This window comes from Beta vulgaris, chromosome 5 (assembly GCF_026745355.1).
Source record: "Beta vulgaris subsp. vulgaris cultivar EL10 chromosome 5, EL10.2, whole genome shotgun sequence".
NCBI lineage: Eukaryota > Viridiplantae > Streptophyta > Magnoliopsida > Caryophyllales > Amaranthaceae > Beta > Beta vulgaris.
Window position 1 is genome coordinate 30,238,051 of NC_079206.1, and position 72,089 is coordinate 30,310,139.

At 35.4% G+C, this 72,089-nt stretch overlaps 3 protein-coding genes across 14 annotated transcripts; 2 read left to right on the forward strand and 1 right to left on the reverse strand.

Annotated features, from left to right (window-relative positions):
- Positions 1-1,941: 1,941 nt before the first annotated feature.
- LOC104908142 (peroxidase 44) lies at positions 1,942-5,538 on the reverse strand. Its single transcript, XM_010697227.4, is given in 3 exon segments — positions 1,942-2,239; positions 2,242-2,736; positions 5,149-5,538. Coding segments are annotated over 3 exon segments (966 nt in total). The 5' UTR covers positions 5,356-5,538; the 3' UTR covers positions 1,942-1,975.
- Positions 5,539-26,811: 21,273 nt separating this feature from the next.
- LOC104908141 (probable starch synthase 4, chloroplastic/amyloplastic) lies at positions 26,812-48,659 on the forward strand. Of its 12 annotated transcripts, none has more exons than XM_019252762.3 (19): positions 26,817-27,242; positions 28,939-28,972; positions 29,069-29,135; positions 29,245-29,373; positions 30,347-30,551; positions 34,721-34,855; positions 36,378-36,482; positions 36,688-36,786; positions 38,648-38,777; positions 40,813-40,863; positions 40,973-41,083; positions 45,239-45,348; positions 45,447-45,615; positions 46,023-46,109; positions 46,236-46,307; positions 47,721-47,834; positions 48,025-48,086; positions 48,191-48,232; positions 48,409-48,619. In XM_019252762.3, the coding sequence occupies exons 1-19, from the start codon at positions 27,148-27,150 to the stop codon at positions 48,440-48,442; spliced, it is 1,851 nt and encodes a 616-aa protein (XP_019108307.1). In that variant the 5' UTR covers positions 26,817-27,147; the 3' UTR covers positions 48,443-48,619. The 12 variants fall into 12 exon arrangements, 9 of the variants coding, with proteins under 9 accessions (XP_048500594.1, XP_019108307.1, XP_048500589.1 ...); XM_048644633.2 differs by having other exon boundaries at positions 26,823-27,242; positions 29,217-29,373; positions 48,191-48,284; positions 48,409-48,659; XM_010697222.4 differs by having other exon boundaries at positions 26,828-27,242; positions 48,191-48,284; positions 48,409-48,659.
- An 8,180-nt stretch (positions 48,660-56,839) lies between these two features.
- LOC104908140 (hypothetical protein) lies at positions 56,840-59,639 on the forward strand. The gene is made up of 5 exons (XM_010697221.4): positions 56,840-57,238; positions 57,323-57,411; positions 57,988-58,026; positions 58,154-59,204; positions 59,302-59,639. Exons 1-5 carry the CDS (start codon positions 57,143-57,145, stop codon positions 59,386-59,388), a joined length of 1,362 nt encoding a protein of 453 aa, XP_010695523.1. The 5' UTR covers positions 56,840-57,142; the 3' UTR covers positions 59,389-59,639.
- Positions 59,640-72,089: the final 12,450 nt, after the last annotated feature.

Below are 72,089 nucleotides of genomic sequence, written 5' to 3' on the forward strand. Positions count from 1 at the left end.
TCCATAATCGTGCTTGGCCAATAAAAGTGTTCGATCAAGATAGAAATAGTTTTATGAACACCAAACTGACTACCAATTTGGAAAGGCAATGTTTAATATAAAAAATTTTGCAAATACATTATCGTTGCCGGTTTTTGTCTCTATTGTAATTGTTTTTAGTGGTCGTAATAGTTCATATATGTAGTAGTGTATATGAAAGGTACTCTTGGCTCATTGACAACCAACACACCTAGACACCACTCCTTGAACCTCCATAATCATGGTTCGCCAATACAAGTGTTCACTTAAGATAGAAACAGTTAGTTCTATTGAAAAAGTGACTATCGCTTTGCAACGATCATGTTTGATAGAATTTTTTTTTCCAAATCATCATCTTCAGAACATTGTCGTTGAAAACCGATAGTCACTTTATCCAATACAATACAACAAAAAAACCTTCAGGAAAAGATTTTGGTGACCTTAAGAGTCCCTCGATAGGACATAGAGAGAGTATGATATTTGATTCATACTGGATAGCGAACTTGCAACCAAAAATTTTGCAAAAATGGATTTTGCTAAATAGCGTCCTATTATTTCCTACTAACGCCCTAAATACAGTTTTATTATATTGTATTTGTATACTTCAATTCCTTCTCTCTTCCTTGGTCCTTGTGTACAGATCTCGTGGTAACATTCAGTCTGTGTCTTCGACTCTTTGTACACCTCCAGCATCGACAATTGACAAATCCCCTTAACATCATGTTTCATATGTTGTGTGGGTGTCCAATCATCCCACCATTAAAGCAGTACTACAAGACCTCCGCTGCTGCCGCCAGCACCACCTGAAGAGGAGATTTCCATTTGCACCCTCCTTTTCTCTCTCCTGATTTCACCCTCCCCTCTCCTCAAATTCCTAAAAAAAAGAAGCGTCTACCATGGATGCCCAACCGCTGGCATAGGCGTCCATGATGGACGATCCACCACAGGAAGAGGCGCCTACTATGGACGCCTACACCGGTGGTGAGGCGTCCTTGGCAGGCGCTTTTGTATTTTTTTCTTTAAAAAACACCACAGGCGCCTAAAATGGAAGCCCCACCACTAGTGTAGGCGTCCATGGCAGGCGCTTCTTCCTGTGGTGGAGTGCCTGCCATGGACGCCTACGCCGATGGTGGGGCGTCCATGGCAGACGCCTCCCTATTTTTTTTTTTAAAAAAAAACACTATATGGGGCGAGAAGATGGTGGTACGGGTGGTGGTGGATGGTTAGGGTGATGATGGGGCGTGAAGGGGGGTGGTGATGGGGGTGCGAATATGGTGGTGATGGGAAGAAACAAATATTGTCAATGGTGGTGGTCACCATTATCGAAAGAATTATAAAACTCTTTGTGAATGGATCACTCGTTGTTATTATGAACCACTCATAATTACTCCGTTAAATTTTGATTTGTCAATATTTGTTTTCATGCTCATTTGTTTGATTCTCAAGGGGGGGAAATTTCTTGCGAGCATTATGGAAGATCGTGGTGTGGTGATGATGGAGGTGTGAAATGGTAGTGGTGTGGAAGAAGAAGGGAAAGGGGAAGTGAAGGGGGGAAGTGAAATAAAATGAAAAGTATAAAAATACATTATTGTATACATATTTAGAGCGTTAGTAGGAAATTATAAGGCGTTATTTAGCAAACCAGAATTTTTATGGTATCTCTTTCTGTCATTAGCATTACCAACCTTTAGTGTTACCCTGTCATTTTCCAAAATTTTAGCAAGCAAATTAAATGACTAAATTGCTAATATTAAATATAACATTTGCACACAAAAATCCCTCCAAAAGAACTATAACTATGTAGAAAGGATTCCGAATTCTCTCAAACAATGATATTCACGTCCTTTGACATGCTTCATACATAATGAATCAAGCCAAATTGATTTCTAAAGATGATGAAATTAAAAGATTTAAATGAATTAATTAAATGAAAAAATAAACCCTTTTATTCTATCCATTAATTAAAAGTCCTACAATTGTTCCTAATCTCCCCAGCACTTCCCTCAAGCACTTGAATATTTCCAAGCTTGACCATTGCCTTGGCAAATTTCTGTCCAAACAACGCATTATTAGATGCCAAACTTGAAACCAATCTGGAAGTTGTTTTGTCCAATGCAAGTTCTTAGTCAATTTGTAAAACACCCCTATTCTTCATAATTTGGTTATAATACTAACTATCAAGAACAAAAGACGTGTTCTGGTCTAGGAATGTAGTCGGATCCATATAATATTCGGGTTAGACCCGCACATACCCTTAAGGTTAGTTACTAATTCTTGGTCCATAGTAGAGTCTGGAACCCCGGTACCTTGAAAATTAGATAACCTGTCCTTAAAGAAACTACAATGTGATACGCCAAGCGTATGACCACCTAAGAGGACCACCATATCATTTATGGTCAAACCTCGAGCACTAAATGCTTGACGAGCCTCGGACACGGTGGATGCGGGACCAGGTAGGTTCACTTCACTTGCCGACGAAACGAGCCCATCATGTCGGCCAGTAAGAACGTTGTATTTTGGTCCCCCGGCTAGAGACACTGCGTCTCGCGTTGCGAGCGTTACGATGTCAGCGCATGAGACAGTTTGAGGACATGCAGCTTCTAGCATGGACTTGATTTGGTCTATTAGGCTGTATTCTCGAACAGTCAAATTTGGGCCTGCCGCTTTTTCGGCTTGGTTGTCATCGGTGGAGTCTATTAGTATAGATGCATCACAACCCTGTGGACCAAAATGTACATGTGAGTCATGTGTAGACTTGTAAGTAATACATTATTTGAACATTTTACATAACAAGTTATTGGGGATGTTTGGTAAAAAAGAGTTTCAGAGAGCGTTTTGGAATAAAAACTCTCAAAATGAAAATGCTACTAAATACTAATAGGAGCTTTTTCTTTAGACAATTAGGTAAAAATATATTCAATGATTTTTTTTTTCCTTTAATAATAATACCACACATGTGTTAAAATGTCTATAAATGTCAATTCACACAAACAAATAACAATAAATTTTTATCAATTAGTTAATTGTTACCAAACACACTTATAAAAAAAAAATTGTCAAATCAGCGGTCAAATCTGTTAAACAAAAAGATAAAACTCTAAACTCTAACTGCCAAACTCTAAACTATATTTGCCAAACAGGACCATTGTTTACTTTGTCCTATACTCGCCACATTCTGATTATCACTTATGAGTATACGATGAGAGTAGGAGTATTGTGTGGCTGTGGAATTATTTTCATGCATGGTTATTGAGATATACATTTATAGGGCGTCTATTAGAGCGTGTAAAGTGACCAACATTATTACAAGGCTCGGCCGGTCTTTTAGAGGGACCAAAAGGCTCAAATTATAGTCATATCATTCAAAACTAAACTTTTTTTCGACAATATTGATAATAATGCTTATTTTATGATATATATTAATCACATTTTAACAATTTATGCATGATAGTTTTATATATAGGACCCAACTTTATAATTAACATAGGGGCCCTAAAATTTTAATACGATAACTCTACTTAAGAAAAGGGTGTCCTAATATCCCGTTTAGTGCTTTTCAAAATAGTTACTCATTTTGTTTTTTGAAGTTCTAGTCAATTCCATTTTATAAATTTTCAATATAAGCCATTGCCCACTTATATCTTCAATCGTTTGTTATTATGCACCATGAAAATTTTATATCATGAAAATATAAATCAAATAAATCTAACAACAATATCACGTAAATATAGCCTATGCTTTATATAACAAATATAAAAAATTAAAAAGGTGGCCAGAATTTTATAAGTTCAATACTTAAAAAGTAAATAGCTAAAATCTAGAAAAAAAACAGAAACAGCATTATATGACCAATATGTATCACCTCTTTATTCACAACTGTCCCCTTTGTTCCAGATGAATTGCCAGAAAACATTTTAGCTTACCATATACTTCCTTTGAGATAAGATAAGAATAGATAACTTGAGATAAAGATAAATAAATTTAAATAAAAATAGATAAGTTTAGATAAGATAAGATAAGGTAACATATCATATAAATCGGATAACATATATATGAGCTAGGTAGTTAAATTATCGATTTTTTGTCCCAAACTATTTTTAACTTTCATGTTTTTGCGAGAAACTACCTTATAAAAGAATTGTTGTTCCAAATTATCTTACTTTTACCATTTTGTTGTTAACAGCTACCTTATGCCGGTTTCTGTGTGGACTTTTGTTTTTTCCGATTTTTTAATGTCGCGTTATATCACTTGACCTCTTCAACCCCTTTTTTTAATTTACCCTACCCTAATTTCCCCATTTTTTGGTGTGCACTCTCCACTCTCTCTCTCTTATCTATATGATACTTTATACTACCAATCCACCATTAAATTCCTCTTCTACTTAAACTACAATTGAAACAATTGCCCTCCTCAATTCCCACAAGGGTAATTTATTTTTCCCAAATTTTGAACTAAAAAAACAAAGGACAACGCCGGAAACCGGCATAAGATAGTTGTCAACAACAAAATTATAAAGTAAGATAATTTAGGACAACAATTTTTTTATAAGTTAGTTTCTTGTAAAAAACTTGAAAATTAAAAGTAGTTTGGAAAAAAAAAAACCTTAAATTAATCATGCAAAAAGTGTCAGATGTGAGCTTGCTAGGTAGTTATAATTATAACAAGTGATTTATAAGTTTTTTAACAAAAAGAATGTCATATCTTTAATTACTGAGGTGAGCTAGCATCACAACTACATGTAAATGGAGCTATTATTTAAATAATTAAGGGCTCGTTCGGTATCACTGTAGTTTTCTGTTTTTTGATTTTTTGATTTTCAAAGTCATATGATATGTGTTTTATAATGAATAAAACATTTGTCAAATTTATTGGGAACATGATAATTTTGAAAACTGACAACTAAAACGTGAAACCACTTTTCTGGTTTCCTGATTTTGGTTTTTAGTTTTCAACAAAAGAAAACGGAAAACAAAAAACGATAACGAACTAGACCTAAGAAAAAGGATTTGGTAATGCGGCTATTCCTATGTATTGAAAGTATCAAACTTGTGATAAGCTAGACTTCTAAAGAACTGAAATGAATAAAACATATACAACTATACACACATTACATATTAACATATACTTACTCTAACAAAACAATCATGGAAATGCATGCGTAGCAAGGCGGCTGTTACTGATTTATCTGCTGCAAACCGCTTCTGAACAGCTTGCTGAACAATTGATTCAGCTTCAGGACATGATCTTCTATAAAACCCGACCCGAAGTTTAGCCAATGTAGATGGTAGAGTGATCAAAGCCAAAACAAATAAGATGTTGAATTGAATGTACTTCATGATCTTCTGTGATTTAAAAGAGTGTACAATCTTGATGTGAAATTATATGTATGAAACAGCAACAGTACTCTGCTGAGAGAAAAATAGGACTACGACAGTGTACCTATATTTATAGCAGGAATCAACAGATAATATGGCCAGATCAAAATGGAAAAGTCAAATTTGGGTGCGCAAATGATAGGATGAAAACGTGGCTTTCGAGGCATTTTTAAGAAGCTTGTGAAAAATTTATCCTTTCTGCAAATCAATAAAACGCGTTGGTGAAGGAAACTTTAATATTTGCATATTTGCGGCGAGTGCATCAGGCTTATGGCCAAAACTACACATACGGACACTGTCATCTCTTCTTGAGGAGAAGGAAGGTGAAAACATTACATAATTTTAACGATCTCCATGTTATTTGTAAAACAACTAAACATTAGGCTCCCTTTGGTTAGGGTTAAAACATTTTTATTGTATATAAAAAACAATTTACAATAAAAAATTCAATTCCAAATTAGTTTTATGTTGTTTGATTGAATGTAAGAAAAATAATGAAACGAAAGAAAAATGAAAAGAATAGTAAAGAGGTAGTGGGAGGAGTCTATAAGAGGATAAGGAAAAAGAACTACAACAATTTTTCCTTCATTTTGAAGGGAAAATGTGATTTTTCATCATTAGGAGAGCAATTTTACTACTAACGAAAATAGTTTTACACTACTTTACAAACCAAACAATGTAAAATTAAAAATAGAGGAAAACAGTTTTCCAAGGAAATATTTTACGCCTTACAAAACAAAGTCGTAGTTGCAAATCTATTCCAAAAACAAATTGCCACTAGATCGGGCAACTTTGACGTGAACAAATTCAAAGCATATTTTCTGTTGCAACACGCCAGAAGAAACCAAATCATGTGGCCACGCTCCATCCTCCTTCCTCACTCTTCTCTCTAATTCTTCCGTCATCCTTCAAAATAAATATTTAATGGAGGTCCATTATTTTTCATTTTCTTTCTCCAACTATTCCAATTTTCTTCAATCTGATATTATTTTTTCTACATCTTCAATTGAATCTCAATTTCAACATAATCTTCAATCAAGCAATTTATCAATGGCATTTGATGATCTGTAGGTCTATTTTTCTCTCTTTTCTCTTCCCTCTAATGCATGCATATTCTTCGTACTTCGCAAGTTATATTTTCACAATATCCCCAATTTAAATTTTTCTCTCTCCTTCATATTCTTCTTCTTCTTATCTCTCTCTCCTATCTTCAACTTCTTCTTCTCCACAAATTTTCTACCTGTTAATTTCGTCGTTGATCCGCTTGGATCCTACATGAAAGACGTCATACTTGCTTATCTTCTTCCTAAACCTTAATTTGGAATTAGTGATGGGCATGACATGGACTCATCCATTTAATTGTCTTCTCCCCACATACAAGCGTTTTTCTTCTTTGCTCTTGTCGTTTCCCTTTTCTCTTCCTCTCTTGAGGGGATTGTCTGAATTGGTCATTGTATCCTACATTAGAACATCTCCACTCGAAAATCATTAGAAAATTAAAAATTAACTCAATAGTCAAAGTGACGATAATCATTTTATAGAAAAAACTATTGTAGGAATTATTTTTGAAAAGTAGGAATAACTCAACTAATTGGAAGAATCTATATGTCACTCCCTTCATTCCTTTTTTCTTTTTGCTAAGTAAGAGTAAGTATTGTATAGATCACCCAAACAATTTACAACCTATCAAGCTCAAAAGATCCAAAACAGTAACGATACAAATTTACAACCCAAAAAAAACTAGAACCACAGGAGTTAAGCTAAAGAGTAAAACCAATTTCTATCTAGCATTGAATTTTTTTAGGCATCACAGCAAGAATTTTGCCCTTAATCATATGCAGCAGTTTAGTAATGTTAGCAATGGTTGGAATCTTTTGATTCCAGAAACCGTTATTCCTAATATGCCAGATCAAACACAACAAAAATCCGTCTATTTAGCGTCTGACGTTAGCGTCCGTTAGACAAAAGCGGACGGTATAACACATACCGTCTGTCTTTTATGCAATGATAACTAGTGTCTGATTTAGTGTCCGTCTGCAAGCCAGACGTAATTTACCGTCCGCAAGCCAGGCGTAATTTACTGTCTGCCTTCAGACTTTAGCGTCCGCTAAACAGAAGCTAATTTTTTAGCGTCCGCCTGACGGACGCTAAGTTAGATAAGGCAGACGCTAATATCACGGATATAGCAATAAATTGCTCGACCCTTTCCAGAACATTTCGACGACCTCTCACCAAATCTCATCACTTACAACCCTAACCTTCCATTATCGCCGGCGAACCGCCTCCCTCCTTGTCGCCGAACTCGCGCGCCACTCCCGCTGGACTCGCGCCGCCTCTCAGACTGAGCATAGAGGTTCACTCGCGTCCCATTGTCGCCAATCTCATGCCACTGCGTTCCGGAGCATAGCCGTCGCCGCCGTTACTCTCTCTTCTACAACTGTTTAAGGTATGACTTTATACCTTAGTTTTGTTGATTTTTGGCTTGAATTCCTTGTTGTTAATTAGGGTTTTTGGTATTTTTGATGTATTGTTATTGTTCATAGTTGTTGTTGATAGTTGTTGTTGTGTGTGATGATTGTTGTTGTTGCTGCTTTCAATTGTATTGTTGTTGTTGTTAAGTGAATTTGTTGTTGTTGTTAAGTGAATTTGTTGTTGATAATTAAACATGTTAAGTGTTGTTGTTGTTGATAATTAAATATGTTAAGTGTTGTTGTTGTTGATAATTGAATATGTTAAATGTTGTTGATAAAAGAACATGTTTAGTATTGGTATTGTTCATCAACTTGTTTAATTTATTCATGATAATTAGTGAAGTGATGTTTTTAATGTTACATGTTTTAGACAAATTGAGTGATTAATTTATTACACGTAGAGAATTAAGTACAATTAATGGTCACATATCAAATTTATATTATCAAGGGCTTATTATTCTAGGTGCTTTGTAAAGATATGTATTTTTTAGTTGTATCGAATTGAGTTGATTCTTTAGTATAATAGATTTAGTGTATATTTAGTATATGTTCACTATATATTTGTGAATGTATTTAGTATATACTTATTGTGCTTTATTTATCATGTAGTGTTGTTAATCTTTTGGATTTGCTAGTAATTCTTAGGAAAATTTACCTGGAATAATCCCACTTTTGATCGATCTTCCAAAAATAATCTCACCTTTGGATTATTCTGAAATAATCCTACCTTTGCTTACTAAATTGAGTTTTTGGTCCCAAGAAAATAGTGACCGGTAACAACAGGTTACCAACCCCCTTTCCCTGTTGTCTCACCCCACCCCCACCCCCACCATCACCATCACCCCTAGCAGCCCCCACCCCAATTCCCTGTTGCCCCACACCCTCTCCTCCCCCCTCATAGCCCCCTCCCCCTCTCGCAATCCTTCTCCCCTGTCATAGTCCCCCCTCCTCTCCCCCTGTAGCAGGCCCCGCCCCTACCATTCGCACCATCTCACCACCATCATCTCACTATTCACACCACCATCTCCACCATTCGCACCACCTTGAAATCCACAAAGAGGAGAGAGACAGGAGAAAGAGAAAAGCGGCGACGGGGAGAAAGTGGGGGTGGGGATCTGGTGGTTGGGGCAGGGTCTAGGAGGGAAAACTTACCGGTTTGCCAAGTTGCAGGTTCTTGGGACCAAAAACTCAATTTAGTAAGCAAAGGTAAGATTATTCCATAATAATCCGAAGGTGAGATTATTTTTTGAAGATCGGCCAAAGGTGGGATTATTCCAGGCAAATTTTTCTAATTCTTAATATTCATGAATTGTCTAATATTTATCTACTACATTTAGTAAGTACTTCTATTAACAAGTAGTGAATATAGTGAATACTTCTAGTTGTGTGTAGATATTTTAGATTATGAAAAGGAAGGAACGTAGCTAGATGTATAACAGACTTGATGGGTGTTCCCTTAGAACTGAGTTTGTGAAAGGGGTTGATAAGTTCATTGAGTTTTGTTTACAACATCCACATTTAAATGACGATGACAAGATAAAACCGAATTACTTTGACTGGTTATGTCATGGTGAACGTGCTACGGGGTCCTCCTCATCTTCCGCTCAGTCAAATCCGTATATGGATATGGTTGTGGATGCTTTAGGGAATACTGAAGATCATGCCATGCTTGCCGGTTCAAACTCAATTGAAGAAGAACCGAATGGTGAAGCGAAGAAGTTTTTCGACCTTCTCAAGGCGGCCGAGAATCCCTTGTATGAAGGGAGCAAGATGTCCGTGCTGGAGATGGCTTCTAAAATTATAAGTTTAAAGTGTGAGTATAACCTACCACACAGGTGTGTTGATGGGTTTGCTAGTTTATTGAATGAGGCGATACCCCAGAACAACCACATGGGAAGAACTTTCAACGACACAAAGAAAGTTCTAAAGGGTTTGGAGCTTCCTCATGAGAGGATACATGCATGTCCTAGAGGTTGTATGCTGTTTTCGAAGGGCGATGCTCACTTAGATAAGTGTAGTGTATGCGGTAGTGATGGGTACAAGAAAACTTCTAAGGGCAAGCTTATTCCTGCAAAAGTGTTAATCTACTTTCCAATCACACTGAGGTTGCAGAGGTTGTTTGCAACTAAGAACATCTCTCAGGAAATGACATGGCACGCCGACAATCCTCGAGTGCAAGGTACCTTAGCACATCCAAGTGACAGTGAAGCATGGAAATGCTTTGATAGAACATTTCCCGACTTCGCCGCTGAGGCTCGAAATGTTAGACTCGGGCTGTGCACCGATGGATTTTCTCCATATGAAAAGTTCAGAGGGAAATATTCATGCTGGCTAGTTATCCTCACACCATACAATTTGCCTCCATCCATGTGCATGAAGAAACCATTCATGTTTCATTTTTTGCTCGTTTCGGGGCCTAAAAATCCTAAAGGAAACTTGGATGTGTTTATGCAACCTCTAGTTGAAGAGTTGAAGCAGTTGTGGCATATTGGGGCTATGACCTATGATGTTTCAAGGAAGCAAAATTTCAACCTTCGAGCAGCGCTGCTTTGGACAATTAGTGACTTTCCTGCGTATGGTATGTTTGTCCGGATGGTCTACTGCTGGAAAGAAGGCATGCCTTATTGCATGGATAAAAGAAGGCATTCTGGCTTGAACATGGGGGTAAAGTGATATGGTTCGATTGTCATCGACCATTTCTTCATTCTGAACACCCATTTCGAAGGAATAAGACTGTTTTTTGTAAGAATAAGGTTGAGAATGGCGTAGCTCCTCACATAATGTCTGGAGAGGAACTGTGGCAGTGCGTGAAGGACTTACCTAAAGCAACTGATGGTCCCGAGCGCGTGAACCGATTGAAGAAGGATAAAAAAGGTTGGTTGAAACAGAATATTTTGTGGGAGCTTCCATATTGGAAAGATTTGATTATCCGTCACAACTTAGATGTCATGCATGTTAGAGAATTTTTTCGACCAACTCATTAACACTGTGATGGATGTGAAGGGTCAAACTTCAGACACCCTTAGTGCAAGAAAGGATATGGCACGTGTTTGCAAACGCCGGGAACTGGAGCTTGTTGATGATGGTGTGGGGAATTCGGCCAAGCCTAAAGCACCTTACACACTCGACAAGGCTCAGAAAAAGGTATTTTGCGAGTGGGTACGTTAGTTGAAGTTTCCATATGGCTTTGCATCGAACTTGAGTAGATGTGTGGATCTCAGTTATAAATTGCAAGGATTGAAGAGACATGACTGTCATGTATTCATGGAGAAGCTGTTGCCGGTTGGTCTAAGAGAATTGCTTCCTTTGCATGTTTGGAAGGCGATAACCGAAATAAGCCAATTCTTTCGAGACTTGTGTGCGTCCACAATCAAAGTTAGTGAGATGAAGCGCTTAGAGAACAACGTCGCTGAGATCTTATGCAAGTTGGAAAAAATCTTTCCTCCATTTTTTAATTCAATGGAGCACTTGCCGGTTCACTTACCTTATGAAGCAAAAGTTGGTGGCCACGTCCAGTATAGGTGCATGTATCCTTTCGAAAGGTAACTGAATTTGTTTTAAGTGTCATACAGTACTGAATTCGTACATAAAGTCGTAATCCTCACCTTACTAACAGGTTTCTTAACCACTTAAAGCGTAAAGTGGGAAACAAAGCACGTGTTGAAGGTTCAATATGCAATGCCTACCTAACTGAGGAGATAGCGAACTTCTGCTCCAACTACTTTCAGCCCGGGGTTGACACAAAATCAAGGGACTTAGGAAGAAATGTTAATCCTGATGTCGCTAGCACACATGGTCTTGGTGTCCCCGAGTTGTTCAGGGAAGACTGCGGTCGACCGGGAACAGATGGTCGTTTGCGATGGTTGCAAGACAAGGAGTACGATCGAGCACATCTTTACGTACTTGCAAACAGTGGCATCTTAAGTGATTATGAAAGGTATTGAGTTACATTGTACTTGTCCTTTGCCTAACGTGTGTGATATTACTTACTCAAGGTGATTCGAGGATTATATTGTCAATTCAAGACCGAACATTGTAAGGATGATGTGTGGAGCAAATGCGAAGCCGAGTTCCCTAGTTGGTTCAAGACAAATGTGAGTTTCGTACATTATTTGTTATAACCATTGAGATACCTTCATGTACTAACTTAGTCCCTAAAATCAGGTCCTTCGTGCCATGACAAGTGACGATGTCACTCGAGCTCTTGCTATGGGTCCTTCCAGACAAGTGAGAACGTGGAATCAGTTCCTTGTGAATGGATATAACTTTCATACACACAGAATATGGCAAGAACAAGTCAACTATGAATTATGGTGTATGTGTACAAGCTGCTGATAGAGCTGATTACTTTGGCATTTTGGAGGAGGTTATCGAACTGGTGTACCATGGTAATTTGGCTGTTTATAAGACAATTTTGTTCAAGTGCAGTTGGATGGACTCGGACAAGGGTATGAACATTCATGAAAGTACAAACTTGTGGAAGTCAATCACACCAAGAAATACCCAAAATATGATCCGTTTGTGTGTCGTACCAAGTTAGCCAAGTATACTACGCGCCGTATCCCAGTCTTAGGAGGGATAAAGTGCAATGGTGGGCTGTGTTTAAAACGAAGGCAAGGTCCGAAGTTGATGCCCCGGTTGATTTGGATGTTCTCGATCTAGGAGGAAAGAACTGATAGCGCTGCAGTTCTTTGTGCTCCGAATGAGATACCAGATTATGATGCTGGTGACGACAACAATAATGATGAGATCATGGAATTTGAGGCGCCGAATGAATAAGGAGAACCAAGTGAATATGAAAGCAGCAACGAGATTGGTGATTTGACTGACGATGATGATGACGAGAATGATTTGTTTGATGACGTTTAGTGTGTTTTAATTTGTTACCTTATGTAGTTTGCTTTTGTTGTAAGACAATATGTTTGTCATTTTATCGCTTTGTCGTATCTATGTGTAAGACATATTATTTATTTCTATTATATGTGTTTTAGTCATCTAATCTTTGTTTAATTTGAAGCTTTTTCCAAATGATTAATTATATGATTTTCAATATTTTGTACTACGGTTTTATAATTTGTTTATGATTAATTTCATTGTTTATTGATTATAATATATGATTAATTTCAAACTTTGCCATGCTTCAATCTTTGTTGTGATTTATTTTGCAGATGTCATCAGTGCCGGATCTCGAGGTGGTCCTCTGATGGGGTAGTGGAGAGAGGGGCTGAGCCTCAGCCTGAGCGTGATGGCGAGTTGGAGAGGGACGAGGACAATCATGAGGTTGGGGTGTTGACAAGAAAAAGGAGTTGGACCCAATGGTTTGGTAAGTTATATTATGAGCGAATACTTTATTACTTTTAATAGATTTTATTGGTGTTGTTCACTTGGTTTAATTGCTTTTTATCAGGTTTGAAGACAATGGAGTCATTCGCGACATGATAAATGCTTCAAGCAACATTTCCATCATCCATGGAGGAACTGGTCGCAGGTTGATGACGACACAAAAACATTGGTTTTCTCTTTTCAAGGTGAAATCGTATTTGTTAAGTTTATAATATGTAATTTTGTGATTGGTTTTCTTATATATGTAAACTAATCCTTTATACTTAAGTTTATAATATGTAAACTAACCCTTTGTGATTGGTTTCTTATATGCATGTAAACCATATATAAATGGAGGGAGGTGCTTCAATCCCAAGTGAGGTCTACATTCGACAAAAAAATGGCCAAAAGGTTGAAAGATATTCACCACTTGATAGTAAAGAAGAAGGGTGGTGTATGTCCGAGTGGTTGTCTGTGAGATTCACGAGCAGATGATGAAGAATGCTCAAGACGAGGAGTTCAGAGCATGATCTCAGAAGGCCATCAAGAACCGGCGAGGAGGTGACTTGACCAGCAACGTAACTCCTTCTCATTGTCAGGGCTCCATTTCCTCAGCAGAGCGCGCCAAGAGATTCGTACGTATAACTTGTCTTGAATACATTTAATCCAGAAGCTTTATTTAATTAATGCGTTTGAACGTGTAGACCGCACAGCGTGGAGGGGTGCTACCTTCCGCTTTGGACTTGTTCATGGACACACACATGAGGGATGAGTCTGGAAAGAAGGTGTCGATCAATGACAAAGTCCAACAAATCAAGGTAATTGAAATAATATAGGATCATACATTTTCATTTGCTAAGTGTCTTAAACTTGTTGAGAATCATACAACCAAGTAATAGAAAGCTTAAATGAGTATTCTAGGACTTGCATGAGGCGTTAGAACTTGAAATAGGCATAGAGGTTGGATTATAGGAACACTAAACCCAACAAAGGGCTCGAAATGGCTTAGTTTCACTCATTTTCATTGGCTAAGTGTCTTAAACTTGCTTAGAATCATACAACCAAGTAAAAGAAAGCTTAAATGAGTATTCTAGGACTTGCATGAGGTATTAGAACTTGAAATAGGCATAGAGGTTGGATTATAGGAACAATAAACCCAACAAAGGGCTCGAAATGGCTTAATTTCACTCATTTTCATTGGCTAAGTGTCTTAAACTTGCTTAGAATCATACAACCAAGTAATAAAAAGCTTAAATGAGTATTATAGAACTTGCATGAGGTATTAGAACTTGAAATAGGCATAGAGGTTGGATTATAGGAACATTAAACCCAACAAAGGGCTCGAAATGGCTTAGTTTCACTCATTTTCATTGGCTAAGTGTCTTAAACTTGCTTAGAATCATACAACCAAGTAAAACAAAGCTTAAATGAGTATTGTAGGACTTGCATGAGGCATTACAACTTGAAATAGGCATAGAGGTTGGATTATAGGAACATTAAACCCAACAAAGGGCTCGAAATGACTTAGTTTCACTCATTTTCATTGGCTAAGTGTCTTAAACTTGTTTAGAATTATACAACCAAGTAATATTAAGCTTAAATGAGTATTGTATGACTTGCATAAGGCATTAGAACTTGAAATAGGCATAGAGGTTGGATTATAGGAACATTAAACCCAATAAAGGGCTCGAAATGGCTTAGTTATCTCATTTTCATTGGTCAAGTGTCTTAAACTTGCTTAGAATCATACAACCAAGTAATAGAAAGCTTAAATGAGTATTGTAGGACTTGCATGAGGCATTAGAACTTGAAATAGGCATAGAGGTTGGATTATAGGAACATTAAACCCAACAAAAGGCTCGAAATGGCTTAATTTCACTCATTTTCATTGGCTAAGTGTCTTAAACTTGCTTAGAATCATATAACCAAGTAATAGAAAGCCTAAATGAGTATTGTAGGACTTGCGTGAGGCATTAGAACTTGAAATAAGCGTAGAAGTTGGATTATAGGAACATTAAATCCAAAAAATGGCTCGAAATGGTTTACTTTCAATCATTTTCTATGACTTAGTGTCTTAAACTTGCTAAATCCATTCTTGCAGGAAAGTTATGACAAAAATCTTGCTCAATGTCAAGAAAGAGGGGAGACCAAGACCCCGAACCAGATTTTCTTTGAGACTGTTGGTGGCAGAAAGAAAGGGTGGGTTCATGGTTTGGGACGCGTGCAGACCTTTATTTTTGAGAGGTCTTCGAGGGGGGGAGGTAGTTCGTCCTCCAGTTGCACTCCTTCCATGTTTTCTCAGTTATTTGCGAGGTTCGAGGAAGAGAGAGTCGAGTTGCAAACAGAACGTGAGCGGATACAGAAGGAGAGAGAAAAGGAACGTCTCGCCAGGCAAATGGAGAAAGAGGAGGAGCGCAGAGTGCATGAGGAGTACCTGGCGCAGATGAGGGCGACTATGGAGACCTACAGCTAGATGATGAGCCAATGTGGTGGTTCCTTCCCCTTTACCGGGCCTCGAGACCCCCCCTACCGGCGGTGGTGATGCGTTTGCGACTTAGGCTCCTACGATTGCTTACAATATCTATCTTGTATATATTTCGGGACGTGAGAACATATAATTTAGTGAAGATCGTTAACTTATGTTTATGTATGTATGAATTTCTAATTAATGCAAACAGGTCATTAGTGCAGAATTCGGCGCATTAGCGGACGGCTTGAGTATATTTTCTTGGAAAATGAAACAGGTTAAAAACTATTCAGATACAATTAGCATTATTTTAAAAAAAAAAAACAATTAGCATCCGCCTTGTGAAATTAGCGCCCGCTCTATGTAAAGTGAATCTCACCAAAAGTTTAGCATCCGCTTTTTGCAACTTAGCGTCTTCCTTAACGGATGCTACTTAACGTCTGCTTAAGCTGCGGAGGCTAAGTAGCGTCCGGTTTATCGGACGCTAAATAGCGTCCGAAGCATTAGCAGACGCTATGTACTGTCCACTTCAGGTCGGACACTAATTTTCAGAATTCGGACGCTAAATCTTTAGCCCGCTAATCGGACGCTAATTGAAGTATTAGCGACCAGGGGTTTTGCATCAGACTTTTAGCGTCCGTTGACGGACACTAATTCATTTAGCGTCCGGTCGCGCGTTTTTAGCATCTGATTTTGGCGGACACTCAAGGCTGACATTCTTGTTGTGATATACACAACTGCAGCCACAACATCTTGGAAACATCTCTTCTAAACTTAGAAATGTTGCTGTTGTTAATCCATCTTATGATCCCCTCAATATTAGTAGCTTGAAACTGAACATGAAGCCACCTTTTGACCCATTGTAAACACTTGCTGCTATAATGACATTAAAAAAAATGTTTGTGACTTTCCACACTGCCAGCACAAATTTTACATGCTGTGTTATCAGTTGCTAGTCCTTTTTTGTGTGAGCTTTTCAGCTATCTGTAACTTATGTTGCACAGCTAACTAGTTGATTATTCTGTTTTTTGGAGTGCTTAATCTATTCCAGGCCAGCTTAGTCCAATGAACATGCTCTATAATACTCCGTATTTTGGGAGTTATTTCGTATTGATTAAGAAAATATAAAGAAGTTAATAAAAAGGTATTTTAGGTTATTTACAAAATAACAGGAATAAAATAATGATAATATGAGTTGGTTTAGTAAATTTTGGAGTTTTTAAAAGGTTAAACTGATTTTACTTGACCTAGGGTTCAAGGGGAGTATAAAAGGAAAAGGAGAAGGAAAAATCTGAAAACCCTAATTACCTCTCTCTCTCTCCCCAACCGTTTTCTTCTTCTCTCTCCTCTCCCTCTCCCTCTCCCTCAGGCGACTTTCAACTCCCTCTCTCTCTCAGATTTCTCTCTCTTCTCTCTCAATCTCTCGCTGCTCATCTCTCGGTTTTATCTCTCTCGTCGCCACCCCTGAGCCTTCACCTTTGACGGTTCAAGGCGGTGCGTGCGAAGTGTTTTTGTGCGTGAGTGTCGAGGGTTTTGGTGCGAGACAGTGCTGCGACGAGGGTCGCGTGTGCGAAGTCGAGGGAGTCGAGGAGGGTGCGAGCGCGGAGTTCGGGCGGTCCGACGAGATCGTCGAGTGTGCGAGCGCGGGGTCCGAGCGCTACGTCTGCTTGTGTTCGAGTACAGCGACGAGAGTCCGACGAGGGTCCGACGAGGGTGTGCGAAGCCTTGCGAGGCTGCTGTGCACATGTGGTGCGAAGTGGTGCGACGGTTTCGGTTTTGTGCGCGGAAGTGGTGCGCGTGTGTTGTGTGGTGTTTCGATTTCGTAGGTCGGTCGCCGGAGTTCTTTTGCCGGCGAGATTTAGCGCTATAACTTATGTACTTAACACTATATCAGTTTTATTAGTTTATTTTTATATTTACTGTTTTCGTTATTACGTAAGTTGTAATTAGTAATTAGTAATTAAAGTTGTTTAGTAATTTATTAGACTGTTTAATTAGTTAATTTATTATTCTGCTTTAAGTTAAGAATCTGGTTAAGGTTTGTAATGGAATAATATGGGACGTAGAAAAGTGTATTACTGTTTTGGTTAAAGTTACCATCTTATTATGCATGACCTGATTTGTGGGACATATAACTTTTGGACACAAGACCTAACTTTTGGACATAAGACCTAACTTTTGGACATGAGACCTAACTCTTGGACGTAAGACTGGACTTCTGGACTTAAGACGTGGTTGGACCTATGACTTAATTGGTTTGGTAAAATAATGGACTAATGACACTAACTAAGTTTAGTTGCTCACTAACTTTGACTCTTAAAAGATGCTAAATCCACTAAAATAGAAAAGTAACGAAAGTTCAGAATAAGGTATTAGCTATCGTTTAATTCGAATCATTAGATCGTATGGTCTTAGTACGTAGTAGTTGTTAGTGTTATCAAGGACGTAGCACTAAAGCTTTTATTAACGGTTTAGGTCCCAATTTCATAAGCGGCTCGTTCAATTAAGACAGCGAAAATTCTCCGCTACAAGGTATGTACGCTTACCAGTTTAATTCCAAGTTTTAGTATCATGATTAGGTTGCAATTCATTTTATTGGAACCTAGAAGCATGATAGGGAACATTTGATTGTGATTGTTTGGTTAGACGTTTGTAACGTGAAATCAATATGTTGCATTGAGATGCGAAGTTCTATCGTAGTGTAATATAAGCATTATTAATCTAATCCATAGTGTAACGAGAGTGTTACAAGAGATAAGATTTGAGCATTGTAATTAAGAGAGCATGTAAATGACTCTTTGAGGTTATGAAAAGAATAGACAGTAGTAAAAGTGAATTATGGCAATAACTTATAGCTGGACTCCCTACAAGTGATGAACAATGGGGGGAGTGTGGGACTTGTCCGACACTCCTACCCAGGCCTACTGTGACGACAATAGTGTCCTTATATTTTTGATAACTCAAGTAGGCGGAAGGTTCCGTTCGATCTTGGGGGTATGCATACTAAGGTGATGGGTGTGAGACGGAACAAAACCGTATTTGCATTTCATCTAATAGACCAAGTTGTCTATTAAGGATTCAGTAGCCTGTATGATTCTAGTAAGATGACGGTGCCCGTTCGATGCCAAATAAAGAAAGATTAAAGGATGTGACATAACGTAGTATAATATATCAGATTGTTCATGTGTGCATCATTTATGTTCATATATTTTCAATGGTTCATTACGTACTCAGCATAGCTGATTCTGTGTGTTATTATGTGTTTGTTGACCTGTGATGAACCATTGACGCTTCAAAGGGGAGCAGACTAGGTTTGCTGGTGCTGGTGCTGGTGCATGATATCAAGCATACGGGGGCTAGTCTTTAGTTTTGAAGTTAAGCATTTTGGATTAGTATTATTGGATTTTATAGAACGTTCTTAACTGGTTTGAGGTTAGATAAAAGGGGTCATCTATGATTCCTGAGTTGTATTTACATTTTTAATTCCGCTGCATTTTAGTTTGTGAGACAATGATTTGAGTTACCATTTTTCTATTTATGCCTTACGTTCCATCGCGGCGGTAACACTCCCAAAGTTGATGCGACGTAGTTGTAGGCGTGTATGGATTTTGGGGGTGTTACATGCTCCTGGTGCACCACCAATGTAGAGTAAATTTTCTTCACAAAGTAAATAGTCTTATTGCTCAATTCAGAGACAGAGAAGTGTTGTCACTACTACATGATTGACATTGACATTAGGTAACACTCAAAAAGTGTTACTTAAAGTGCTTACAATGTTATATTAGATAATAGGTAACACTTTTTTGGGTGTTACATCTACCCGTGTTACTTATCTTATTATGTAACACTTTTGAAAGCCTATAGTAACACTTAGAGAAATGTTACTATAAAGTTGCTTAAGTATCACCTTTAATACCTATTGTAACACTTTTAAAGTGATACCCGAAATTTGTTATATAACACTTTTCATATCATATGTAACATCTTATAATGTTACCATTAACCTATAGTAAAACTTTATTCATCAACATATGTATCACTTTTTACCATCTCATGTAGTATATAGTGACGTTATTAGGTGACCCTCTTTGTCATCTCTTATACCACCTTATGGGTAATTAAGTAACATTTTTCGTTATTATAGGCATGTGTGTGTGTGTGTGCATGTGTTGAAATTTAAATTACTAACCGGAGTGTACAAATTGAAATATGAATTGACCATTATATTATAATAATGATATGATTTTGTACACCTAATACTGTTATTTACATGAACAAACTAATGAAAAATAATATCATGTTCAATATGATAATCTAAAACTAGATCTAATAGACGTATATATCTTCTCTAATCCATCTTTAGTCCACCCGTCATATTCATATATTTTTCTAACGACCTCAATATCATGAGTGGATACTTCAATTCTTCATTTTTCTTATCTTGATCATATAATAAAAAATATTTAAGATGAAATTTTCAACAACAATATTATTCATTCATAAGCAAAGAAAGTAAATATATTAGGAATTCAAAATAATATCATGAAATATGAATATGGAGAAGTGGCTACATTTAAATGATAGTATGTTGCTTGAAATTCTTCTATGCCACATGAAAGCCAACCAGAAGAGCTAGTGAGTGAAGGAAAAAGAGAAGAAAAAAAACATGTAGATTCTCATTAATAATGAACTCATATACCACTTTTGACTAATGGAGCGCTAAATATAGATCCCATTTTTTCTGTTCACTGCCACACAAAACTCAAGAGCTAAATGGAGTTTAAGCTCTCTACTGCAGCAACAAGCTTGTTTACCTTGCTACTATTTCTCTTTTATTCTCTAAAATAGAAAAATAAAACTAATACTGGTAAAGCAAAAAAATTAGTGCATAAACACTATAAAAAGCATAAAAGATCATGTACTAGTTGCAAAAACCAAATAATAGCATATCCTTGAAATGTGAAGTTGGCATTGAGTCCAAAGCATTTTTATTTTCCTATCATCATCATTACCGTATGAACTTAAGTGTTCCTGTTTTATGGTGCAATTATGTCTATCCAAAACCTCCCAATCGATGCTAACACGGGCTCTTTACCTTCTTCAGATATCATATATTTTATCGATAATATTAATAAGATGAGACACATAGTTGGGTAAGGTTATTAAAGACAATAGAGAATCAAAAAAGTCATCTGAAGAGGCGCATATCTTAACTCCAAATATTTTCCTTGTATACCACATGATGCCAATTAAGCTTGCTCAATAGCGCTACATAAGAATTACGAACTAAAGTACACTAGGATCTCGATATTTTATCTCAAGTTTTCTTATCTTAACGATATTCACAGACCATAAGAGCTTGAAGTACATTTTCACTCAAAAAGACAAAGAAGATGGCTGGAGTTGATTAAGGATTATGACCTAGACATCCAGTATCATGAGGGGAAAGCAAATGTGGTTGTTCATGCCTTGAGTAGAAAATCGAGTCATAGCTTAAGTACCTTGATAGTCCCTGAGGATTTATGTCGAGATATGCAAAGGTTCAGCCTAGAACTCTTAAATCCTAGGAAAAGTGAGGCAAAAATTAGTGCGTTATCTTTGGATTTATCAGTTTTTGATGAGATCAAAGAGGGTCAAGTTTAGGATGAACACCTAGATAAGATAAAGGAGAAAATGAAGCAAGGTAAGGAAGCTAACTTTAAGATTCATGAGGATGGGAGTTTAAGGTTTGAAGGGAGGTGGTGTGTAACACATAAATGCTATGAACTTAAGAGACGCCTTATGAATGAGGGGCATAATACTCCATATTATGTGCACCCTGGGGGTGCTAAGCTGTATAAAGACCTTAAGGTTATTTATTGGTAGTCAAATATGAAGCGAGAGGTAGCTGAGTATGTGTTAAGTGCCAACCTGTCAGAAGGTGAAGATAGATCATAAGAGACCTATGGAAGGTTCAATCCTTAGAAGTTCCTGGATGGAAGCAAGATTCTGTTTCTATGGACTTTGTGACTGCTTTACCTAAAACGAGGATGGAAATAACACTATTTGGGTTATTGTGGATAGATTAACCAAATCCGATGTGTTTATATCCATTAAGGAGACATGGAAAAGAAGCAACTTACTAAGACATACATTGGGCATGTGGTGAGACTACATGGAGTTCTAAGGAATCATTTCTGACCGTGGATCTAGGTTTCTTTCGAAATTTTGGAAAAAGGTCCAATTAAATTTGGGACAACATTGAAAGATGTACAACCTTTCACCTGCGTAATGTTCAGACTGAGAGGACTAACCAGCTATGGAGGATATGTTGAGAGCATGGCTATTGACTTTCAAGGTAGTTGGGAGGACCAATTAGACCTATTGAGTTTTCCTATAACAATAGTTATCATGCGAGCATTAAGAGGCACCTTTTGAGGCATTATATGGACGGTGTAGAAGCCCATTTGTTGGAATGATTTAGTGAAAATATAGTCTTGGGGAAGAGTTTATTGAGGAAACGTCAAGAATATCAGACTGATTCAGGCTAGAATTCAAGCTGCGCCAGATACGCAGAAGAGTTATGCCGACTTGAAACGATGCGAGGATGAGTTTGCTATAGGTGATAAGGTGTTCTTGAAAGTATCACCCAAGGGCGTCATGAGATTTGGGAAAAAGGACAAGTTAATTGCTAAGTATGTGGTCCCATATGAGATTTTAGAGCGAATTGGGAAAGTAGCCTATAGACTGGCCTTGCCAATGGAGTTTGAGAAGATGCATGATGTGTTCCATATTTCCCAACTCAAAATGATATATCCTTGATGAGCGTCATATCCTAGAGCCTGAACGAATTCAGATTGATAGTAGCCTCACTTATGAGGAAAGACCTATCAAGATTCTCGACAGGAAAGTGCGTAGTACACGCAATAAGGACGTCCACATAGTGAAAGTACTTTGGTCTAACCACGAGTATGAAGAGGCAACGTAGGAAGCCGAAGATGAGATGAAAAAGAAGTATCCATACTTATTCCTTGATGTGAGTTACGAGGGCGTAACTCGTTTTCTTTAAGGGGGATAGAATGCAATAAATTTTGCGCTTTTTGTCTATTTTTATGAGATTTTTATGCATTTGTATGCCTATGCTGGAATTCGCACATGTTAGTGCAAAAGAAGTAGATTCTCCGCATAAGAAAACGTATTCATAAGTAACACAAGTGTTTTAAGTTAGCAAAAGTATGCACATAAGTGGCACAATATTTTTGAAATTGAAAGTTGAGTTTCAAACTTTTGAAAATGTATGAGTTTTTCGTGTCAAGTTTCAGGACGAAACTTCTTTTAAGAGGGGTAGAATGTAATCCCCCGTACTTTTATGGGTTTTATAAATATATTTTAATATTTATATATAGTTATATTTAAACATAATTGAGTTTTAAATGAATTATTTATTTAATAAGGTTGACTACTTTAAAGTCAAAAGAAATTTTTGAGATTCAAGGAAGTTAAAAATATTTATTAGGCATGCTTTGAAAAATGTTTGAAATACTAATTTGATTTGGAAAAGAAGTCTAAATGGGCTTGAGGAACCCAAAAATTCTAAGTAGATTAGGAAAATGAGTTATATTGATGTTAGGAGTTCTAATTCATTTATCCAATTCATCATCAAACTTTAATTGAGCCCAATCTCCTTTTCCTAAGCCCAAAAGGAAAAGCTTCTTTATAAATACTTTGGACCAAATCATTATTTTACCCCAAACAAAGATTTATTTTCTCTCTCCTCTCCAAACCAGTCGGCCAACCCTTATTCTCTCTCTCTCCTCACGATTTTCTTCCTCTCTCTTTCAAGTTCTTTCTTCTTCTTCAAGTAACGTTTCTTCTTTGACAAGAAATGTCACAAAACCTTCAAAACCATTGATCTTGTGTGTCGAGTGCTGCTGCGTGCTCCTGTGTTCTGACACCTTTCGTCCTCCTTCCTCGTTCTTTGATTGTTGGTTAATTTCTTTTCTTCTTCCTCAAGTTTCAATTAAAGACTATGTTTTTATGTTTTATTTTAATGATAATCATGATTATTGACTCTAATTTACTATTTTAATAAATAATCTTGATTCATATATATTATATATTAAAAGAATAAAATTTTAGATTTGTTTATTATTTTTAGATTGAAGTTTTAATCATCAAAGTATGGATTTTTAGGGTGTTATTTATTAGAAAATCATGGTATCATATTATAAACTATGAGTAAGCATGTTTATATATGTTAAAGAGAGTTTTAATTTTATAAGTTGCTGGAATAATTTCAGAAAAGGCTCTAATAATGGAGTTTTAAGAATTTTAATTAGTAGTATGGTAGTATTACACTAAGAATTAAAAGTAATTGAAGTTTTGATAGTAAAAACAACTTTTGAATATGTTTAAAGGGGGTTTTAAAATATTTTAAAGTTGTTGTATTTTTATTTAGAATATTGATTTTAGTTTATATTGATTATTTTAGACGGAGAATACTCAGTATGCGACTTTTAAGGAGTTAAAGGTGGTCTATAAACTAGTTTACACAAGGTACGTACATACCTATGTGTTATGTGATATAGTATCATGATTTAAGAAGGAAAAGTTGCAGTATCATGTATAGGAACTTTATAAGTTCATATGTGATTTCTAGTATGATTGAATTTTACATGTTTTATACCTGTGTGCAAGCATGTTGATTATGAGATTGATTATGAGTTAAAGATTATCATGTTTGTATGAAATTATTGATGCAATCATGTGGATGAGAACTTTATTTATCAATTCACATGGGGGGATTAATATATTATTGAGATTGAATCATGTTTATTCATGTGTTCACTTATATTATTATTTTCACTACTTTATGAGGACTGTGGGCCTTATTTGGTAAGTTGACAAGTTATGCCTTTGAAAGGTAAGATTGATTTTTGGCTAGGTTCAACAAAGTAAGAAAGGTTGGAATTAAAAGAAAGTAATCTTGGATTGTAAGTTGTGTGATCACTTATAAAATCCTAAGGTAAAAGAAGTTCAGCTGTTAATGTTTGATTTGATATTTCGGTGTTACTTGTGTGTTGTGTCATAATAAGTAATAAATTGTAAATCATGTAAAGTGTAACTTGGATAGTCATAGACTTTAGACTGGTGTACGTTTAGAGTTGGACATTAGGAGTTGGAGTACATGGTGAGCGTGCCATGACTTTTTTCTGGGAGATGGATTGATCACCATCCCTATTATGTTTCAAAAGTTCCTTGATCTCACAGGTCAATCTGAAATACGATATAGTGCCTAGTAGCACCCGTACTCCGTCTTCCTAGGTGAAGGCATTAGTAGATAAGACAACTCAAGTCCAATAACTATTCCATTAAAGTAATAAAAAGATATTTAGAGTTTAGTTCTGTAGAGGATGTCTGCAGGAATGTTATATTGTTATATTATTATTTATCCCTGCATGTTATTTATTAGTATCATGTTAGGAATATTTATGTGTTACTGTGTAGTACTCAGCTTTGCTGATTACATGCTTTGTTTGTGATTGTTGATCATGATTGTGCCTTATTGATCCTGTGATGACCCATTTTGGTGAGCAGATTCTTTAGAGCATTGACATTTACACGTTCGCAGATGTTGCATCATTGGGAATCTGGGAATGGAGAGCTTGTGTAAAATAGTATATCATATTTTCTGCATTAGTAGGAACGTATTATAATAAGTTGTTTTGAGTAGACATATATAGAGTATTTGATTTTTAAAGTACTTATTTATTTATTTATTTATGGTAATAAAGTATGAAGTTTAGTTAGATGTTTTCTGCTGCAAAATTTTGAATACGCCGATACGTTATCACACGGGCGATAATACTTCGGTAATTCTCTAAGTTTTATATTAAAAAGGTATTTCTGAAAAGAGAGAAGTAACTAAGGTGTTACAAAGTGTTTTCAATGCGGACAACCATGACACAAAGGCCAATAAGTATTAGGCCTTTTCATGTACACCTCGCGCAAATAAATTGATAATAGTTTTACAAAATTTATTTAAACATTCAATTGTTGTACTTTCACCGATTTGTATATATTCATCAAGTATATCAATTGGGGATCCATATGCAAATGTGAATAGCTACTGTGCATTTCTGCAATGGCGACAATCCAAGTAAGTGTGCAACATCTTTCGTCTGAAATAGTGTTGTTAAACTGCATTTACTATCTTAATAAACAAATCTCTCCCCATCCTAAATCGCCTTCAGAAAATGTGTTCGGAAAATACTGGATTAGGAGAAAAATAGTCTTTGAAATAACGATCTATAGTGCCTTCATGATCCCGTGGAACCATTTTTCTAAGAGGATCTGAAATATTTTCAATTATTTGGAGCGCCATTTGCTCAACTGTTTCATCCCAAAAATCATCATCCAATATGTGATATTGGTTGAAGAACCATGATTGTGAGACATGTTAAAATTGCAGCTATGAATGGAAGGATGATTTATGTTTGGAAGGATAATTATTTTACTTATATGGAAAAGAGATTATGAATAAGTGTTGTGAGGTTATACGAAAGAAGTTATATTTATAGGCAAACATGATTCCCTTTGTCAGATTTGCAACGGCTACATTCCTACGGCTATAATGCTGTTAAGTGAATTCCAAGTTGCAACATTCCAAAAAAGTAGTTTCCAACGGCTACATTCGAACAACTCAACTATTTGTTGCTACTAACCAAAAACTAAACTCCAACAACTACTGTTCAATGGCTAGAATTCAAATTTTTGAAAAAAAGCAAGCTAAAATAATTGAAATACATAGAGGAAATAATTGAAATACATAGATTGAATAATAAAATACATAGATAAATAACTTTAACATATTCTCTAAAATAACTAAAAATAGCTAAAATATTTGAAATACATAGCTACAGTAAGTGACATACATAACTAAAATAACTGAAATTAAACGCTAAAATAACCGAAATACATAGGTTTTTTTTTTTTCAAAAACATTGCTAAAATGACTAGAATAATACTGTATATTGTACTTAGCCTTGATAATCGAGCAAACTTGATTATGAGTATTTCGAGTGTTTTCGTCTACCTATGAAGTATCCTTGAAAAAAATTTCAAAATCTGCAACATGAATACGCTTCTGGTATATGACCAATTTTTTTCTCCTGTAGCTCTTCAAACTTATTCCATGTTTAAGTAGCATCCTTTGCCAAAAATAATTTTTTTTCCTACCGTGTTATCCTACATCAACGAGTATATAGAAAATTAATTATAACTTTGATGTATAGAGAGAATTAAAACTTCCGATATCCAAGAAAAAAATATCCAAATTGTTTGCTCGAAATTTCACTAATTGCATTGTTCGGGTAAAAGGACCTTTTAGCAAATTCCATCGTCCAATTATAGAGTAAAACACTATCACACTATCACTCCTGCAGCCCAGCTCAGCCGAAAAAGAATCAAGATAAAGGAGATTTTACTCTTTTAAATGCACACTTCGACAACAAAATGGCTATTTTAGCAAGTTGTCTATATCATCTTCCCCATTTCTTACCGAAAACGAGTCGCAGAAGGTCAATTGGAGCTCTACCTATACGATCTAGGTAATTATTTCAGCATTTTCGACGCAATTCTTCGATCATTCTTCAATTTTTCGTTCTCTCCAGTACTAATTTATGCGCGTGTTAATGTGTTATGTTAATTTAATTGAGTTGTGCAAGCATTGCGTTGTGTATGAGTTAATTTAAATTGTGTTATGATGATTCATTTCATTTCTGCTGTTCATGTGCGCAGTAAATTTTCAAAGATAAGATAGTTTGTTTTCATGTTATTACTCCCCCAATCATGCTTTCCAAGATTTGGCTTTAATAATTTATACCTCATATTTTTCCCATATTAATCGATACACTTTAACTGTTTTTTGGAGTTTTATTTGACTTCTTTATTTTAGTGTTGGTGTTTAATAGAATGTAGGGCCTGAACTTTTTGAAGTATGAGAGTGGTGTGATTTTGTTTTAATATTATTATAGCTGGGGTTCCCATCAGGAAAGGAGAGAAATAATTTAAAATTGGTTGGATTCTGTCATGTTAGGGGGTGTATTAATTGATTCTGGATGGATGGAAATAGAAAGTGTTTCGCTTAACATGAGAGTGAAAGAGTATACTAATTTTATCAATACATTTTGATGAAAAATTTGGCTAAGAAGTCCAAACTTGGAAAACATGAGTTGGGTATAGTTTGAAGGGAGGCCTTTACATAAAGGACTAAAGGAGAATATGAGGAAATGAGGTTTGAACTGAAGTCGTAGTGTATGTCTAGTTCATCTTAAGGAATAGAGAGGGAATGTCATCAAATAGGCGGGAGGAATGATAATAAAGAATTGTTACTTTATTGGTTTTATGGTTCTACTATGGAAAGGAAACACTTATAAGTATGGGGTTGAGGAAGATAATATAATGTGTTACGATAGGATGTAGGAGGGTAATAATTGGGTGAAGATAGTTACTTGCAAGAAACGGATACCATTACCCCACTCCTCGCACCAAATTACATGTAACGAAAATGGTTTCTTGTTTCGGTTTCCAACACTTAAAAGTCTCGTACCAAAGATGCTCTTAGTCCTTTTTCAAAATAAGTTGTAAGTTTGTGGATGTTAACTAATTTAGATGACAATATATTTGAAAGTTTCTTTAAGAAAACAAAGATACTTCATTTATAAGCCTTTCTGCCTACATATTTACCAAAGAGAAAATGTTTCTGTAACCTCATTGTTGCATTGGTATATCAAAAAACTTCAATGACCTAGTAGTATTACGTAAAAGTTTTTGAGTCAAATGACCATATTATTTTATGAGGCCTTTCCTTCAAGTTTTTTTTATCAAAGGCTTAAAACACATTGCGTTTGCGTGCATCAGAGAATGTTTGTTTATTAACTTCTACAGTTGTTAGCTACTAGTGGTAAAAAAGATCTTACATTGTTCTAGCGAGTCTTATGGAGCTATTTGGCTACAGATGGGAAGTTAAGGCATGTGTAACTTTACTTCCTAATCCAATTCTTACAATTTCATTTAAAGTAAACATTGTTGAATTTATGCAATTCTCGTTAAAGGTAAGAATTAGTGTTGCATAAATTGTTAGATCTTCGCTAATGAACTCTCCGTTCTTCTCCAAGGAGCAATAGTCTCTCTCTCTCAAATTTGAAACTTTCTTCATACCATGTATACAGCAGTACTATAGATTACTTTTTGTAGCTCTTTTGGATTTGTTTTCAAATATGTAATTAGTTTTCGGTCATACAGGCTGGAAGCTCATGATAACATGGAATTCTCTCAGGTGGAAATATTTGATACTTGACTAGTTGACTTGGTACTTGCATTTGCTTAACAAAATTAACATTCTTACTATCTTCATCTTTAAAATGTTCTACAGACATCTAGTAGTCAGTCAGAATTGCAAAGCAGTGATGTATGGCAACTCTTCACTGAAGCTCAGCAGAGTAAGAATCTATTCTCATAACATCATATCTGAACTCAATGTTAACTTTATTAATTATTCTGAAGGATCAGTTTTATTTTAGTTTGTTTGGTTTACTCATGAATATGTAGACATACTGTACCTGAATAAACAACGCATGGTGGCGGTGGAAGAGCTGAATAAAGCGAAAGAGGAGATTCAAACTTTGCATCAAAGGATAGAGAACCTGGAGGCTGGAAAGCATGAATACACGGGAGGAGGTGATTATTTCTTCTTGTATCCTGAGGGTACTTTCTAAGGTGCTCTTGTTTCTGTAGTTGTTTCTTTCTCGGCAATGCAAGAAAAATCTCTAATAGAAAAATCACTAATAAATAATGATAGAATTCTTCTCTGAACAGCAGTACAGGATTCAGAACTAGAGGCCAAGATCTTACATCATATATTTGATGCTGCTAAATGAACTCGAGTAAACATAGTTTCTGATTCTTTAGTGGCATACCATAATGCTCTTTCATAACACTGACCATATTGATTGTTTTAAGTTGAACCATACTAGCTTGAGGCGTGAGGTTATTGGGTCTTTTCTTGGGTGTATGAATCATTGGTTTTGGTTTGGAGGTTATTATATGAGTGCTTTTAGTGGGAAGACGGGAGTGTGAGTGTGACAAAAGAAATGTGTTTTCCTTACATATATTTACACAAGCGTATTAGCTTCAATGGGAAAAATTACAGACTCGTGCGACATAGTCTAATATCCTAACCGTCTTCAAACATCTGATATAAGTACGAGGTTTTTGAACAGAACTTTGATAGGCGAGAGGTGTAAGCACCGCGAGGTGTTTGGGTGACTTGATGTATATAATGATACAATTATTCTTACTTGCTGAGATCAATTCCAAAAGGTTCACATGTCTTTGCTAAGGTTAATATCCTTTCTATGATTTAAGAGAATCTGTGGAACACTGAGTCTATGTGGATGGCTGTCCTTGGGTTTATGTCTTGTAATTTTCAATGCTTTGAAAAACCCTTCTATCTGTAGATTTTTTTCTATACAACTGATTATTATGGACAAAGATAACTTATAGTGTTGTCTTATTATTTATCTTGTCTTTTAATGATGACTGTTTGTCTCCTTATGGATGATCAATTTGAGGGAACTGTTATCCTTTATTTATTGATGGAGTGATGGTTCACCAAAGACTTCTTTGTGCTAAGGTAGTTTTCTCGTATCAGATAAATCGTCGATTCTCTGGGAAGTACTTCTTCGGATAGATTCAATGGTCCTTACAGGATTGATTGACGGAGGAGATGCATCTGATTTGAGAAGGCTGGTCATGGATTCTAAGGTCAGTTTTCCAGATGACGTCGTTCCTCTTTTGCAGAAGAGGGATGCTGAGCTTTTGGCAGAATTGCGTCGCTTGTCACGGCAGAGTAAAAGGTAATGCAATCAGTGTTCTATTTTTCTTTAATTATAGATGTAATTTCAAGATGCTAAAATTTATATATATATATATATATATATATATAATATATATATATATATATATATATATATATATATATATATATATTACAATCTCAAGAAACATAATGCCGTTCAACAGGAGCAAGTACAGAGGGTGTTCCTGTTGCTTTGCTGGGAGTGCAAGTACAACCATAAAAAAGGCGGAATTACTTTGGCAGTTTAATGTAGTAAAAAATCTTCTAAAAGATTTGATTTGCACAGAAAATGATAAACGTCTAAACTCTTTAGTGGCCAGATATTCCAATTAAGGTCAGATTCCAATTAATACCTAAGTGCTTTATGGTGACCTGGTTATTGGGCGGGTCGGGTCATAAGAGGGTCACCTCATAAAGGGTATGTAGCGGGTCGGGCCAAATGAGTAGTGGGCCGATAGCGGGTCGATAATGGGCGGGCCGGCAAACGAGCAAGAAAAACAAGAAATAAAGAAAGCCAAAAGTGAGTTTTAATGAATGTGAATCCTAATATGTAATTGTTTTTACAAAACCTATTTTATTTTTCAAGATTATTGGGTTTCTTTATTGGCCCTATAATAGCCCTATCCAATAATGACCCTATCCAATAAAGCCCTGTCCAGTAAAACCCTATAAATTTGACCCTAGCCCTTGAGCCATTAGGCTACCCTGTCCAATAACCAGGTCTAACGGTGAAGTAGCCCTTCCATTTTTTTTTTCTCTACTTCTTTCCTTTCGGTTTCCTCTCAGCACATCTATCCATATGACTCCCATGGCCCCACCATTTACTCTTCTACCTTGGTACATGAAATGTACTCTCTTTCTGTTATTTTTTCTCAATAATACCACTTGTTAAACTCCTATAAGAAGGAAAAGTTTCTCTTTATTATCAAGATATATATTAAAACACGTGGGCAAGAGTTGTAGCCCGCACAGCCCTCCATCGAAGTACATCCTATCATCCCCAGTCTGATGGCCAAACAGAAGTGGTCAACAAGTCCTTAGAAGCCTATCTCAGGTGTTTCATTGGTGGTAAGCCCACCTCTTGGGCTACTTGGCTTCCTTGGGCCTAATATTGTTATAATACCTCTACTCACTGCACACCTTTCAAGGCTGTCTATGGCAGGGACCCCCCCTCCCTTATTCAGATTTGAGCAAGGGAGCACCTCAGCTTCTTCTTTAGAAGAACAATTATTGGAGAGCGATGCTACTTTGGATGAATTAAAGTTCCATCTCCTGGCTGCCCAGAACAATATGAGGATCCAGGAGAATAAGCACAAAAGAGGTGACATTTGCTGTTGGTGATCTGGTTTATCTTAAGCTCCAGCCCTACGGACAGAAATCCTTGGCTAAGAAACCTAATGAAAAACTCTCCCCTAGATTCTATGGCCCTTTCTCAGTTGTTAAGAAGGTTGGGTGTGTTGCTTACCAGCTCGACCTACCCCCCACAGCAAAAATTCATCCAGTTTATGTCTCACAACTCCAAAAAGCCATTGGCCAACCCCACATCTCCCCCACTCTACCCCCCCAACTCACTGCTGACATGGTTCTAGAGGCTACCCCGGAAGCTGTCCTAGGCCTTAGGTCTAGTCACCATTCTCCTGCCCAAGCTACGGAGGTCCTCATTAAATGGCTTCACCTGCCCAGCTTTGAAGCTACCTGGGAGGACATTCCTCTCTTCCAGGCACGTTTCCCTGCATTCGACCTTGAGGACAAGGTGCTTAATTGGCCCTAGGGTATTGCTAATCCCAGTTCCCATCCACCTATTATTTACACGTATGCAAGGAGGAAGAGGGGAAGGAAGGGTCCAGAAATCTTCACACATGGAGGGACAGCTGGCAATATGGGAGTGGAGAATAGCAACAAAGTAGTGGAGAAAGGAATAGCATAATTCCTGACATCATAACAGAAATTAGTTATGATTACTAGAGAGAGAAAAGCCTGAGAAGAAAGGCATGTGTGTAAATATATAAATAGGGGCCTCACCCAAAGAGGGAGGTATCCAGAAATTAGAATGAAGAGTGATGTTTTGGGAGAGAGCCTTACCTCTCGAAAGTAAGCGGTATTAGGAGGAGATTACTTAAATCTTGCTTAATACAAAACTATCTCACTGCTGTGCTAATTTTGTTGCATTATTTCTACTGTTGTCCAGCTGAGATCCCCTAGATCTTAGCAAAATGTTTAGTATATATAAAGAGATGCTAGGGAAGCTTTTTGAATAGACACAAAATTCATTTATTTGTATTACAATAAAGGTTGTAGCAGCAGCTACACATATTATATTAGAATATATTATTAGTTAGAAACACTAATATATATATATATATATATATATATATATATATATATATATATATATATATATATATACCTTTCTATCAGAACTACCATATATAATACATCTTTTGCAAAATACTACCTTATTTGTTGTAAAAGATATTACTTGATGGATGTTAGTGGTTTTGATCAATTTTCTCTTATGTGGATGATCATTTGGCAAGTATGTGAAGCAATTTCTTCTTTTTCAATTTGATTATGGGTTTGACAACCATTTAGCAAAAAGTATGACGAAAAGAATTCTCAACTGTAAATAGAGAAATACCTAGAATTAGGAGGAAAAAGGAATATATATGGAGAAAAAGAGGTCATGTGCCCGTCACGTGATTGCCAACATCGGGAAAATTGGTCAACCCACTAGATAATGTCAAGTGGTAGTGTGGTACCACAAGTGTATCATATAAGGTAGTTTGCCACAATTTTTTTATACCCAAGTGTAGCATATAAGGTACTTTTTGACAAAATTTCCTTTAAAAATAAAATAAAAGGAGTTTGATTCTGCAATGCAGAAAACACATATGTTATTCGAGATAATTAACCCAGTTGTAAAAGAATATCTATCTGCAGCAAACAACTAAAAACAATATAATTGCAATAAATAAAACCTTTGTAAACAAACTTGAGATGGTTAATATATTTATGAAATTAACATCGTAGGGCCTGTTCATTAATGTTTTTTTCATTTTCAATTTCTGAAGCTAAAAACATCATATAGGAAACAGAATTAGTCGTTTTTGGCTTTTAGTTTCAGCTTTCAAAATAAACATAGTAGTATAAGCTTGACTGATCTAATTTTATTATAACTACCCTTATCATGTGATTCTAAAGTCTTAAAACCACAAAATGAAACTTGTAAAAGTTTCAAATGAGCCTTAGAAATGAAGTATTAAGAAGTCTATTCTTTTTTAGTGACTAAAGGTGAGTGCAATAATTTAGGGACAAAGCCTCCATCCATGCATAAGGGAGACTTCTGAAAAGTAGTGATTCTCCCAATTGACTCCAAACGGCACTAACCTAGCAAGGTGATGGGCAAAAAAATTTCCATCTCTTTTACATTAGAAAACATAGCTCAACTGAAAAGAAGTGCAAAGATAAGACTGTCATCAAGCACAGAATCATGATCGGAGAAGTAAATGGCTGCTTTGGGGAAGGCTAATTCTAATTTATGAATATTTGTTTCATTAATAAAAAAAAATTTAACTTGAAAATTAAACCTAGAAAATTGAACGTTGACCTTCTCCGCCATGATTTAATAAGGAATAACAATATAGGTGAAATAAAAGAAAAACAGTGACACTTAGCATAATTGAAGGGGTTGTTTGACACTAAATTCTCTTTTTCAGAATCATAGTTAGCTTTGTAAAATGAATGCTATGCTCTTTCCTTTTCTTTTTTTGCCATTACATAGAGAGCTATATGTGAGTAGAGTATCGAGACTACTAAACATCAAAGAAAGAGGGAATATGATGCTCTTTAATACTTCCTTTTTTTTGCTGGCAACCTTTCCCATTTTAGGAAGTTGCATATTATTTGCAAAATTGACATTTTCGGCAATATATTACCTCTTTCTCTCTTCTAGCACATGGGGATTCTTTTTTTTTTATTATTATCTCTCTCCTGTCCTGAATCCTTGTGCCATACTTCAATGTTGCAAGTAAAAGAAAAAGGAGGAGGTATATGATAATTGAGGTTTTGAGTATTTAGGCCTTTATGAAACCTTGCCGCCTTTGTTTTCACTTTATGTTGTTTGTAGATAAGGATTTTTCCTAAACTAACATATTACTTGCTGTCCAGGAGTGGCTTTCATGTAGTACATGTTTGCACCGAAATGGAGCCTGTGGTTTCTGTTGGATCTTTAGGATCCTATGTTACTGGCATATCACGTGCGCTGCAAAGAAAGGGCAATTTGGTCGAGGTTATTTTGCCGAAGTAATCAGTGATTTCAGATTTTATTTTCAGCACTACTACATGACTAGCAATTCAAATGCTATAATCTATTATTGTTTTTGCCTTTTCCATTATACTAATGTATCACTCTTGCAGCGCAATATGGTTGAGGTTATTCTGCAGAAGTAATCATTGATTTCAGATTTCATTTTCAGCACTACTACATGACTAGCAATTCAAATGCTATAATCTATTATTGTTTTTGCCTTTTCCATTTTACTAATGTACCACTCTGAAAAGTCCTTAGATTAGAGTTAGACAAAGTTATGCACTCCCTCAAATCTAAAATGATGTACCACACTTGTCTTTATTCTCTATTATGACAACTTTGAGTAGTTTGGTGTCCACTTGAAATAATATAAATGCTCTTTATTTTTTAAAAAATATTTTGCAATTTAATGTTAATATACTATAACTATTGTACATTTTTTTATAACTTGAAGCACGCATTCTGTGCATTTGAATCTAGTGGTCTTAGTGCAAACTCTGAGCATAAATTTCTCAAGATTTGTTTTGAGATTCAATGTGTAAATGGTTATTTTAGATTTAGAAATATTTTCATAAGATTATCATCATGAATAATTTTTTTATGTGATGTAGTCAGAAAATTTTGGCTAAATGCCAACAACTTTTTACTGAAATTGTAAGATTTTCATGAATTAAGTAAAAGTTGAGTGACTGGCCTTTTTAATTGCTTGGTACTTGTTGAACGTTTGAATTTCTCTATTCAACGACGTGTATGGTCATTGTTTCTTGTTCCTAAAATGCTATTGATGCCTAATTCGTGTGCCATAACGTACAAGACATATACATGTTGCAACTTCCATTTATTTGCAACGTTAGCTGTCCCTTCAACTGAGCCCAAAACAGTTGGTAAGTACAGGCAACAATCTCTCAATAGATTGATAGTGCCAGTTAAATAAGCTAGTATTTTTGAGGATCGAATCATTTCCTGAAGTTCATCCCATTAGGGTAGATTAATTATTTATTCTATCAACGAGGATAAAAATGTGCAAAACAGTTCTTATTTTCTGAAACTGAAGCAAGACGAACCAGAAAATGTGTACTGGTTGTTATCAATGCTTTTCAACATGCTTGTCAGTCGTTACTATAATCTACCTAATCTTTCTGGTCTTTGAAGTGAAGGATATTTTGCTATATTATTAATTTGTTATTCGTTGAAGTATATGCTTAGCATAGTGCATCTGGAAGGTGAATATGTGAAGTGAATGACGAGGACAAAAGTCGCTAACGCAAATCTGCTGTGGTAGCTATTATTTTTGGTTGTCAAGATGATGTTGATAGATTCGTATTCATCACAGTACATTCGTCATCTCAAGTCTTCTTTTGTGAGGGTCAAATCTTTGGTAGCTGAATAGATGATGCTTAAAATTCAACTTTTATGTCCTATTAATAGATGATGATGATGTGCTTGAGAACCTGGAAGTTCAAGTGATCTAGTCTAATTTGTATATCTCACAAATTAAATATATTATATTAATAGGTACAAAAGCTTGGATTTGACTATGGTACAAGGATTACAAGAAATTCAATCGGAGTTCTATTCATATTTCAATGGGCAATTACATGGAAACAAAATATGGACTGGGTGAGATTTTATCCCTTTTTCGCTTTGCATCCGTTTAAGTATTTCTTTTTTATTAGAGAGTATAGGTATACTCTATACTTTTATTTGACTTTTAATCTGAAAATATTTTGGTCTCATCTCTAATCTTGTGATTATTGTTTTGTTTACCATTTATTCTCTGTAATATTTGGCACTGATTGCGTTTGGTTTTCAAATTTTGGAACAGTGTAGTCTATGGAATTGGAGTGACTTTCCTTGAGCCTCTGTACTATTCATCATTATTTAACCGTGAGATGGTTTATGGCTACTCTGATGAATTTGAGAGGTACATGCATGGAAATTTTAAATGCTCAATCGAACCTCATAAGCCTATACCTTTGTTCTTCTACAACTAAACTTTCTTCATTGTGTCCTTTAGAAGCACTCTGAAACTAAATTCATAAGTTCTTTCTTGCTTAATGGTGTCTTACAATTAGGCCCTGTTCTTTTGGAGTGGGAGAAATTGTACCCAACTCCGAAGGAACAGGGTCTAAACTGTTGCGTACTTTGTATATCAATATCCTGTCAGTTTCTAGAATTTTTAGATTACTGCTCACTGTTGCTTTCACTAACTAGTGCTGAGAATGTGGTTGGGATATGCGATTACATTTATTATCTTTGATATAAACTTCTGATAGTATGGTGGGCACAAGAGCTGAAGTGGAAATTCGTCATCATGTTGCCTGTAAATTAATTTTAACTGGGCAGTTCACATGTGCTATGCCGCCATCCAGGGGCGGACCTACTAAGGGTCCTGGATGGCACAGGCCCCACCAAAAAAACCGGTTTTCCTTTTATTCGGTAGTCGGGAGAATTTCTAAAAATAAAAGTAATATCCGTGCCGTAAATTGAAGCAATGCAACTTTGGTTTAGTGGCAAACTTTCTAATACATCTTGCATGCTGTACTCTAGTACGCGGGGTTCGAATCCCCTATTTACCAATTCCAGTTTTTTTCTTTCTTCTTTCGTTCATGTCTTTTTTTTTTTTTTCATTTATTTTACTTTTTATACTTCTTTCTTTTTTCTCTTTTCTCTTTTACTATTTTTTATTTTCTATATTAGATCTTCTATGACCAAGAGTCCAAAATTTATTTACAAATACTTAAAAATAATTTTACTATGTAAAATTTTGGATTTTTCTCTAGTTACATTCACCAAATTACAATATCACCTTTTTAAAAACTTTAGGGACAGATAATTGAAGATATTAAGGGTAAGAGTCGCTTCCATTGATCAGTGTAAAAGTCAATATGTTGAATTTACTAAAAATGAAATAACATTGGAATGTCTATATAATGAAGATACATGATTCAAATAATATAAAAATTGGTTTTCTTATTGTTTAAACTAAACTTCTCATATGTTATTATGATCATTACTTTTTGTTTAGTTTAGCTAGCACCCCCCAAATTCAAAATCCTAGATCCACCCCCGCCGCCATCTCGCTTCTATTACACCAGTTTGCATACAGACTAATTTGGTAATATACAGCCTGGATCATGGATTGGATGTTCTATTATACAATATTATTGGTTGTGTCTTTGTTGGAATATAATTCTGAATGGGGTATCAGATAATCATATAATAGAATTACGGTCATAGTGGCTGCTGCAATAAAATTGGTTTACAGAAATGGGATCTAACAGGCATTACACCGTGCATCGTAGTCGTGGCTTGAATTGACAACTTGGAGAAATCGAGTTTCTTCATTGTAATTCTTTTTTGAAGCATAGATCTTAGATCATACTTAAAATATGCTTTCCAACACCTTATCTTGTTCTTTTACAGAGATAGAAATTCTAAACTCCCACAGCACAGTGACTAAAATTTGAGTACCGACTTTTCGTTTGTGATTTTTAATGGTGATATGTGTAAAGGCTTTTCTGATATGAAGCTGAATCTTTTCTTGATAATTTAAGTTTAAGTAACAAAACAACCTTTATGTTGTTGCAGTGTAGACATCATGTCTAATTTCTTAATGCCGAGTTTTAAGAGGCCATTATTTTCATAACCACTTAATAGCTTTGTTGACGTAATATCATTGCATTAGGCTGTATGAAGTGTGAATCAAGTGTCCCATTTGATGTTTGTTATAGTTTTGATCGCTACAACTTCTGTCCTAATGGGTTATTATTAGATGCTCTCAGATTCACATACTTCTCTCGTGCTTCATTGGATTATTTGGTAAAAGTGGGAAAGCATCCTGATGTGATACATATACACAATTGGGAGACAGCAATAATTGGGCCCCTCTTCTGGGATATTTTTATTAACCAGGTATAGTATGAGATCAAAACTATTTTAATATATGATTATTATTATGTGACTATATATGTGGTAGATATATTAAGTATGATGGTTCTTCATCACATCTGTCCAACACTTCAATGTCAGTTGCATACTTGCATTACTAAACATGAATAAAATTCTACTCGTGGCACTATTATGATATTGTCTCTTTTTGTTTTTTTTGTTCTTTTATGATCCTGATACATAAGAATCCTTACTCCCAGAATTTGCTTGATCCCATTACTTGCTTGTGGCAATTTGGTTCGGCGAGGGTGTCGAGCGGTCTTTACCTTTGTTGTCAGTTACTCAAACAAGAAAAAAATACTCCTACCTTGAACAACTTATTCATGGGCCTTATTTGCTCTGTTCCTAGGAGCTTCATTGATGATTGAACCTATCAAACGATCTTGTGGCACAAATATGATGCTTGAGTCACAAACTATGATATCATTTTTAATCCCTAAGAGGCTAACACCTGTTGTCTATTTTCTGAACCTCTCATATATTCATATCCTTTTCTGTTGTTACCTTGATGGTTGCAAGGAGCGCCTTAGTGTCAGCTTGAAGGGGTGACCTCGCTTCAATATCTATATATTACTTCCTTTGACATCATTTTGATATTGGAGTATGCAATAATTGTTCAAGTTCAGATATGATATGGGAAGTTCCTTGAAAAAAAAATGATGTGGGAAGGCAAATCTTTTACGCCATCCCAGTCTTCCAATTACAGTTAGTCAAAAATTAATACCCTTGGGAAGCAAGATCAATATAAGATAATCCTCTTATTCTTCTTTTTATTAAAACCTGGAGATATGAAAGAAATGAGGATCACTCAAAATATAATCTTCATATCCTAGTTTACAAAGGATTACATACAGACTTTTGAGACTGGTGTCTGTTTTCTAATCTCCTAGGAGACTTAGAGCACCATTATTCATGATCTTAAACAAAGATCATTCTACTCTCTTTCTAACTTTCTCTCTCTAAAAAAATAACATCCCACAATCTTTTCCCACATATCCTCTTAACCATGAACAACAAAAAAATCATGCAAACTAATTTTTCCTCTTTCTCTCTTACTTTTTGACCCCAACCAACTACTTTTCTCTCTCTTACTCTTTACTTTTTATTTTTTTGAAGTATAAAAATGAAAGATATTTCATATTAAATAAGCAAATTAGAGAAAATCAGTAAATAGCTGAAATTTCTTTTATCCAAAATATAGCAAGATGGGTTTCTATTTATAGAGTTCGGAAAAATAGAGCTATTGGTATTTTTTTATTTTTTTTCACTTTGCATTTTTTTTATTTTTTTTCACTTTGCATTTTTTTAAATAAAACCGTTGGAAATTTTATAACAATTACTTTATTCTAGAATCCATACATAATGTGACATTTGGCATCACTCATCCCACAATCTTATTCATCATTTCACTCACCCCATGCAAAATTTATATCCCAATCAACCCATGATCTTATTTTTATTCATTGTTAAGGGGATTTTTCTAAAGATTACATACTTGATCTCATTTCTTGATCATTGATAAGGATGCTCTTAAATGTTAACTTGGGATGATTCTTTGTGTATATATAGGAGAGACGAATTCATGCAAGGATTCCCCATACATAACCTCTATCTCATGGGTCTTGACAAATGATAGCTTAAATTTTGGCTTTATGTTACTTTAGCTCGTAGTTTCACATTCAAGTCTCGATGTAGACAACTAAGACAAGGTGATCCATTTAGAGTTTTAGACTATCCAAAACAAGCAAAAAAAGCTATAAAATCATCATCGATTGATGGATGATTTGGCTTACTCTAAATTTTGGAAAGTTATGCAAACTCGAGTATGGTATCTAAGAAGCGTACCAAACTGTATCACAACACCTGTTATTTTCATAACTCTCTCTCTCTCCTCTTCTTTTTTTTTGTTTCTGATATCCGAAAAATTCACTCAACTACCACTGTTATTTTTTACATTGATTTCTGTAGTGTAATTTTCTCAATACATCGATAAATATAGGGACTTTCAGCGACCAGAATATTACTGACATGCCAAGACTTTGCATCCCAGGTATGTAAATTGTTCTTTTTTCCTTTGCCTTCTTTTTTTTTCTTTACTTCCTCATCTCCTTTGACTTGATCCTCATATCATAATCTGAACCATGAATTACCACCTTTAGTGTCTTGAGCAGCCTGAAAAGCTTGCGCTTTGTGGACTTGATCCTTCAAGACTCAACCGTCCAGATCGTTTGCAAGATCATTCTAAAGCACATCTTGTGAACATTTTGAAGGTAAAATTTTGAAACACAATTCCAATTTGAATGAATTTCTTATTACTCCAGAATTTAGGTCTCATCGATCTTTTTTTCTCCCTTTCCTGGATGAAATCTGGACATGTCTCTTATTTAGCGGAAGTGATGAATTTTTCATTTTGAGTAGACCTAACAAAACTTGATGTTGCTTGGAATCACTTTAAATTAGAGTTTCCACCAGAGGTTCTAAATTCAAACTTATATCTAAGTAATCATTGCTTTCTTTTGGTTCTTCTTGGTTGCTCCCCTAAATATTTTTGCTATGTGACTTGTGTAGATCCGGTTCATGTTAACATTAGTGTGCAACATGCCAAAACCATGTATCATTTTTGAACAATCAACTCTTTTATTCACAAACCCACTATATATTCAGAAACTCACTATGTCATTCAAAAACGTACTACATACTTTGTCATGAACAAACTTCATCATTTCTAAAAAAATCCACTATATCATTTAGAATCCCACTATATTGTGGAAAAACTCACTATATCATTCAGAAACATACTATATCATGCAAAATACATAATTTTTGAACAATCCACTATCATTCAGACACTCACTGTATCATGCAGAAACTTACTATATCATTCAGACACTCACTATATCATGTAGAAACTACATCTTTCTACATGTTAAAGCACATGTCACGATATATACTACATGACCTATATCGTCCTGCATGTTAAAACATTAAAATTAAATCCTCACTATATTCCATACAATTTCACTATATGTATTCCGTTAATAAAATCCACTATATTGTATATAAGTTCACTGTATCTCTATAAAACTCACTATATGAAGTTAATATCAATTACCAACCCCGTGCACATTAATCTAATGTGCACCGGGTCCATTATTTAAGTTCTTTTTACATGGGTTGTTGGTGGGGTACTTATTAGAATCTGATTATTGTATAAACAACTAGAGGGGAGAGAAATGAGTCCCAAATCCATATTTAATTATAAATATTGATAGGAGAGAGTAGGGCTGCTTATCGATCGAGCCGAGCCTGAATTGTGGTCTGCTCGGCTTGTGTTCGTTTAAGTTCAAGCTCGAGCCGAACTTTGTTAGAGCTGAGCTTTGACCAAATCTAAACGAGCCGAGCTCGAACTCTACACGAACATGCTTGACTCTTTATCACTCCTACTTTTTTACATGTTTTTTTGTTTTTCCTTTCCTAATATTTGAAATTCATAGGTTTTCTTTTAGAAAATGAAACTATTAACTTATTATTGCATGATATCTAGGTTAATATATTTATGTAAATATATAAATATATTATTTTTCTATATAAAAGTATAATCGGGTCTGTTCATGAGCTTCCTTGCCGAGTTTTGCCTAGCTTAGGCTTGTTAAAATCCGAGTCGAGCTTTAACTGAGCTTTGACCAAGCCGATCTTGAAGTGTTTGCGAACATTAACACCCCTAAGAGAGAGTATCTAGTCCCAAATCTCGTTCATATTGTAAACAATTAGATGTAGCGGGCCAAGTAGGAATAAAGTGGGGGTTGTTGTGGAAATCTAATATGGTATAAATAGGAATAATCAAATTGAGCAAGATAAAAGCATGCGCCCCTATAAGGAAAGTTAGAAAGATAGAACATTGCAGAGGGAATACTCGATTAGGGCAAGGTTTAGAAGTTGGAACAACATAATTTGTTTGTTGAAATCCCATTGTGCAAATTGCTTGTAGCATAATCAATCTGAAAGCCTTACAAAATAAATTCACTTCACGATTCCATATCAGAAGTTGAAAAGCCATGTCATACCTTGTACGTGTCTTGTATTAGTGTTATTCTTTTTGTTTTCTTTGTTGTGTTATTTGGTAGACAATAGTTGTTTTGGTTTCACTTTTCTCCCCTTCTTTTTCTTTGAACTGGGGATCGCCAATTTTTCTTTTGCTTATTACTGTTACAGATAGTAGTTTTTAGGGTTGTGTAAAGTTTTTTAAAAAAGTGCAATGTTTGATATAACTGCCATTTCTTTTAGGATTCATATATCTCTTACATTCTTATTCTTTCATTAAGATGAACTATACCTTAATTTAGTAAAAAGAAAAAAAAAAATCATCTGGCTGTGCAAGATAATGTTCGTCTTATGTATTAAGGTTGCATCATATCATTTTCTAACTTGACCATTATATGGTAGAGACAGGCCGGCCCTGTACCGGTCCAAATGGGACTCAGAACACCGCCTCACATTTAAAGGGGCCCCAAATTTTGAAAAAAAAAAACTTTGAACAAAAACTGAAATCACACTCACAATATTGTACTTCTCTCTCTCCTTACTTTCTTTCCCCTAAACCTCTAAACTTTCTATCTCTCTCTCCTTACAAGCTATATCATGAATTACTTTTATGATGCTACTAAAGTAAACATCACCAATTTCCGTTAAAATAGAAATATTATTGTTTTAATAAAGAGGAGTGCAAGAGTGGATTTATTCTTCTCGACAAACACCAATCTCCGGCGACGAGAACGAAAACGTGTGAATCCGGGTTTTATGGACTTGAATTTGATTTTGTGTCTCTTGGTCCTTCGTGGTGAAAGCTCTTTAATTTCACTCTTAAGTTTCATTTCTTTATAAAAGGAATGAAGTTGGATTTGAATTTGTTAGTGAATTCTTATGTGGGTTTTCTATATGTGAATGTGGGTTTTTTCTTTATTTGGATAATCGCGTTGAAGATTCTTAGTAATTTCTATTCGGGTTTTTTGTGTTTGAAGAATGTGGATTCTTCTTAATTTGTTGAGTTTGAGATTTTTTTTATATGTTTTTAGTGATTTATATGTGGCTTTGTCTGATTGAATATGGGTTTCTGTTAGGTTGGGGAAGTTTTTTGGAGAATGTATCTTGGTTTTATGATTTGAGTGCTTTGTCGGTGTAAAATATGGTGTCAAAACAAGGCCACATCGCATCGTAAGGTTTTCAAATTTACCGAACTGATATTACCCGCATCATAAAGGTGTAAAAAAACCACGTTTTGTAGATATCTCATGGTCTAAGCCCATGTTTGGTGCATCATTTCCGTTCGCGCATCACCGTGACCGCTACCGCGATCGTGACCAAAAACGCATTTTCGAACTATGGTGTAAACTGAATGAAAATGTAATGCTTTTATGAGATATGGTTGTTGAAAATTTTTGAAATTCGTAAGATAAATTTTATTAGGTGTTATTCTGCATTCAATTTTTAAAAAAAGAAATTGTGTTTTTGAATTTTGTTTGAAACAATTTAGAAACCCATAAGATAGATTTTATAAGGGCCTATTTTTCCAAGAAATGATAATAACACATTTGCTATTTTCTATGGTTGGTCATTTACAAAGAGAAAAAAGAATACAAGATCATCATCTAGATGTCTCTTTTTATTTTATTTGAAAAGCTTTTATTTATTTTCCATTTATGGCTGTTTAGGCAAATACTTGACCATTATTTTAAATGAAAGAAAAAGATCAAGAGATTTGACCAATTTTAGATAAAAGAAGGGGTGCTTATTTCTTTTCTGTTTTTTTTTTTCGAAGAGGAGGTACCATATGTTAAAAATGAACTTAAATGCTCCTGTTCATTTCAACATTCAAGTATGGGGAGAAAACAAATTAAAAAAAAAAAAAATATTTTTATGCAATAGAATACTTATCAATAAAAAAAAATATTCCTCACAATTCGTGTTCATTAATCATGAAATTTTAGTATGTGATAAAAAAATGAGACAAGTAAATAGAATATTCTTCAGAATATAAATGAAGCTGATGTAACTATTAATAGTTCTAGGAAATAAGTAGGAAAAGGGATTTGTGAAACAACCGCTACAACTGAAGCAAAAGAAGCACCAACATTACCTATACCCAACTTAGGCTTGCAAAGAGATTGTTCATGCTGTATATCATATGAAATCCATGACATCTTTATTTTTTCTTGCTCAAACTCCTGGACCAGTCACAGGTATAGTAGTATATCACCTAAACCCAAAGTAAAACTGACTGGCCTTACTCTATTTCCACCTTCATTTATGGCCATGCTAATTACATGGAGCTTTGTATTTTGTTCAAACTTGTAGTCTAGCCCTTTCTTTACAAGTGAATAAATTGCAAGAATGCCAATGAAATGATTTTTTTCTTGTTGAATTTGCAGGGTGGAATTATTTACTCCAATAAAGTAATTTTTTTATCATCTATAAATTCAAAAGGGAGAATTCTTTGGAGCCCTGGTCATGGCTTAGAGCCAACATTATCCTCTCATAAGTATTATAATATGCTTTTGCTGTTTCCTTTGTGGATTTCTCCTAGTGGGCTTCCTATGTAATATTCTTGCAAATGTTGTCGTCTGACTTTGGATACAGGGATAAGCTGGTTGTTGCTCCGTATGGGTTTGATCAAACTATGTGGGATCCTTCCCGTGATGAATTGCTTCCTGAAAACTTCAGTGTCAGTGACATGAAAGGAAAAGGCATTTGTAAAAGTTCTCTACAGCAACACGTGGGGTTAAGTGAGGATGCTTCATCTATACTTGTATGTCTTTCAAGTACCCTTGTTATTTGTGCTTCATGTGTCTGCATTCTTTGGAGGACAGAATTCTCAGCAATGTTAGACTCAGATGAAAATTAGAAAGAGAAAAAGAGGGATCCAAGAGATATGAAGCATTAGATGCATGGATATGAATAGAAAACTGGCTCAAATGGTGTCGTATCTAGAATTTAGCTAAATCATGTGATGGCATATCAGCATCTGAAATACGGCCATCTATTTGCCTATGTTCATAATCAATGAGCATCATAGGGAATAAGCTGCTATACTCCACCGATTAATAGTAAAGCTGCATACATAAAAGCCTTCAAAAACCCTGTCATTGATTTAACCTATGGTGGGGAGGTGTTATTTTGTTGCTGATCATTATCTAGGCAATGGTCCATTGTTAGGTTGGATGCATCGTCTCTGAAATTTCAGATGTAGATTTGGAGAGTTTGTTGGGTTTCTTGCGGCTTGCTGACTTGAGAGGAATACAGGTTCTCATATCTCTATCATGTCTATCAAGCTCCTTTTAGGAGCATTCATTTTTGGCAGAGTTTCAAATTCTACTTTGCTGAATATGCAATCATCAGTATGCTTATATGTCCATGGTTTTACCATAGTTTCTCTTCATGGGAGTAAGTAGACTACCGAGCATTGATAATGCGTTACAATCTCTCAGTGAAGAACTTGAGGTAAAGTATCCTTGTTGCTGCTTCAACGAACTGTCTCTTACATAATTCTATTTCAAAATAATATGCCTTTGCATCAATATTTGTGATTCAAGATTCACACTTTTGTTGGAGGGAGGGTGTTAGAGGAGGTAAGAAATGCTGTTAGCAGAGTTTTGTTTCAGTAATCAGTGAACACATGGCTCAAGTTGCTCACCTTTAGAAAGAATCATAGAGTTTTGACCAAGTAGATCTGGAGTTGCTTGCAAATGTCTCGTGATAAAATCCTAAGATAGAAAATATGTTGATTTTAGGTATTTTGCTAGAGATAATTGGGTGTTCGAGCTTATGAGTTTTCAAGTCAAATAGTGAGTTGCCCAACTCGACTCTCCAACATCTTGAGTCGAGCTCGAGTTTGATTCGACTCGAGTTGAGCTCTGACCGAGTTTTGACAGAGTCTATCTCAAGTAGCTCGAGAGTTGTCTAATATCATTTACACCTCTATATACAATGATAATATTGTGAATCTCGGAGAGACAAATTTGACCTTTAAGACAATTTTTTTTTTTTTTTGGGTGATGCTGCAAGAGTTGACTGACACAAAATTTCCAAAGTTACATACATTTTATCTAAAGTTTCTCTTTTATAAGACCATAAATAGTTGATCTTAAGGTAGTTAAGTTAAAAAAGACATTACTTTGCACAAGCCTCCAGTTCTTCCAGTTTTTGATCTCAGTGGGTATGGATTTATGTCTCTCTATGCCATTTTTTCAACCCCTTTAAAGTCATATAATTAGATAATTGGCTCAAACTCAGGGTATGTGTAGTATAGCTGGCAAAAGCTGACCCAAATGATAACTGACCCGAACCTAACCCAAAATAAGCGGGTTAGGGTTTGGATTTTTGACCCATTTAATTAAACGGGTTAGGTTTAGTTGACTTTTCTGACCTGAAAATGACCTGCCTTGACTTTATTAACTTAAACATATAGAAAATTCTCGGGAAAATATATTGATAAATCTAAAATCTGGTTAGAAAAAAGTAAAATTTCGCTAAAATATGTAATAATTATCCCAAGAAACTCTAAACATGCATACTTTCAATAGTGAACTTGCTCATTTTGCTTTTTAGGAAAACATTTATTTTTCAATATAATGATAATTATGGTTGAATGGGTTAAACGAGTTATATGGGTAACCCGTTCATGTAATGGGTCGATTCATGGTTGAGTTTTTTACCCTGTTTATTAAATGGGTTAGGTTTGGGTTGAGGGAATTTTGATCCATATATTTAGCAACCCGAACACGAACCCGGGCCAAATTGCCAGGGAGGGAGAGGAAGGGTAGCCTTATGCCTGGACACAAGGTGGGAATTTCTGCTCCATGCCTCATCCTCTCCAGTTATTTTGAGATTGCTAGACTAAATAATGACCTGCAGGGTAAGAATGTGAGATTTATAAACAAGTACGATGAAGCTCTGTCGCACTTAATATTTGGAGGATCTGAAATAATACTGTGCCACACATATGAAGATCCAGTGTTGCAAGTGCCGGTATGTTGCTGGTGAATAACTTTGGTGAAATAAAGTCTTATATATCTGTTGTTCTATTGAAAATTAATGTTGACTGTTGGCACACTCATATCGTACGCGGTCAATCACTGATGTACTTGAGCCTTTTTGTCTCTCCCTTTAACTGAGTACTTGAACCTTTCTAATATGCTTACTCATTGGTCATATTCAGCTGAAGGCTATAAGATATGGAGCTGCCCCAATATTGGTGACTTCCATTGAAAGAAGATTCAGGTAAATCTTTTCTAGTTCCTAAGGCGTAGTTTCATTTCTCTCTCAACTGTTTTTGAAGGAAAACTAATCGCATTTGGCATTTGTCAATGTGTACTTGGGTGCAGACATTTTGTAGAGCATGACTTTGGAAGCACTCAGTTCTTCAAGTACATCTCTGCATTTTCTAATATGTCGCTAATGCAAGCCGTTGATGAAATTGTGTGTAATCAATCTAAATTGTCTTGTTGCTCTTGCTGCTGTTATGCTGTGTTTCCTCTCCCTTACTCCCAAAACCCAGTTTACAAGTTGCTTCTGATATCCGCTTTCCTTTACTGTTTTCAAGAGAAATATGCCTTCAGAATGGAGCCGAAAGATAGAGGAGGCAATGTTGGAGGACTTTACCTGGGATGCTGAGTGTTATAATGTGCATATATCTGCTTATGAATCCTTAAAGAACTTGTAAAACCTATTTGTATTAACCATGTATATAGGTGTAACTTCCTTTTCTTAACCTGTTTATGCATTGCAAGGTTTTTTTGGACCCTTTTCAGGAACCCCATAGTAAGAAGAATTGTCCTCACACAGGGTCACTCATTCAGAGCCCAAACTCCCCCCCCCCCCCCTTCCCTCCCCTTCCAACCCCAACAATATTGAAATTTTTGCTTTCATCGAGATTTGAATCTTGGTCTGGATATTTTATGGTTACATTTTATTGTAACTTCCTACCAATAAGCATTGCCACAAAAGAATTTGCAAGTTTAATTTATAATACACCACTGATTCACTTCATAGGCAATAATGAGCAAATCATACATTTAGAACCAAGACAAAAATATGTCATGTTGTCACATGTATTTTTTTTTCCCACACAATCAAATAAGTCTCATTAAACAATAAGAATGTGTGTTTTTAGACTCGAATCTATAACCTTTCATTTGATAAACAAATTCATTAACCAACTACTTTACAATTTCATGTTTGTCTTTGGTGGGAAAAAGACGTATTTAAAGATAATATAATATTTTTATTTTTAAAACAATAAAATACAAATGTATGTATTAACTCTCATTAAGTTAATGCTAATAATAGCATGTCTTACCTTTCGTGCTCTTATAGTAAAAAAAAAAAATCTTTAAATTTAAACCTTTGTAACTAATACTATCATATCATTTTATTATATCGATTATATTCTTACACATTAACCTAAATTTCATCCCTTCAAACAAAAAACCTAAATTTCAAAAACAAAATTGTATCATATTCTATGTAAGTAATTATATATATATATATATATATTAATATATAATATATATATAGAGTCGGGATCCGGTGAGAATAAGAAGTTATGTGAGAATAAATCACAATCGTTAGATCATAAAAAGTGAAGGGTTGTGATTTGCCTAAATGTTTAACAAAACCCCACATCTCTCACTAAAATCTGAAAACTCACGTTTCTCATCATCGATCAATTGCAATCGAAAATTCGAAGCTTTCTCTCTCATCAAAATTCATCCATCAATTGTTTCTCCAAATCATCCATTCATACTACTTTTGATGCTACTCAATTGTTACTTTCTTCAATCATGAGGTACGAAATTCTCAAATTAAACAAATTTTGATAGAAATTAATTGTTTGATCGAAATTTTTATTATGATATATTAATTAGAAACAATGAAATTTGTTGTCTTAATATTCTGTCATGACTAATCGTGGCACTTATGTTGCCATCTCTGATATTTCTTGTGCTGATACTCTCTATCCTAGGCTGAAATTCTTGTTGATTTTGTCCACTTTAGTTGAACTAATTATTAGTCTAATTGTCAATTTTTGTGCTTGTAATTGAGAAAAATGACAAACTGAATGCTGCTTTTTTGTATAATGTAGGTCGATTATTGATGTGTTATTCAATTTCGAGATTTTTATTATGATATATTACCAACAATGAAATTTGTATTTTGTTTGGTGAATTGGTTTATTATACAAACATTATCTCACTTGAACTCTCTACCAGTCTACCTTTAGTTATTGTTGATATTGTGAAGTCAGGTGAAAGGATTTTGTCATGTCAGTAAAGTTTCCACTTGGTTAGAGCAAGGTGTCAAGATTTAAAACTTTGTTAACTTCTGAAGCAAAACCAAACTTGAAATAATGAGTTAGCTTAACAAAGATTAAGAAATTACTCTTCTTCTGCCATTTCCTCTTTTCTATATTTTTTAAGAACTTTTTCCTTTCTGCTCCTGGTTTTAGGTGACTTCAATTGTCCAAGTTGCTGAGACAATTCTTTGCTTGCATGCTACTACAAAAATTTCCTCAAGGGAATTGGTGCAGTGGCATGTAGATGATATGCATTATTAACTTGCAAGTCCATTGTAGGAAGTCGTTCAATTTCAATAGGCTCATTATCTTCAAATTATTCTGGGAGTGAATCGAGTTTGCTAGATGAAAGTTCAATTGTTAGCCACTTGCAATTTGCTTCTGTTTCTTCATATAACAAGAGACAGTATTTTGGTAAGTTTTTGTTTATTTATTGCTTATTATTTTATTATCTGTTTCATGTGTTTTCTGCCATATAAGGTATCAGCATGCTTATAGTAGTATAGATACTTTATACTTTTGGAGTTTTGGGTTAGACCAATGACCATGCCTTATCTCAGTGCTGCTCGAGCGTAGTTTTTATGTTTTGGGTAGATCAACGAACCATCCTCCCATTCCTAATTGTCTGTAACAAAATTTATAAGACAAATATGGGCTCTGTGTTTCCAAAATCAGAAAGTGAGCATGCTAGTGAAGTGAAAGGCTAGCTGAAAATTAGTTTTAGAGATAGAGGTTGATGGCATCATCAATGGCTTGAATGTACATCAGAGATGGTTTCAATGTACATCACTGATGGCTTCAACGTACATCAAAGGGTATAGTCTCAAGGTTTCACAAAGTGCAGCATGTAGATACACTAACTTATGACGTGAATGTCTATAAATACTTCTCGCTGTTGGCCATCGATGGACTTGTCTAGTTTGTTATGCTGCCATCCTCACTCTCTGTTCAAATACCTTCCATTCTATAGTGTATTTTTTCAAGAATATGTCTGCAAGTCTGCATTTGTTTGGCCGAATAGTAGGCATTTGTCCTTCCCCATAATATATTCAAAAACCAGAAATGAAAGTTTGACAACTGACTTCTAGAGACTGTCATGACAAAGGCTCTGGCTATGAGCACATAGTTTTAGAGATGGAAATCAGAGTTATAGGCACAGCTGTAGGCCTAAAATTGCTGAATGTGTTGATTGATGTGGCATAATAACTACTTTTTCTATAACTATAGTCAGTGTTGCTACAACTCTAACCAATACTTGATATAACTCTTATCAAAATGTTGCAACTTGATAGCTTGTTAGCTCAATTGGTGAGTGTTTTGTGTGCAAATACACAAAAATGTGGGTTCAACTCCCACACAAGCTCTTATTATTTTCATGAACTTGTTTAGTTTTTAGGATGTTTCTAATTTTTCTCATAAGCCTTATTTGATGATATGGTAAAAGAATAAAAAAATGACGCCATTAGATTGAGTCACAGTATGATTTTCAACTCTATTCTTAATGTACATGAGTGCTATTGTACAACATGTTCTGCTCTATGTCTTGGCTCTAACTTCTAATAATTGTCATTTTATAACCTATGTGGGAATCGAACCCACATCTTGCGCATAGCACATGCTCTTCCATTTGAGCTAATAGGTTTTAAAGTACAAGTAAAAAGCATAGGCAGGTGCTTATAGGGTACTTGCATGTGATCTCCACTATTGACAATCAATGGGATACTTTGATATTTTCATGGATTATGTATACAAAAGCTTTTGAAATAACCTGACTGAAACTCTTTAATATGTCTAATTTTATTATAACTATGACATTATTCAAAGATTCTCTAATATGTGCATACGTTGCTCTCTTCATCATTGAAACCAAATTGATTTTGCACCCAAAATCCAAACTACATCCATCAAGTAGATAAATGATACTCCATAGCATATCAATATGAATATACTGGACTTCGCGCAAGCACAAATATATGTCCTATAAGTTTTGATTTTCATATATACTAAACCCTACAAACAAACCAATAACTAAGTTTACAAAATGCTCACAGACCAATACACACCAATTTTAATCCAAAAGCAGATAGTACGCATTATCAAGCCCTAAGTAGTAAAAGTATTAGATCAAGCATGGTGTATACAAACATGGATGCCATTCAAGGCATAATATGATCTTCAGTACTATAGCGAGTTAACAACTAAGTGAACTTGGATGTTGAGTTTAAGATTGCTAGGAGATTCTAAAGCATTTCTCATAGGCAGAATTATGTAAAAACATTAAACGTCAGATCAAACATTAAACTCCTTCCTCCATTCACAAAAAATTTCTTCTGTTTTTGAATAAGTCAATCTGTATAAATACCAATACATCATATTTAGCTAGCTAAAAGCTAAAGACACGCAGATTTGAAAGCCATATACCAATACATCACATGTACATCAAATCTTTACCACACATACATCATAGGTACACTATAAGTACATTGAATCTCATATATGAGAAATTTCAAACAACATTAAACCATTGTAATTTTCAGCAATAAAAGACTCAAAAGCACCTATATATTTTCTTATAGTGTTGCTCCATCGACAATTCAGTAATCCTAGGCATAAACTATAGTAAAAATCTAGAGCCACCAACCTCATGTGAAGAATATAGTAAAAATCTATGCTTGTCTTGGAAGTCTATGTAACATTGTTCCATCACTATTGTATCATGTAACTTTACCTCTCATGTATTTATTTTTTTTTACTATGAAAAATGTATGTGTACATCAGTAGTAATTTAAAAGTACATCAGTGATGGCTTAAAAGTACATCAATGATAGCTTAAAAGTACATCACCTATTAGAAATATTTAGTTTTAAAAGTTTATATGCCATTACCCATAAGTTTACATGTTAAGTGGATGCAATTTATATGCCATTACCCATAAGTTTATAGAAGGCATTCCCATTCTTGTTCTAATTCACTCAATTCTACAGTACTTTCTCCTTCTCCATACTTTCCCCCTTCTTCAACAACTCTCTTAATTCTACAGTTGTAGTAAGCTTCACAGTCTACCAACTGCACTACAAATAGAACATTAGCATAGCAGGCACCGTGCACCATAGGAAGACAGACAAAACATATCTAAAGCACCTAATGACAATGGACAAAAGATCCGAAGTTTCATTCCAGCAGGTTCATTCCAGTAGGTTAATTGCGGAAACTTAGATGTTGTCCGCTTGGGTACAAGAATTGCCCAAAAAGCTCCTAAAATTCTTTGGTTTAGAGGGTAGAACTCTAGTAAACTCAGTGGTTCTAGGCAAGCGAACTTCCTAACTTCTGGTTGAAGTTAGAACCTCCTACTCTCCCTATATAGATTATAGCTTCTCATTCCTTCCATTTTATCAATCAAACAACCCAACACTTTGGTAGTGTCCAACAAGTACAAAATCCTACAACTTTATCATGTCAGCCAGATAACGACTTATCTTCCAATACACAGATGTATCAATACCCATAGGCATAGCCAACTAGTAATTGAACCTATCTCATATATCCAAAGAATACCCCAGATCCAAAATGCCACCAAAATTTTATTGAATTTGTAAAAATTTGTACTGCATTGGACTTCCACATTGCATTGGACTTCTACGATGCGTTTCAATGTGTATACATCATGAATATACATCATGAATTGCCTAAAAGCACATCACAAGTTCCCTACAAGTACATCAAAATGAAAATAACTACAAATTTCAAAAGAGACAATGTAATCATACTTACAATTCTCAATTTCAAAAGTCAAACCAATTTATTAAAATCCTCCATCTAATTCCAGCATCGGCAACAACTGTATTTCACACTTAAAACACAAGAATTTCAAAATACATACACAGAAATGATGCAGGAAGAAAAAACAGAAGATGAAAATCCACTGTTACCCTTAGAATTAGAACATCAAAAACAGCAGCAACAACAACTAAGTCTAATTAAGGATGTCAATCATGAATCAAAGAAACTATGGAGTATTGTCGGGCCTGGCTGAAATTAAGCATAAATCCAAGAATTTTTCTTCCATGAAGAAAAACCAAACAAAAATTAAGCTTAAAAAATCCTAAATCATGTTACGAAAACCAAAACCCTAAAATTCAACAAATAACTGAAAAATTAAGCTTCAAAATTCCAAAAAATTACCACTTCAAATCATTTTCGAGCTTCAATGGAGAATTTGGAATCTTGTTCGAGCTTTAATTGAAGATAAATTACTAGTTCTGGATGTTGTTGAAGCTTAAATTGTGGATGAAAATGGCAAGCTACTAAAGGTCGGTGAACAAAATTTGACGTTTTTTGGGGATTTAATGGTTTTTTTTTTTTTGGATTAATGAAATTCCTAGTTGCTACAGTAGGTCGCTGGAGGAAAGTTAGGAAACACACTGTTTTCTTTGATTAATGAAAGCCGTTGGATGAGAGTAATCTGAGGGTAGAGATCTATTCTCATATAATTAAGTATTCTCACATAATCATAGTATTCTCACATGAGCCCAAATATATATATAGTATTATAATTTACTACATATAAAATTTGAAAGGAACTGGAAGATTATTTCCTAAGTGCAATCCAATGGCTAAAATATTTTTTTTTTCATTTCTCAAATGTTTGATTTAAAACATCAAATTTACATTGGTAATCCCGGATGTTGCCCATGCCAATAACTAGTTACTTTCTATACCAAAAAAAACACACTCCTTCCATAATGTTACATTATTACTTTAATTGCCTTTTTTTCAATCAATTCTGCAAGAATATACGAATTATTTCAATTTATACACATTGTTTTTGTCTCTCTCCCTTTCCATTTTTCAAAAATTTCGAACTTTTCATATGTAAATTTTACAAGAATATATGTGAAACTCATACCATTAATTTGTAGGCTAAATTACTACACTTTTACAAACAGTCAACATTCACCATTGAGAATAAGATTGCTACTTTTTCAAACCATTAATTCCTCACATAGAACCGATATCACAAAAGACCTAATTATTCAACAAGAGTATGAAAAATTGGCCAAATTAAATTTAAATACAAAAATATACTCTATCCAAAGTTATTAAAATCAAGATTCTAGTTTGAACCGGAAACGACCTTTAAAATCGAATTGTAGAATTATAAGATTCTACAAACACGTATAATCAAGATATTGCACTCAATCTTCATTGAATATGTCAAAATTATAAGTTTTTTTTTTGATCCATATGAGCCATGAAGGCTGTACAAAGAAGGCGAGGGGGGATTCGAACCTGTGACCTATCGTCCACAGTACCTCAATCTTAACCACTTCAAAATTATAAGTTCAAAGACCTAAAAATTGAAAAAAAAGAAGTTGTTTACCCACTATATTGACAATAAATAATTAACATATATATATATATATATTATTTTTTTTGTTAGCATGATTTAAATTGACGAGGTTTTCGCTAGTTAACATAAATGTATAAAATCATATAGAATCGTGAATCAAATCGATACAATATCTTGAATCGTAACGTAAGATTTTAAGATTTGATTCGCGATTTTAATAACTTTGCTCCATCCATGCATAAAGCTTTTTTCCATCCATTGAAAAATCGTGTCCTAACTAAAATTTCAGGTACAAGTTGAATTTTAGTCGAGTTCGAATAGACAATAATCGGGTCATTTCAACTATAGGTGGAGTTTGAACGGATACAAGTTGAATTTGGGCGCAAATTAGATCATGCACCGAGGTGTAGCATCCTACACCTCGCCCAAAACAATGTCGTTTGATGGTTTTAGGGGAGCCAAAATTTTGTTGGCTTTTGGCAGTATTTTTGAAAGTGGGTCAGCTCTTTCTCTCTCATCACTCACTCATTCACTCTCTTTCTCTCGCATTTATTTACTGAAATAATGTTTTTAATGTACAAATGCATATGGTTTGGTGTATAATAATATACGAGCGTACATTTGGGGATTTTCAGTGATCAAAGTAATGACCATCAGTGTATATTGTGATTTATCCTTATTTATGTTGGTTGCGGTACCTTTTTTATTATTATTAGGCACCTGGAGCACTATGAGGTATATGACTGTAATTGTACATATTGAATTTTATTAGTGAACAAACATCAACACACCAGTGTACAAAGATTGCAAACTACTCACTTGACATCAGCTTCAGGAATTGGGTTACTTTCAGCTGGGGGGCTGTCATTGTACATTTTGATTTTGTTAATGAACAACCACGAAGCCAAGACTGTACAAGGAGGTTGAGTGTGGAAAAGAGAGAAGTGGTGAACAATATATGGGGGAAATGATGACGGTTGACATCAAATTAGTTATTAAATGGTGAACAGTAACTGTCAAATCAGTTACTTTATGAATTTTCGACATGTACACTGGATGTAATGGAAATGTACATTGGCTGTCAAATCAATTACTTTTTGCATGTTGAATGATACGTTTCATTCTTCTTGCCTTGCGTTTTGGAGCTGGTGTAGGATGGTCATCCTACACCAGATACCAACATCTACTAATTGGAATTTGGGTGTTTAAATTCTCATATTAGATAAAGTTGGATAAGGATATGGTTCGAGTCGGTTACTTAGATCAGGTTGGATTTTGACAGCTCCAAATTCATGCGAAGAGTGAAGACAACAATATCAGTTTAAACACAACTCTAAAACCACATTCCCTCCAAACTCCAAAAATCCCAACGGTCACCTCGGAAGTATTAGAAAACAGTCGAACAAGCCCTTTCTTTTTTGACTGTTTTGTCCTCTTTTCACCCCACTGCCCACTACAGACTACACCTTATTTCTCTGTTCCTTACACGCTCCTCTCCTTTCTCTCCCTCCTCCCATGTCCTAAAAACCCTTCAAAAACGCCATCCATCATCTGTTTTTTTTTCCCTACTTTTTGCTTCCACAAATACTCAATTTTCCCACGTTTGAAATCAAGATTTATCAAAAATAAAATATGGGTTGTTTTCTTGGGTGTTTTGGGTCTTCAAAGAATGAGAAAAAGCGCAGTAAAATTGCTCACAATCATAATAATGTTGCTTATCAGAATCCAGTATGTGTTCCTTTCTTTAAGCTCATTTTATGCGATTTCATCATTTTGTCGGTAACTCATTTGAATTTATTTTGTTGATTTTAGAATGTTGGATATCAGTATAATTCTATACATCAAGCTGTTGCAGCAGAACAGGACAATTTAGAGCAAAAAGTTTCACCTCCTGAATCTAGGTAAACTTTTCACATTTCGATGGTTTTTATTTTTGCTTTCTGGGTTTTGCTAATTTTATGGGCCAATTTTTGTCGTAGAGGAAGTTGGTGAGAATTTTGTTAGGGTTTTTTTGCTCAATTTACTTACCATCTTTGCAATTTTGTGTAGTTGCACTTGTAGGTTTTACTAAAATCGTTGGGAATATTGGTTGTAGTTGCAGATTTTGTGCATCTTATGAGGGGTTTTAAGTTCAATTAACTTCCTATATTGCAATTATGTGCAATTGTGTTTATGGGTTTTGACAATGTAAAATCCAAATGTTATTCTAGTGCTTTTTGTGCATCGTGCTTGAGTTTTTTTTTTTTTCATTTTTTGTTCATTTCACTTGCTAAGTAGCAGCTATGACCAGTTATTTTTCCTGGGTTTTGGTAATTCCATAGTACTAGTTTGTTTTCAATTGGTTATTGATCTGCAATTTCCTGTTTTTACCTTTTTGGATTTTGGTAATATTATCTTTTTATTTTTTTTGTTTTTTTTTGTGTGCATGTTATTAGAAACTTTTGTGCTCAATGTTGTCTTGTGGATTTTTTGCACAGGGTTGATTCAGAGGTGCAACAATTGAGCTTGACAAACCAGTAAGTTTATTGGGCTTATCTTTAGCTATTCTCTTGTGTAATTCATGATAGTACTTGGTTCCTTTGGGCCTTCTGCTTTTGCTAGGATCTCAGTTTATTGGTTTTATTTTTTGTAATGTTGTTTTAGGCCAAAGCAAGAGGAACAATTGACCTTAGGTGCACAAAAGAAAGTGACTTTTGATTCAAATGTTAAAGAATATGTTCATATTTCGTATGATGAGGCACCAGAACTCATACAGGAGATTGAGAAAGATAATGAGAAAGTGATAGATGTGAAGTGCACGGAACCAGGCAAATGCTCTACACCATCAGAAAGTGGTTCCACCTTGTCAAGCTTGGGGTCATACCCTCCAAATCATAGATACGAAAATTGTAGAGAGAGTGATGATGAAGCTGAAGAGTTAGACTGTGAAGTAAGTGATTTGGATGAGGATGAAGATGTGTACAATGATGATGTTGATGAAGAAGAGCGCTATGATGCAGGATACAGTGATGATGAATATCCAAGACAAGTGCAAGAAAGTCCAACTAGGTCCGGTTCTTCTCTGGAATCGGGGGCTAAAAATTCAGTTGTACGTGTGGCTAATGACAGGCATGGCGGTGAGTCCATAGTGGATCACGGATCCCTCTATAAAGATTTAGAGACTCCACCAGGGTTCTACCGTGGTGCACGAGACAGGTCCGGTTATGTGCATTCAGTGCTAAATCCTGTTGAGAATACAACTCAGTGGAAGACCGTGAAATCTAAGCAAACTCCTCAACTAAGACAACAGAAGGAGAATTCCCAGATTAATGATCCAGGAAATAACCATCCATTGGCGGTTGACACCAGTCTATCGACATGGTTGATTTCCTCTCAGAAAACACCCCCTAGCAAGGATAAACCAAGTGATTTGGATCCAATATCATGCTGGACAAGTGCATCCTCATATGGGTCGAATTCAGTCACAAGTCATCAAGAAAGACCAATATTCGGCGCATTGACTGTAGAGGAACTCAAGCAACTCTCTGCCTCATCTCCACCGAGGAGATCACCTTGTCGAGGCCCAAATGAGAAGCCATTGGTAGGCACTGTGGGAGTACACTGGAATAACGGAAGTGACAGGACTCCTGTTGAATCCTCAGGTTCGGCCTCTTCATTCAAAGGCATACCAAACACGACTAGCAAATATAGAGAGGTATCTATCAAGTGAAAGTTGTTGGATGATCTTTTTTTCCATCCTGGGAATCTGAGGCTACTGAATACTGATGTTTATAGATTCTGCATATGTGCAGGATAAAAGGGTTAATTGGCATTCCACTCCATTTGAAACCAGGCTGGAGAGAGCTCTGAACAAAGGTGCTGCTGATTCGCGCACATAGCGAGTCGTGTGTTATTAGATCTTGTGTCCATGGTATTGAAGTGTTATTATCTTCTTCTTTTGTTCCTTGATAGTGTGAATTTTTCGTGAGGCTGTGAATAGCTTTTACTTGTTTATGGATTTGCTTGTTGGTTGTAATGCCTTATCGTTGTTCATTTTTTATTTGTTCTATACTTCATGTAAGAGTGCTGCAAAATTGTCTATTATTTCAGTGAAAGAAGAAAATGAAAAACACATTGCTCTTCTCTCCAATTGGTTCACAAACTTGGACCTCAATAATGGATCTAGCAATCTTCTTAAAGGGCTAGCTCTAGCTGTTCTGTTCATGTTTGATTTATTGCTAATTTGAGTATCATCACAAGTCGAGCACTCAGGTTTAGCAGGATCAGACTTGGCAGTATCATAAGTAGAGCTAAGTGGAGATTGAACTGTACCCTCCCTAAAGCTAAGGCTTTTCGTCATCCTACCTATGCCAAAGCTAAAACGCTGATGCCTTGAACTATCTCCAGACATTTCTGCTGATGAGCTTTGCACAATTTGACCGGGACCACTGAATGCCTTTGGAATAGAAGACATAGTTGTTGGTGCTTCTATTTCATTCTCTGTTGGCATCATGGGCATATCAGACAGATAGGCTAAAGTCTCAACAGCCTGAGCTTTGACCAAAGTGTCAAGCTTCAAGTCTAATACCGTCTCCGTCTCAACTGCATTATTCAGGGCACAATAATTTGGAACATTGGAAAACAACTCATCTGGGTGGATCTCATCAATGGAGAATATATCAGAGAAGCTACCCCAGTTATGCTCATCTGACTTGTCATCAACTGATACTCTATGATACGCTTCTGAGCTTCTAGAAACAGATAAATCTCTGGGAAATAGGAAAACAATGCTCTCCTGCTTGCTATTAAAATACTGCTGTGGAGAATCAAGTCCATGTCCTTCCATATTTTCAGAACAATTTAGTTCTTCAGCACCCAAATTGCTGACTTTTCTGCTCGCAGTTTCTAATATCTCATGATCATCTCCTCTTAATTGTGAAGATGATTTCCCCGTCAGCCCACAACTACTACAAACCAAATACTTGGCAGGCTTCGAATCTACAGTATCTCTTTTTCGAGGAATATCTTTCATGCATATTTCCTCTTCCTTGTCTATCGGATGATTTGATGAAAGCTGTAGGCATGCGCGATTCAATGCCTTTCCACTAACAGGTTTGGCAACTGGCGAAAAATCAACTATACGGGCCGAATCACTATAATAAACGCTGGGTTTCTCTCTGGAGTGATCCAAAGCCTCACTATTTGCCATAACAGATGAACAATCAGCATATAGAGAGCAGCTCCCATTAGCGGGTTTAGTGTTTCTCTCACTCACTAGCATTTTTTCTCGTTTGTGACTCCATTTCTCTAGCCGTTCCCAATCAAGAACTCCGAAGTTCAAAATGTTATCCTGGAGCTTTTCTCCTCTTTGGAGATAACCAGGCACCTTGGACATGTACTTGACAAGCTCGTCATCTGTACTCACACCCTTCCTCACTTGAGGCTGTTGTTGATTTCCCCAAGACTTTGTCTGGACGACAAACACATTGTTAGCATTCTTCACAAACTCGAAAGGAACATCTGAATGTGGAGGACGTATGGAATTCTCCACTTCGACGACCTTATCTTTGTACTTCAAACCTTTACTAGATCGTGGGCACAAAGACTTCTTCACAGCAAACCTTGATATTGCTAGATTCGATAATGTTGTCCATCATAGAATCATACCTCTTTAACAAGGACATATTTTCTTTGAGTGAATTAAGAATTTCATAATAGAAATTTAGTTTGCAGCTAGAGACATCTTCTAAATTTGAGAAAGTAGTGTTTCCATGGTCCAACTCATAAGTGTCTCTCGATAGCCACGCAAAGAAACTCCATGCTTCATTAAAGTGTTGGGATCGAAATTCACCATTAAACATAGACTTAACCACGTCTCTTGTATGCATATTCAAACCCTCATACATCACCTTACACATCTCCTAAAGCTCAAGTCTATACTTAACTAGAAGAGTGTTCTCAAAACTCTGATAATAATTCCAAAATGGTTCATCCTCATATTGAGGAAAAAAGTGGTAGCCATTTTTTAAAAATTCTCTTAAAAGAAGAAAAAAAAAACAAAAGAAAAATTATATACAAATTCCTATACTCATATAAACAGCACATACCACACAAAATAAAACAAGATAAAGAAAATAAACCAATAAAGAAAAGTAAAAATAAATCAATTTCAAACTAAAAAATGTTTTAATCAATAGCACAATTTCCTCGGCAACGACGCCATTTTGATAAGAGATTTTGTATGTCGTTATGACACCAAAAATCGCTTTTTAAACAATATTTATAACACCCACCAAGCAATTACTAAAAACTTAGTAAAGGCAAGTCAAGGGTCGATCTAAAGGGAAATTGGGATTAATCGAAGTCTATCAAGTCTAAATTACATAATTGAGGAATTATGGGGGGTTTCGAATGATTTTTTTAACAACTAAAACTAACTATTAACACAGAACTAGCAAATAATATGAGATGAAAATATCAATAAGGAAGACACTATAGTTAAGGTTACTAGTTTGAATAAAAACGGAACAACGATCATTAATGCAATTGTGATTCAAAGGCGACAATTATGTTTAGTTTTACTCTAAAATACTCGAGTCGTCTCTCGAATGGTCCTCAAGAATGTTCGCTTAATCAATAAACTAAATCCTCTCTCGAATGGTCTTTAGTCAATTGATTAAGAGATCCAATGAATCTGAAAAACCCTAATAAAGGATCCTCTTAATTTCTACCCAATATCTTGGCCTATAAATTAGCTGATTAATGGGGATGATAAAAGAGTTCAAATTTCAATTAAGAACATTTGAAATCAAAATACTAAAATTGAATAGGATCTTGCATTCACTTATTCAAATGGGACATTAAAATTGAATAGGTAGAAATCAAGCAACGATTAAAACTGCGTTTTCTCTCCATGAGTGTTGAGCGATAGCTTAGGTAGCAAGCGAGCTATTTTCAGGCACTAATTGGCCGTCGAAGAAAACCGCCTTCATCGCAGCAGAATGAGACACAAGAAAAAGGAGCTAAGAGAGCTTCAAATGTAGGCAAATCTTCACAATCCGATGTAAGTAACTAGGGTTTCTAAAGTTCATATGGGAACAACTTCGATTGTTGATGCAATGAAAGCTGCGTTTAGTGCTAATCGGACTGAGAATCCGGTTGTGAGTAATATAACGAAGAATGGAGAGGTTCATAGAAGTATAGAAAAACAAAGAGAAGTTCGAACTCCACATGAGCAGAGGGTTGAAACTCAATATACTGCTCAGTTAGACCGGAATGATATAACAGCCCGAATTCTCCCGACCAGCTTACAGAGGATTAAGCATAGCGAAAAAGACTCTAGTCGAGATAACCCGAACTATTACCATCACCACAACAAAAACAACTACCACAACCACCTTCAAAAACAACATATAACCAATAACAACAATACGTCCCCACCACCAATGACAACAATATGACAGCAACAACAATTCCACAACAACAATCACCACCATAACATAGTTCAATCAATTATAATTTTATAATAGATATACTAATCAGAATTCTAAACTATGAAGGGTTAGTATCGAAAATGGCAGCACCACCATCTCAGAAAGCCAAGACCAAAGCCACGACGGCAGAACAGCAGCAGCAACCAACCGCAACGATGACAAAAGAACAGGGGAGAGAAAACAGGGCGGGGGAGGAGATGTCAGTGGTGACCGCGACACCCACAACACCACCAAAGAACGAAGCCAAGAGGAAGAGGAGCGACAACGACCGACGGAGTAGCGGTGCGGCACCAACATTGAGAACAACCGTAATAATAATGAAACAGGGGAGGGAAAAAGAAAGGCTCCGACAGATTGAAGTAACACTAACGAGGGAGGAGCGCAGGTGAGAGAGAGATAGCGAAAGAGGATGTTGGGGAGAGAGCGAGAGTTGTGGGGGTCTGAGCTTTGGGTTTTCACGGGGTGGGTGAGAGAGGTCGGAGAGAGAGAGAGAATGGCTGGCGGTTTGGGGTTTTCGGTTCGCCGACCAAAAGAACAGGGGAAGGGGTTTAATTTTATTCATTTAACCGACAAAAGAAAACATATAGGTTTGGGTTATCCAAATCAGGAAACTTGACTTAAAAGAGTTTTCACTTTAGGTAAATATTGTTCAAGAAATTTTAAATATTTAGTATCCAAAATATATATTTTACAATAAGTTCCTAAACTCACATTAATAAATATATTATAAACACGACAAATAAAAATTATAGTCCATCCAAAATAAAATATAAAAATCCGACACATAATTAACTTAATAGATATAATTAGTTTTTAATAAACGCTTTTAAAAACGAGTCTGTTACATACTACCACCCTTATCAAAAGTTTCGTCCTCGAAACCTGCAACCAATTATTTGAATAAAACCAAAATCTCAAACTCGCAAGACGTGAATGACTAGCCTCCATTCTACCATCATCTTTTGGTTCTCTACTTCAACTTGATTCGCGAAATGAAGGAGCAAAGAAAATCTCTACTTCGACTTGACTCGCAATATCAAGGAGGAAAGAGCAAAAGGGGCAAACTTGTTGGCATTGGATTTTAATCATCTCATTTGCAGAGATTTCGTTTGAAATTCATTTAATGAAGCAAATCAAGTAAGTTTTCTCGAAATACACACTTTTAAGTAAATAATATCAGAGACAATCGAGTCATAACAAGATAACATTATATACACAATTCATTCAAATAAATGGATTCAAATAGTACACGTTTAAGCACAAACACTCATACGACTTGATTCATTTATACCTAACTCTTTAGTCAATCCATTAAACCTATTTTCAACCCTTACACTATGATATGGAGATCACAGCGTATCCAAAAACTACTCAAGCTCCGATACCACATGTAACAACCCAAATTCTCCCGACCAGCTTAAAGAGGATTAAGCACAGCGAAAGAGACTCTAGTAGAGATAACCCGAACTATTACCATCACCACAACAACAACAACAACAACAACAACAACTACCACAACCACCTTCAAAAACAATATATCAACAATAACAACAATACGTCCCCACCACCAACGACAACAATATGACAGCAACAACAATTCCACAGCACCAATCACCACCATAACATAGTTCAATCTACTATGATGTTATAATAGATATACTAATCAGAATTATGAACTATAAATAATACCTTACCCAATGTAAAATGGAGGTATGAAGGGTTAGTACCGAAAACGATAGCACCACCATCTCACGAAGCCAAGACCAAAGCCACGATGGAAGACCAGCAGTAGCAACCAACCGCAACGACGACACAAGAACAGGGGAGAGAAAACAGGGCGGGGGAGGATATGTCGGTGGTGACCGCGACATCCACAACACTACCAAAGAACGAAGCAAAGAGGAAGAGGAGCGACAACGAGCAGTGGCGCGCGAAGAACACCGACGGAGTAGCGGTGCGGTACCAACATTGAGAACAATCGTAACAACGAAACAGGGGAGGGAAAAAGAAAGGCTCCGACAGATTGAAGTAACACCGACGAGGGAGGAGCGCAAGTGAGAGAGAGATAGCGAAAGAGGATGTTGGGGAGAGAGGGAGAATTGTGGGGGTCTGGGTTTGGGTTTTCACGGGGAGGGTGAGAGAGGTCGAAGAGAGAGAGAGAGAGACAGAATGGCTGGGGGTTTGGGGTTTTCGATTCGTCGACCAAAAGAACAGGGGAAGGGGTTTAATTTTGTTCATTAAACTAAAGAAAACATATGTGTTTTGATTATCCAAATCAGGAAACTTGACTTAAAAGAGTTTCCACTTAAGGTAAATATTGTTCAATAAATTTTAAATATTTAGCATTCAAAATATATTTTACAATAACTTCCGAAAATCACATTAATAAATATATTATAAACACGACAAATAAAAATTATACTCCAACCAAAATAAAATATAAAAATCCGACACATAATTAGCTTAATAGATATAATTAGTTTTTAATTAATGCTTTTAAAAACGACTCTGTTACAATGATGATCAGGTGAACTCTAGAGGACAATTATGAGTTGCTAGAAGATTGGAGATGCAACCCTCTCCACTTCCCTGGGCGAAAGTTGATGTGGATAAACCTCCTGACTGCAAAAGGGGCATCCTTGAAATTTATGGCTCCTGCTCTGAAAGAAGGAAAACTGATTGCTAAACTTGACAAAGATGAGGTGAATCACCTGGCTGAGATATGGGCTTATGCTATTATAGTCTATGTTGTTGGCGATACACCTTCAATTGGTATGATCATTCGTCACATTGAAAAAGAGTGGAATAATGTTGCAAAACCTCAAGTGTTTCTTCATGAAAATGGGTATTTTGTTGTGAAGTTTCAGAATGTTGATGATAGAAATGAGATTTTATATTTTGCTCCCTATATGCTTAATAATAGACCAATGATTATTAAAGATTGGACACCAAAATTGAACTTTCAAACTGAAATGTTGAGGGTTATACCTTTGTGGGTAAGAATGCCTAAGTAATCTACCTTTGAGTTATTGGAGTGCGGATTCACTTAGTCGAATTGGGAGTATGATAGGAGTGCCTTGCAGTACTACTCATTAGAAACACATTTCTTTTGCAAGGATGCTCATCGAGGTTGATGTTACTAAACCTTTGCCAAAATCAGTATTGATTGAAGAAGAATCAGGCAGAATGAGTGAATAAAAGATAAGTTTTGAGTGGGCTCCTTCTTTTTATAGAAAAATGCCAATCTGTGGGCCATGATTGCCTCAAAAAAGGTCTTGTAAAAGAGGGGGGAAAGTAGTAGCAATTGGGTATATTCCAGTTATCCTTGAGCAAATTGAGCAACAGAAGATAGTAGGTGAGTCTGAGCCTATAGTTGAGAATATACGTGTGGTAAATCGGCAACTAGAGAGTGAAGTGACATAGGCTAGGCCTCCACCCTGGAACATAGTAACAAGAGGGCGGAAACGGAAGGAAATAGAGCAGTTGAAGGGGCCTGGGGTAGTTACTCACATAGTGGATGAAGCTGAATCAAGTTCATTCACAATCACTCCAGGTTAATGATCTTATGCACTGAATGTAAGGGGATTGAACAATCCTCTAAAGATAGGTGAAATAAAGAAGTTTTTAGGAGCCAATAAAATAACTCGAGCTCATCTCAATCAGCAAGCAAGGCCCCTGCAACTCGGGTAATAGAACGTCCTGATGCTCGGGAACGAAGAACCACTTAGTCTAAGAGACAACTCGAGATTTAGCACCCCTTGGGTCGGTAATGTTTCCAAAGGCCCTTTGCAGTATCATAGATTCCAGATCAGCACCCCTCGGGTCGGGGGAGTTTGCAGTAACGTACAATGTTATGTCTCGCGCACCCGAGTGCTTGTCTCGCGCCATGAAAGCACCGACCACAACATCTACTAAGTCGGAATCAACATTCTCTCAGTTAAGGATTTACTTGATACATGGTACGTCTAGCACACTCGGGTGCGTCTAGCGTGCAGTACCAATGCATACATCATCGCCTCGGTGCAACATCAGTCAGCATACCATGAAAGCACCGACCGCAACATCTACTAAGTCGGAATCAACATCCTCTCGGGTCAGGATTTACTTGATACATGGTACGTCTAGCACACTCGGGTGCGTCTAGCGTGCAGTACGAGTGCATACACCATCTCCTCGGTGCAACATCAGTCAAGATTTTGAGGTCTTCGACTCGGGTGCTTCCCACTCGGCCTATTAGACCCCGCGCTTGGTTAATCGTAGCGCCATAATATTTTCTCCACTACGACCCGCCTTGAGAATTCGCGATCCCACTCAACATCAGAAAAAATGCAATTACTTTGTTTCGCCAATCAACCGCACTAAAAAGGGTAATTTTCATTTTGATTACTTGTCATGGGGCTAATTGTTTGGGCTAATTTCATGGACCGGCTCATCTACAGTGAAATTATGAGAATACCCCTACCTATAAGGAACATATTCCTCCACCAGCTGGAGCTAACTAAAACACCCTCATTTTTTAGAGGTCTCATCCCCTATAAATAAGGATTGTCTCATCAGTCAAAGGGGTGAATTCTCACCTACAAAAACGAGAGCCTCTCTCTCTACATTTACTCACTTTCTCTCTCTACCTCAATCTCAACTGACTTAAGCGTTAGAGGGGCCTTCCCAGGAACACCCCCGGACCATTTTTTCATTTTATTTTGCAGGATTGTCGAGACCTCTTCCCCAACTTTTCAGACCTTCTCGGGATTTCAATACTCTCAACACTATACTCATCTTTGACAGTTTCTAGGCAGAAGCAAATGGGGATACTCGAGTTGAATAAAGGAGGTTACTAATCAGTTTACTTATATAAATGAGAAACTAATTAATTTACTCTGATGAATGAATGGGATTACTAGTTTGAATACATGTGGTTACTTTTGTGAATAATTGGGGTTACTCATATAAATAAATAAAGTTAATAGTATGAATAAATATGGTTACTCATAAGATTAAACAAAGTTACTCATTGATTAAAATGACATTACTTGTATGACTAAACGATAAAATGAGAAACTAATTAATTTACTCTTATGAATGAAAAGGGAAGGGGAAGCTTTTCTCTTATTGTATATTATATATTGTCTTATGAAAAACACCCTTTCTCAACATGTGTTCTATTTTTATTGCTTCCTTTTGCCAACTCTACAACACTTAGGCATGTTTTCTTCGGCATAAACAGCTGAACCGAACTGGACAGAACTGATTGGAGCTGAACTGAATTTAACTGAACTGAATTGAATTGAATTAAATTAAATTAAATTGAATGTAATAAATATATAAATAATATTTAAACAATAATATGAATATTAAATAATAATTATAATGATAAGTAATAATAATGAATAATAATAATAATAGTATTTTGGATATTTCTAAATGATAGTTATAAATATATAATATTAATAATCATAAATTAATAATAATAATTAATGATACTAATGATAATTGATAATAATTATTTTACATTATTTGTATTAATATATTAATACTTGATGATGATATATAATAACAATAATATCTATGAAGGAAATTAATATTACTAGTTTAATAATTAGATTTAATAATGTAATAATATTTAGTAATAAAAATAATGATTGGGTTGGACCGAGAAAATTACATCATAAACCGTCTTGACGCGATTTGATTGGTTTATAGGCTGAAAAACGTGGGTTTATTTGTAAACCGTGTTCCTCCTAATAATAATAGTAAATAATAAGTAAAGCTATAATAGACAACAATAATATATAGAAACAACAACAACGATAATAATAATAATAATAATAATAATAATAATAATAATAATAATAATAATATAATAATAATAATAATAATAATAATAATAATAATACTTAATAGTAATGATATATAAATTATAATAATAATAATAATAATAATAATAATAATAATAAGAGTAATTAGTAAAATAAATTATACCAACATAATAATAATATTTAACAAAATGGTTATAAAAGAATGGAGCTGAACTGAACTGAACTGATTGGAGCTGAACTGAACTGAACTGAACTGAACTAATTGGAGCTGAACTGATTGGAGCTGAACTGAACTGAATTGAACTGAACTGAATTGAAAATAAGCTGGGGAAAACAAACCCTTAGTCATCTTAAGTAGTTCCACCTATATTAAGAATATGACAAAACAGGGTGAAAGCAAATATACTAAAAATTCGATCAAAATGAAAGAAAATTTAGTATAATGTCATTATAATCAAGTGAATGAAATAGAAGAGGAAATAGAGAATAAAGAGGGAAGAAATGGGAGAAAAGCTAAAAAGAGTTTGCAAAGTGCGTTAGAAACACACTTATCAAACTCCTCCAAGCTTGGCATTTTACTTGAACTCAAGTAAACCAAAAATGAGTAGGAAGAAAGAAAAGAGGAGAAAAATATGAAAAAGAAAAACCATGTAAGACACTAACCTAAATGATTTATATGCAAAGTTTAAAACATGACATGCTAGCTAAATGAGTTCATACCAAGATTTAGGAGACCAACCAAACATAATATATAAAGATGATTAGGAAGCACAAGAGTGACTTAAGAGATCCAATCCATCGATCAACCGAGTCTTCTTAAAAACTAGGTTTTCTCTAGGAGTGATTTCTACCCCTCTTCACTTCCAAGTCCCGAGTTTGAATTCCCTAGGGATGCTCAACAATAGTAGCTCGCATCAACCACATTTTGATGACACTCATCATGACTTGGACAAATCTCAGTCGCTACTACTGAATTGACCAAGACTAATCTAGAAGTCAAAAATGACTTTATCAAGGTTGTAACGAGGCTAGGTTATAGGTGAGGATATCAATTCGTGGATGTGGTGCATAAAGCGTAAAGTGGAATACAAACTAGGGTGAAGAGACTCCCCCAAGCTAGTCTTAACACCAATTCAATTTGAAATCTCAAACATAACCACTTCTTTTTCTTTTTCACTTTTGATTTTTAATTTTTTAGCAAATTTTTTTTTCATTTTTCTCATCAATTTGCACTTTCACTATCTTTTATTTCGACATGAATCCAAATGAATGAATAAGAGCTTTCATTTTTTTTCTTTTTTATCGCAATTTTTTTTTCATCTTTTGCAATTATACAAAAGAAAAATTTACATAAATTATCCCAACTTTCACCGTCTTATCAAAATAATCCCAACTTTAGGTTATTCGTGAATAATCCTAACTTTTGAGAGGGTCTTCTCAAAATAAAACAAACTATCACTTTTATTGCCTATACTAATCCATTTTAAGTCTATAATATATAGAAAATAAATAGTTCGGATTATTCTTAGAAGGGAACCCCTAAAGTTGGGATTATTCTCAAATAATCCAAAGTTGGGATTATTTTTACTAGATTGTTGAAAGTTGGGATTATTCATGTCAATTATTTCATTATAAATACATTAACTCCCTTTCACTCAAAGACTTATTAGCATCAAAATAACTCGACTCAACACAACCTAGACATGTACTCCACTTTAAGGAAAGCTTGATCATGACTTATTATGAGGGCTAAGCAAAAATAGGATAGTAAGGCTCAGATGGGTTGAAAAACGGATAATTATGCCGGTGTAAAAAGCTTTTTGGATTTTGAGCTCTTAACCATAGAAAAAGTGAAATGCCCTATATCATTCTTTTATTTAGTCGGTCATATGCAATCTTAGGGAGCTAAAATTCAAGTCACAAGTTAGGTGATCAATGGTAAGGGTTGTAAATGAGTCTTATGAGGTTCGTGGCTCTTCTTTGGGATTCATTGCACAAGGGACGATAAGGCAATTAAAGCAACCAACTCGCTTAATTTTAAAAACACTCTACCAAAAGTTACCGATCTCAAAGATCACCTAAAGTCACATCCATACTTCCAAAACCATCAAGTTAAATGCATCGAAGGTCTTCCAATTAAGTTATGAACACTCTTAGCAACATATCATGCATGCAATTAAACTAATTTATTAAATGCATAAAAGAAAGTAAGAAAAGAAAAAGAATTTTATTTTTATTTTTTTATATGCAAACCTAACATGCAAATACACTAATATGAACCTACTTACAAACATGAGGAAGAAAATGTTGAGATGGAGAGAGCACAAGCTAACTCCCCGAGCTTAATACAAACTTCGTAGTTGACAAGCAAAGAGAAAGTAAGGGAGGAAGTAAGGGCACAAAATCCAGCAAAAATCCTAACCAAATATGATAAGGAGAATTATCTCATAGTACCTCCGGAAAAGTGTTATTTTAGGATCATTAGCTAGACTTTACCACTAAATAATTTGACAGCGATCTCAATAGTTTGTCATAAGAATTAGCACACATTTCATTATGGATCAAATAGGTAAGAAATAAACAAAGAGCATGCACAGATTTCAATGCATCTAAATGCTTACCAAGAGTTGAGTGTAAAAAATAATCAAATTTCCGAGAGAATCCTTGAAAGTATGAAGAACAAACATCAAAATTCAAATAAAAAGAAGAAAACTGTGAGTTCTCCTTGTGATTGTCCTCGAAAAATACAAGCTCGATCACGTTCTGGATGACTTTTATTTGAGTCTTCTGAAGGTTTATAGAGGCAAAAGGCTTTTCTAATGGTGAAACTTTGAGGAGAGGGAATAAGATGGGGAAGGAAGGGACTAATTCGAGTTTCCTCTAAAAAGGAATATAAAGAGGACGAGTAGAAACAAAAGGCTCATCAAGTACTTCTTCAACATCATTAGACTCTATAGTGTAAGCTTTCTCAACAAATGATTCCTCTACTATGGGGTTCTCACCTAAATCCCAATCATCATATTCATTAGCTATTGTAGACACATAGTCGTGTCTCCCCATTTAAGGATCCAATGATGAAACATACCACGGTATTAGTTGGCGCAACCCAACGGAAGAGCAATCTTGTGTTTCGAAATGATATTCTAAAGCCCAATTAACTATTCATGATAATTAATTGTATTTGAGCCATGTTATTTGAAAATCCCAATTAATTGATAAATTAATTGATTTATTTCAATATATAAATATTTTCAAAGAATATTTTTATATGTTAAAATCAGATTTTATCCC

Excerpts from the sequence above, each read along its gene's own strand:
- LOC104908141 (XM_010697222.4), top strand. The coding sequence starts at position 27,148 with ATGGCTATTTTAGCAAGTTGTCTATATCATCTTCCCCATTTCTTACCG. Across the intron at positions 36,483-36,687 it reads GGAAACAAAATATGGACTGG|TGTAGTCTATGGAATTGGAG; the intron begins GTGAGATTTTAT and ends ATTTTGGAACAG. Across the intron at positions 38,778-40,812 it reads GGGATATTTTTATTAACCAG|GGACTTTCAGCGACCAGAAT; the intron begins GTATAGTATGAG and ends CGATAAATATAG.
- LOC104908140 (XM_010697221.4), top strand. The coding sequence starts at position 57,143 with ATGGGTTGTTTTCTTGGGTGTTTTGGGTCTTCAAAGAATGAGAAAAAG. Across the intron at positions 57,412-57,987 it reads GTTTCACCTCCTGAATCTAG|GGTTGATTCAGAGGTGCAAC; the intron begins GTAAACTTTTCA and ends TTTTTTGCACAG. Across the intron at positions 58,027-58,153 it reads CAATTGAGCTTGACAAACCA|GCCAAAGCAAGAGGAACAAT; the intron begins GTAAGTTTATTG and ends ATGTTGTTTTAG.